At 42.8% G+C, this 72089-nt stretch overlaps 4 protein-coding genes across 6 annotated transcripts in view; 2 read left to right on the plus strand and 2 right to left on the minus strand.

Moving 5' to 3' along the window:
• ace (angiotensin I converting enzyme (peptidyl-dipeptidase A) 1) overlaps positions 1–10358 on the plus strand; it is a 16429-nt gene extending 6071 nt beyond the window's left edge. The window contains exons 7-25 of one of the 3 annotated variants that reach the window (XM_084001822.1): positions 1–85; positions 283–506; positions 608–752; positions 842–940; positions 1482–1604; positions 1710–1915; positions 2173–2309; positions 2981–3139; positions 3758–3845; positions 4108–4251; positions 5230–5421; positions 5773–5870; positions 6240–6412; positions 6592–6815; positions 6906–7050; positions 7402–7500; positions 7728–7850; positions 8122–8315; positions 9833–10358. The exon at positions 1–85 is cut by the window's left edge and continues 85 nt beyond it. In XM_084001822.1, coding sequence (XP_083857948.1) covers positions 1–85; positions 283–506; positions 608–752; positions 842–940; positions 1482–1604; positions 1710–1915; positions 2173–2309; positions 2981–3139; positions 3758–3845; positions 4108–4251; positions 5230–5421; positions 5773–5870; positions 6240–6412; positions 6592–6815; positions 6906–7050; positions 7402–7500; positions 7728–7850; positions 8122–8315; positions 9833–10029 — 2855 coding nt within the window. In that variant the 3' untranslated portion in view covers positions 10030–10358. The remainder of the gene's footprint in view (positions 86–282; positions 507–607; positions 753–841; positions 941–1481; positions 1605–1709; positions 1916–2172; positions 2310–2980; positions 3140–3757; positions 3846–4107; positions 4252–5229; positions 5422–5772; positions 5871–6239; positions 6413–6591; positions 6816–6905; positions 7051–7401; positions 7501–7727; positions 7851–8121; positions 8316–9832) is intronic. The other 2 variants (XM_084001824.1, XM_084001823.1) reach the window with 2 other exon arrangements.
• Positions 10359–15933: 5575 nt separating this feature from the next.
• On the minus strand, positions 15934–40143 carry itga3b (integrin, alpha 3b). Its single transcript, XM_084002241.1, has 26 exons — positions 39845–40143; positions 28910–29037; positions 27671–27753; positions 26515–26764; positions 26210–26308; positions 25881–26085; positions 24781–24974; positions 24371–24459; positions 24132–24268; positions 23918–24004; positions 23761–23828; positions 23399–23538; positions 23146–23292; positions 22162–22259; positions 21864–22032; positions 21656–21730; positions 21487–21566; positions 21247–21324; positions 21033–21135; positions 20539–20715; positions 19182–19313; positions 18340–18453; positions 18135–18233; positions 17898–18023; positions 17519–17674; positions 15934–17119 (listed from the first exon to the last, which is right to left on the minus strand). The coding sequence occupies exons 1-25, from the start codon at positions 40018–40020 to the stop codon at positions 17564–17566; spliced, it is 3165 nt and encodes a 1054-aa protein (XP_083858367.1). The 5' UTR covers positions 40021–40143; the 3' UTR covers positions 15934–17119; positions 17519–17563.
• Positions 40144–54210: 14067 nt separating this feature from the next.
• dlx3b (distal-less homeobox 3b) lies at positions 54211–56848 on the plus strand. The gene is made up of 3 exons (XM_084039940.1): positions 54211–54698; positions 55454–55638; positions 55911–56848. Exons 1-3 carry the CDS (start codon positions 54356–54358, stop codon positions 56226–56228), a joined length of 846 nt encoding a protein of 281 aa, XP_083896066.1. The 5' UTR covers positions 54211–54355; the 3' UTR covers positions 56229–56848.
• Positions 56849–61506: 4658 nt separating this feature from the next.
• dlx4b (distal-less homeobox 4b) lies at positions 61507–64841 on the minus strand. The gene is made up of 3 exons (XM_084040693.1): positions 64302–64841; positions 63506–63699; positions 61507–62088 (listed from the first exon to the last, which is right to left on the minus strand). The coding sequence occupies exons 1-3, from the start codon at positions 64630–64632 to the stop codon at positions 61831–61833; spliced, it is 783 nt and encodes a 260-aa protein (XP_083896819.1). The 5' UTR covers positions 64633–64841; the 3' UTR covers positions 61507–61830.
• Between the last annotated feature and the right edge of the window lie 7248 nt (positions 64842–72089).

Here is a 72089-nt window from a genome sequence, read left to right on the forward strand (position 1 = left end):
CAGAATCCATGCTGGTGAAGCCTGAGGGCCGTGAGGTGGTGTGCCACGCGTCTGCATGGGACTTTTACAACCGCAAAGACTTCAGGTAAAATGACTGAATGTAGTTAGAAGCGAGTGATTTAGTGAGTTAGAAGGACAATTTGAAATTCAGAGCGTCTCTATTGCCATCAACAACACAATCGGCTGAGTCAGCGACTTGCAAACAGTTGTTTGCTGCTTGTTTGAATATCGCTCATCTTGTGGATAAAACTTGATAATACAAAGTCATTTCATCCTCTTTAGGATCAAGCAGTGCACCACTGTAACGATGGAGCAGCTCTTTACTGTGCACCATGAGATGGGACATATCCAGTATTACCTGCAGTACAAGGACCTACCTGTGGGCTACCGTCGTGGAGCCAACCCCGGTTTTCACGAGGCCATCGGCGACGTTCTGTCTCTCTCAGTTTCCACACCCAAACATCTTCATACCATTAATCTACTGGAATCGGTGACCTCCGACCCTGGTACATATATAAAGAGCCAACCCACTGAAACCCTCTCATAGTCTCATTCATCGTCAAAGGTTTGAAGAAAAAAATTGTGTTTCTGAATTGTGTTTCTCCAGAAACGGATTCCAACTACCTATTAAAGATGGCCCTGGAGAAGATAGCCTTCCTTCCCTTTGGCTACCTCATCGACCAGTGGAGATGGGGTGTGTTCAACGGCAACACGCCTCCGGAGCGGTACAACGCTGAATGGTGGTACCTCAGGTACGGTTTCATGTATTGTCTCCCAGCTGCTACTTCATGACTATGTGTCTTCATGTCTTAATCAAATCGTTCTCTTATTTAATGTCAAGGACGAAATACCAAGGCATCTGCCCGCCCACCAAGCGTAACGAGGAGCACTTTGATCCTGGGGCAAAATACCACATCCCTGGAAACACACCATACATCAGGTAGCATTGCTGTGGCAACCAACTTGGGCTTATTGATATTTTCATGAGTACTAAGAATTTTCCCAGCTGTCTGATTTGGTTTGTGTTGGTTGTGTTGATCTGGGAATGAAGGTATCGTGTGCTGTAATCTTGACTCAATTACTGGCACTTGAGTGCAGGTTTTAAACGATACAATAACACCGACAATAGCAGGAAGCTTCTAAAAGAAAAGCCTCTGAACCCAGCTGGTTTCTTTAACAATGTGCTGACTGACAGTCAAACACCACCTTAAACAGGCACATTTTGTGTTGTGGTTGCTGAAACACACATTTACAGCATTATAATAGCATATTACCATCTTAACCTGCAGGGCTTAGGTTTGTACTATTCAAGTCAGAGAATAAGTATTTGTAACAGTCTTTACCTAAAAGAAGGGAATACCCTGTCACTTCTCATCGTGATTTCTGTCCATTAAGGTTTTTAATGAAATGTTTTGAACATTTTGAAAAAGTCTCGATATAATGCGCCAAAGAGGTAACAGAGCTTCTTCTTTCCTCTGCAGGTATTTCGTCAGCTTCATCCTGCAGTTCCAGCTTCACGAAAAACTGTGCGCGGCAGCCAAACACACTGGTCCCCTGCACACGTGTGACATCTACCGCTCTGCAGAAGCTGGAGCCATTTTAAAGTATGCAGTCATCTAAAGTGATCACGGAGAGCATGAATAATGCTCTTTGTACGGGTTTACGAAAGCAGTGAAGACATAATGCAATTTCAATGTACTCCCCTCCAGGAAAATTCTCCAGGCTGGCTCGTCAGAACCTTGGACCAAGGTGCTCCAGGAAGCCATAGGGACCAACAAGTTGGATGCCACCTCACTGATGAATTACTTTAACCCCATTATTACGTGGCTGGAGAAGCAAAATGAGAATGAGACATTGGGATGGCCTGATTTTAACTGGGTCCCACCAATCCCAGAGGGTTACCCCGAGGATATTGGTAAGCTCAAAATAAAAAATAACAGGAGATGAAATGCATTAACCTTACCTGGAAGGATAGAATTGAGAATTATTGTGAATAAATCAACATTTTAGAAAGTGAAGCAATCATATTTTTAAGGAAAAGCCTGTGGTGTTGACAGAGCACAATCATAATTCACACCGACATTCAGCTAAAATGTGATATTGTTTCTCAGATTTGATAACATGGATCTATTAGTATTTGAGATGACTCGTCCCTCTTCTTGTTTAACCCAGACAAGAACACAGATGAGCTCGATGCGAAGACATTTCTGGACGATTACAACAGCACAGCTGAGGTGGTGTGGAACGCCTACACCGAGGCCTCGTGGAAGTACAACACTGACATCACCGAGGCCAATAAGCAGGCAATGGTGAGGCCCTCTGATGAGTAGCGTAAGGTAGTTTCGACGGGGCCCCAGTGCATCCTGTTATGGCGGGCCCTAGTGCACATTAGTGATGAGGTACACCCACGCCAACATAAACAAACAACAAAAAAATAGACGTGACATTAGACAACATCAACATACGAAATACCCAACAATCATCACTGCATATCTGTACCGAATACCAATGAAATGAAGAAATGTTCATTTAATTGAACAGCTTATTTACATGTTATTGTTCATGCAGATGACTTTACATTTCTTAGAAAATGGCGAGTTCATATTTGAACAGCGACATATGGTTGGAGGGCCTGCTCTCTTTATGGGCCCCTGCGTCCCACCAGCCCCTGATGATTTTATGTGAAAAATCCAATCTGTTGCATGTTATGTTGATTTTGTGCATTTTGTGCAGGGCGTCAATAAAGTGATTGGTTAATAAAAAATGTCAATGAATCAGTAGTTGACTTTGAGTTAGTGAGTTACAAATCAACCCATGTATGCATGTATCTATCTAATGTGTACCCATCACCTTTCCATCCATCCATCCATCCATCCATCCATCCATCCATCCATCCATCCATCCATCCATCCATCCATCCATTCAGATCAAGTTCAAATCAAAATGGCAAAATCAAATAGTATTCATTCTTCCTCTCTAGCTTGCGACGAACCTGAAGATGTCAGCCCACACCCTGGAGTATGGAGAGAAGGCCCGTAAGTACGACACCACTGACTTCCAGGACGGCTCCGTCAAGCGCATCATGAATAAACTCAGCGACATTGAGAGGGCGGCGCTACCCACGGCTGAACTGGAAAAGGTGTGGAGGAAGTGGTTTTCATTTTACAAATATGTATTCAAGACAGAGCTGCATGCAATGTTAACAAAGGAGCATCAATGCCCATGCAACTGGGATACAGAATACACATGACAGCTTATGTATGGACGCCATTTATACAGAACAAAAAATTAGCTGTGTGTACCAGACTGTCAACAGGAAGCATGGGTTAAGAGCACTAAGATTCACTCACACTAGTGATGTTAGCATGCATGAGATTTCATATGTTTGCATCAAAATATAACTGACTTAGGGCATATATGGTGGCCCGGAAACAAACATGCAAATAGACAAAACACCAGCATATTAAGAAACAAACTTGAAAAAATGGGCAGACACATGCACATTTTTTTAAATGCTGCAAATAGAGAGAATCACAACCAAAGTCTGAGAAAAACACTGCATGTAGCAACTACATGCCAATGCAAACCAGGGGATGCTCAACAGTTCACAGCTGAACTTAACATAACATTAGCATTTTGTTTGTTATGAGCCTGCCAATTCAAGTAAACTGACAAAATGCAAACAATGAATTGTGAAACAGGCTAATTGATGCTTCCAGTGGTGTCTAATGCTTGGTGAATGCCTTTACCTTTTCAGTACAACACTCTCCTATCCGACATGGAGACCAAGTACAGCGTGGCTGAGGTGTGCAGAGATAATGGGACGTGTCATCCACTGGACCCAGGTAAGACTATGAAACCTGAACCTGAAAAGTTTGACTCCAATTAAATAGAAAAATAACAATGAAGCACATAGCATAAAAGGCAAACCATGCTGTAATTGCTTAATACTTACCAGATAGTTAATGGCAAATGTATTATAGGTAATTGATACATGCAATTACATTTAGCAATTGGGTGCAATAATGATCACCTTAATGAACACTCACTGCATCGTGCAGTACAGCAGGTAAAGGTAGTGTAATAGATGAATGCACTGTGTTTCAGATCTCCAGAAGATCATGGCAGAGTCCAGGGATTATGACGAACTGTTGTTCGCTTGGAAAGGATGGAGAGATTCTGCTGGCAAAGTGCTTCGCCAGGATTACAAGGATTATGTTGAACTGGCCAACAAAGCTGCCAAACTCAATGGTATGACTTTAAAGATTTATTTCACATCCACTTTGAGATTCTCCCCCTGATCTCTATTGCTCTATTGAGAGTTTGAGAATGTATTTCTCTGACTTTGAGTGTTGGCTGTTCAAACTCTGCCTACCAGCACCTCTTAAACAAGTTCTTTCCTATTTGTTTGATCTTTTACTTCTTGGTTTGGGACCAGTACCTTCCTGGAGTCTTTGCTGTTTGCTTGCAACATTGTCCCATCCAAGATATAGTCTGGCACATAACGTCCAGATTACCTTTGGACAGAGCGAACCGTTTCCCTCCGTTTCCAGGATTTGTGCTAAACTAAGCTAATTGGCTGATGTCTGTGGCTATTCCTATAATACCATACAGACATGAAAGCGGTATACATTTCTCATTTAGCTCTCTATATTCTTTTTTTGTTGTTGCTATGGTTAGATTTTGGTTATTACTTTACCTACACACAGGGGCGCCGCTAGGGATTTTGGGCCCCATGAAAAGAATCTTTACAGGGCCCCCCAACACAGCGGCTACATTTTTTGATGCTATTTTACATACAATCTGTGGCGCTGTGTGACAACGCCAGTGCGCTACCTGCAGCTGATCCAGTGGACTGAACCATTTTACATAAATAGAGGGGGGGAAGGGGGGGCCCTGCAGGCGTTGATGTTTCCAAAACAAATAAAGTTATTGTTACCAGGACATGGAAAATAAAACATTTGTGATTATATGTTAGTTAATAACTTAGTGTCATTATTTTTTCTGTATTATAATTTCATCATCATTAGGGACCTCTCTGGGCCCCCCTCAATCATGGGCCCCTAGAATCCATCTCCTTTACCCCCCCTTTTCGGCGCCCCTGCCTACACATTGGTTAAACAAAAAGCAGCTTGTTGGCCTCCCCTTTGAGGATATGTTTTGCTTCTAAGGCAACTTCAAAAGTTTGTATAAAACTAATGTTCATTTTGTCCCTGTTCCTGTCTGTAGGTCACTCTGACAATGGGGCTTTCTGGCGCTCCCTGTATGAAACCCCCACCTTTGAGGAAGACCTGGAGGCCCTGTGGAAGGAGCTGGAGCCGCTCTATCTGAATGTGCACGCCTATGTCCGCAGGGCCCTGTACAAAAAGTATGGTTCCGAGCGCGTCAACCTCAAGGGACCTATTCCTGCTCATTTGCTGGGTAAGAAGACGGAGGACATTTTTTTGAGACTAGTTTTCATTGAACTTTACTGTGTTAAATCCAAGCTTCAGTCAGTATTTCACTTTGGAATTTCAAGGATTCTGACACCCAAACGCTCCTTTTGTATGGAAGCATACGCCACCGCCTGCTGTAGATGACTTAGGCTGGATTTAATCGCTTTCAGGGGCATCAAGCGTGAGATTGTATGCGACAGTTCCTCACAGTTAGCAACTGGACTGACCCCCAGCCACAAATCCCACCTGGCTTAACAACAGCAGAGCAGAGGGTGACTTGCTTCATACGGTAACTTTAAAAAAAAAACCCTAAGAATGTTGTCTTCTGTCGTTTCAGGCAACATGTGGGCACAGACGTGGTCTGGCATCATGGATTTGGTCATTCCCTACCCGGATGCCACACAGGTTGACGCCACTCCTGCTATGGTGTCACAGGTGAATGAACACATGGGCCAGCTGTTGAACACATGAACACACAGGACACATGCAAGGAAGACACGCTTGTGCACTCGTCCACCACTTTAGAGGTCAGGGATCAGTTTCTTTCAGTGAAAATGAGACCCAGAATTTTTTTCCAATGAGGAAGCAGTTAGGATAAATACAGAGGCTTTGAATTGCACTGAATTACAGCTGCAAATATGCTGTATACATATTTTCAAGGATAAGTTCCCTACTATTCTTTCATTTGTTTACACTCCACAAAGCTGTCTCTCTTTTCCGAATGTTGAATTTGTGAAAAACTGTGTATATATACTCACACTTATATCCACATAACTTAACTGACACTCCTCTTTTCTCGTTCAGGGCTGGGACGCCATCAGAATGTTCCAGGAATCAGACAAATTCTTCACCTCTCTGGGTCTCTTGCCGATGCCACCGGAGTTCTGGAACAAATCCATGCTGGAGAAGCCGTCCGACGGGCGCCAGGTGGTGTGCCATGCCTCTGCGTGGGACTTCTATAATCGAAAAGACTTCAGGTTAATTTCTTTCAGGACCTAACTGATGTTTTTTTCTTTCCTCTAAAGAAAAGTGTGTTTTATTCTAAACCCAGCTAACTCTAGCTGTGCACTGTCCCTGTTGAATAAATACATTTTCCACCTTGACGTGCACGGAAACGAATGCAATGTCATATTTGTGGCCTCATTTGTGTCTCCAGGATCAAACAGTGCACTGTTGTGACTATGGATGACCTGATCACGGTGCACCACGAGATGGGACACGTCCAGTACTTCCTGCAGTACAAAGACCAGCCGGTGTCATTCCGCGATGGAGCCAACCCCGGCTTCCACGAGGCCATAGGCGATGTGCTAGCTCTGTCCGTGTCCACGCCAAAACATCTGCAGAGCATCGGCCTCCTGGATACAGTCGAAAACAACGCTGGTGAGTGACCACGAGTGCTGTATGTGTCTTTAAAAGCATGCGTTGGTATAACACAGCTAACGATTTTGTTGTTTCTGTCTGGTCCTCCAGAGAGTGATATCAACTTCCTGATGAGCATGGCGCTCGACAAGATCGCCTTCCTACCTTTTGGCTACCTGATGGATCAGTGGAGATGGAAGGTATTTGACGGACGCATCCCATCGACTGAGTACAATAAAGAATGGTGGAACCTCAGGTAAAGTTCACCAGCGTTTTTACAGTTACACACAAAAAAATCATATTCATTATTAAATCATTTATCAGTAAGTTAAGGTATTGCATTCACCTGAGGAAAAAAATCTGCTTTTTTTTTTTTATAAATGAGCGAGATGATTATCTCTGAATTAAGAGAAACGCTTTTTTCAGAAATGTTCCGAAAAAAAGTCAATGAATCGAAAAGCATATTTTTTTGTCAAGTGAACGCAATATGCTTCCGTAGTAAATGGTAGATTTATTGTTTAATGAATTAATATATCTTAAATGATATGATAATGAATTATATGGACAGGATTTACTTCAATAAAAACTAGATAATGCTTTATTGCAGAATGAAGTACCAGGGACTGTGTCCACCTGTAACCCGTACCGAGGATGACTTCGACCCTGGCGCAAAGTTCCACATCCCTGCTAACGTGCCGTATGTGAGGTAAAGTTTCCCTGATTCGGCAGAACGAACCTGATAGCTGAGAACAACAGACTGATAAACAGACACACTCTGATGAACTAGAAAGATAAGATAAAACACAGCTCCTCACATAGTTAAACAGAAAAGCAATCAGCATATAATGCAGAGTTGAGGTGACAGTTTTGTGGGTTTTTCTGTTTCCATTAAAGAAAAATCATGACCCGACGTGTTTATTGATCCTCAATCAGGTACTTCGTCAGCTTCATCATCCAGTTCCAGTTCCACCAGGCTCTGTGTAATGCTGCAAACCATGTTGGGCCTCTACATACCTGTGATATCTACAAGTCTAAAGAAGCTGGGAAACTGCTAGGGTGAGTGCACACACACACACACACACACACACACACACACACACACACACACACACACACACACACACACACACACACACACCTTTTGCACCACTTATAGTGTTTCCATAAAGAAATATTTTTCATAAACGTACACACCTATTAGAACTGAGTACATATAAGTATTCATTTTGTTCCAGTATTTGTCGCTGCAGACAGCTGGTGTGTGTAATCACTACTGATCTGTCTCCTCCGACCTCCTCTCTGACCCTCTCCGTGTTGTCGTTCGCAGCGATGTGATGAAGCTTGGCTTCAGCAAGCCCTGGCCCGAGGCTATGGCCATGATCACCGGCCAGCCAAAAATGACGGCAAAGCCACTCATGCAGTATTTCGAACCCCTCATCCAATGGCTGGAGCAAGAGAACAACAAGAACAGTGAGGTTCGCGGGTGGCCCGACTACGACTGGAAACCTACAAGTACAACAAGTATGTCCGACACATTTGAGAATACAACGTTTTTATTTCCTTCACTGAAAAAAAAGAGTGTTTTTTCCACATAGAGGGAATCATTTAGTGTTTTCCTCTATTGCAGCTTAAAGTGAAATCAATCCTGCTCCAGTTGTCTTACTGATGAGAGCCTGCTGACAGGATGTGTATATATTAGATTGATGAGAACATGAAAGAGGGGGGCTATAAAGAGATAGTGGGGAAACAAGGAACACAGCTGTTGTGATGCAGAGCAAGAGGGAAATACAGAATTTAGATACAAAATGAATAATGGTGGAGTGTGGAGACAGAAATTTGGAGACAGATGTTTTGTTGAGTGTCAAACAGCAACAGTGTCATTGACATGAATATCCATTCATTGACACAAAGCCACCACAACAGATTCAGACAATGTTGATGAGCGCCATCTAGGGAGAGTAATGTCTTGTGTAATTTGTTTACTTTTGGTAGGCTATAATGGAGCTTTACCTTCTGGTTTTTGCTGCTGTTTTGTAGGTTTTAGATTTTAAAAGCTGCAAAAATGGACATTTTGATTAAGTCCTTGATGGCATACTAAACTATGACATATTTTTATGAAATTCTCATGGCACATTTTTATATTATGCTATGACTTTTAATTATATTTTATTATAAAGTGTTTTCATGGTAAACTATACTTGGATTTATGTCATCAAAACGTAAATGATATAGTTTGTCATACAAAATGTATATATATATATATATATATATTTATCCTATACTATAATCTTTTTATGAAATTCTTTCGTTTTGTATGACAAACTATATCATTTACGTTTTTATGACATACTATAAAGTTCTGAAATAGAATAATGAATAGATTTACAGTATCTCTGTCACTTTATAGGAACTTTTTGGCATTCTATACTATGACACCTTTCATGACATCATTAGCATATTTTTCTGGCATACTTTCTGGTGTCATTTTAATAATAAAAAAACAATGATATTTTTATATATACAGTATATTTATATATATTTTACCCACCCTTCCTGTGATTTTTCAAGACATAATATATTATAAAATCTTTGACATAATGAACGATGCCTTTTCATGTTATTTGTTTGACAGACTATACTATGACATTTCCGGCTGTAAATGAACCCATTACATGACATTTTTATCTGGCAATATTAAGACATATGATTTATGTATTATATTTTTAATGGTATACTGTACTCTGAAGTTATTGACATCTTTTTTAATCTCTTTAGTCAAGTCAAGTCAAGTCAAGTCACAATTTATTTATAAAGCACATTTAAAACAACCTCAGTTGACCAAAGTGCTGTACAATTGCAAAAGCACAACAAAGTCTAGGGTTAGTAAGTAAGTAGGCGTGTGTAGAACTGGTCTGAAAATGACAGAACAGCACCCCCTTGTGACTGCAACTACGTTAGATGTAAATAAGTGAGTTTGTGAATGTGTGAAAAACCCTCCGTCATAAAACTTAATTGTCACCTTTTTTTTACGTGTCCAGCAGGTGAACCTAAGGCTACTAAAGTGGACTTCCTGGGTATGAGTGTGGAAAGCGCAGCTGCCATGGCTGGCCAGTGGGTCTTGCTGGTCCTTGGCTTGGTCCTCTTGGTGGCCACCATCCTATTGGCTTATAAGTACAGGAAGTCAAAAAAGCCTGAAAAGTCCTTATCCACGATGGAGCTCAAGCAAAAGGACTAGTCATCAGTGACGGCTAACTGTAGCCAGCACCTGTACCAACCTCAATGTGAACATCAGTGTTTTGTGAGCTGTACAAATCAAATTTGCTGTTTTTTTGTCTGCACCCTTATCTAGTCTGTATATTTATTGCATACACTTGGAGTCAAATTATTATTATTTTTTGCCTATGCAAGATAACATTACCGTTTGGTAATTTATTTGCAATATTTGAATGTTTAGAGAAATGTTTTTAATGAATGTTTGTTAAGTCACTGATTGCATTGTTGAATATTTGATTTTGTTCTGTTTTTTGTTAAATCTGCATTTGTATAATAAAGATATCAAATATGTATTCTGTCTATGGGCCCTAGTTTCGTAGACCAGCGCAGGGCGGCGCAGGGTGGCGCAGCCGGCGCAGTGCAAGTTTCGACCCGCGCAGCCTTGCGCACCGTCAGTTTGGCAGTTTGGTAGATCGCCTGCGCCAAGATGGGTGTGGCGGCGCAGCAGGGGGAGGCGTCACAGATTCAGCTTGGCGTAGCGGAAGTTTCGTGGCAAAAAGCCTCGCCGAGACTGCGCTGAAAGCTCGCCAGCTCCGACCTGGTCTACTTTCGGCGCAAGGCGTAAATAAAGTCCATTCATTCAATGCGAATCACAGCTGGCGGATCGGAAGTTTGGCTGACGGCGCGCAGTGCGCACACGTCACCGAGACCTCACAGGCAGGTTTCCACAGTTCCAGGCACATTTAAATGCAATAAATAATCACAACAAACACCATTTAATGCAACTAATTGAATCAACACGTGAATTTATATCTATATAGATTGTCCCGTCACATCTGACGTCAGGTCAAAGGCGGATGGCACGCGTAACGGAAACTCAGCCTCTCGGACCAAAACATCTCCCTCTCTCTCCCCTGTTTTTTATAATATCGGCATTGTTATTATTATGATACGCGCGCACAGCGCGTGATGAGCGTGGTGGGAGCAGCGGCGATGCTTCTGTCATCGGGTTGTCAAGCGACGGAACTTGCACTGAACCTCCCCTAACGCATTAAAGGTGAGGAGAGGAGCTCATTTGATTGGTGAAGATCTGAATCGGCTGTATTAATCCCAGTCCATGCCTCGTCTCCTCCTCGTCTCCCACTCACGCCTTCTTCTCCTCCCTCTTTCCCACTTGCGCCGGTGGGCGAGACGGGAGGTGGGCCTGCGCGAGCCTGCGCGGTGCACGAAACTTGCAAAGTCCAGGCGGACACACCCCGTCGGCGCGGCGCAGGTGCGCTGAAAGCTGACTGCGCCTGGTCTACGAAACTAGTGTGTTCAAATTAATTTTATTGACATCGCACAGTGATAATGATGATGCAATTGGACAGCAAACGTTTTTGAAAAAATAATTACATACAAACTACAGAGTGGAATCAACAACACCACAGAGAACAGAATCTAGTCTACAGAGTCTAGTCTGCTCTAGTCTGCATACTATACTATGACATTTTAATGACTTTTTATCAAAATACTATACTATGACTTTTTATCAAAATACTATACTATGACATTTAAGTGACTTTTTATCAAAATACTATACTGTGACATTTTAATAACATTTTTGTCAAAATACTATACTATGACATTTTAATAACATTTTTGTCAAAATACGATGCTATGACTTTTTAATGACTTTTTGTGGACATACTGTACTATGACTTTTTAATGACTTTTTGTCAAAATACTATCATATGACTTTTTGACGACATACTGTACTATGACTTTTTGTCGACATACTATACTATGACTGTTAGCATGCTATACTATGACTTTTTAATGACTTTTTGTCGACATGCTATACTATGACTTTTTAATGACTTTTTGTCGACATACTATACTATGACTTTTTAATGACTTTTTGTGGACATACTGTACTATGACTTTTTAATTACTTTTTGTCAAAATACTATCATATGACTTTTTGACGACATACTATACTATGACTTTGTAATTACTTTTTTTTGACATACTATACTATGACTTTTCAATGACTATTTGTCAAAATTCTATCATGACTTATTGTCGACATATTATACTATGACTTTTTAATTACTTTTTGTCGACATGCTGTACTATGACTTTTTAATAACTTTTTGTTAAAATACTATACATTACTTTTTGTCAACATACTATACTATGACTTTTTGTCGACATACTATACTATGACTTTTTGTCAACATACTATACTATGACTTTTTAATGACTTTTTGTCAAAATAATATACTATGACTTTTTAATGACTTTTGTCGACATACTATACTATGACTTTTTGTCAACATACTATACTATGACTTTTTAATGACTTTTTGTCAAAATAATATACTATGACTTTTTAATGACTTTTGTCTACATACTATACTATGACTTTTTAATGACTTTTTGTCAAAATAATATACTATGACTTTTTAATGACTTTTGTCTACATACTATACTATGACTTTTTAATGACTTTTTGTCAAAATACTATACTATGACTCATTAATGACTTTTTTTTAAAATACTATACTATTACTTTTTAAAGATTTTTTGTCGACATACTGTACTATGACTTTTTGTCAAAATACTATACTACCACTTTTTAATGACTTTTTCCGACATACTATGCTATGCTTTTTTAATGTTTTTTCGTCAAAATAATATACTATGACTTTTTGTCGACATACTATACTATGCCTTTTTAATGACTTTTTGTCGACATACTATACTATGACTTTTTAATGACTTTTTGTCAAAATACTATACTATGACTTTTTTTAATGACTTTTGTCGACATGCTATACTATGACTTTTTAAATGCTTTTTGTCAACATGCTATACTATTGACTTTTTAATGACTTTTTGTCGACATACTATACTATAACTTTTTAATGACTTTTTGTCAAAATACTATACTATGACTTTTTTTAATGACTTTTGTCGACATGCTATACTATGACTTTTAAAATGCTTTTTGTCAACATGCTATACTATTGACTTTTTAATGACTTTTTGTCGATATACTATACTATGCCTTTTTAATGATTTTTTTGTCGACATACTATACTATGACTGTTTAATGACCTTTTGCGAAAAATACTATACATTGACTTTTTAATGACTTTTTGTCGACATACTATACTATGCCTTTTTAATGACTTTTTGTTGACATACTATACTATGACTTTTTAATGACTTTTTGTCGACATACTATACTATGACTTTTTAATGACTTGTCAAAATACTATACTATGACTTTTTATCAAAATAATATACTATGACTTTTTAATGACTTTTTGTCGACATACTATACTATGACTTTTTGTCAACATACTATACTATGACTTTTTAATGACTTTTTGTCGACATACTATACTATGACTTTGTAATTACTTTTTTTTGACATACTATACTATGACTTTTCAATGACTATTTGTCAAAATTCTATCATGACTTATTGTCGACATATTATACTATGACTTTTTAATTACTTTTTGTCGACATGCTGTACTATGACTTTTTAATAACTTTTTGTTAAAATACTATACATTACTTTTTGTCAACATACTATACTATGACTTTTTGTCGACATACTATACTATGACTTTTTGTCAACATACTATACTATGACTTTTTAATGACTTTTTGTCAAAATAATATACTATGACTTTTTAATGACTTTTGTCGACATACTATACTATGACTTTTTGTCAACATACTATACTATGACTTTTTAATGACTTTTTGTCAAAATAATATACTATGACTTTTTAATGACTTTTGTCTACATACTATACTATGACTTTTTAATGACTTTTTGTCAAAATAATATACTATGACTTTTTAATGACTTTTGTCTACATACTATACTATGACTTTTTAATGACTTTTTGTCAAAATACTATACTATGACTCATTAATGACTTTTTTTTAAAATACTATACTATTACTTTTTAAAGATTTTTTGTCGACATACTGTACTATGACTTTTTGTCAAAATACTATACTACCACTTTTTAATGACTTTTTCGACATACTATGCTATGCTTTTTTAATGTTTTTTCGTCAAAATAATATACTATGACTTTTTGTCGACATACTATACTATGCCTTTTTAATGACTTTTTGTCGACATACTATACTATGACTTTTTAATGACTTTTTGTCAAAATACTATACTATGACTTTTTTTAATGACTTTTATCGACATGCTATACTATGACTTCTTAAATGCTTTTTGTCAACATGCTATACTATTGACTTTTTAATGACTTTTTGTCGACATACTATACTATAACTTTTTAATGACTTTTTGTCAAAATACTATACTATGACTTTTTTTAATGACTTTTGTCGACATGCTATACTATGACTTTTTAAATGCTTTTTGTCAACATGCTATACTATTGACTTTTTAATGACTTTTTGTCGATATACTATACTATGCCTTTTTAATGATTTTTTTGTCGACATACTATACTATGACTGTTTAATGACCTTTTGCGAAAAATACTATACATTGACTTTTTAATGACTTTTTGTCGACATACTATACTATGCCTTTTTAATGACTTTTTGTTGACATACTATACTATGACTTTTTAATGACTTTTTGTCGACATACTATACTATGACTTTTTAATGACTTGTCAAAATACTATACTATGACTTTTTATCAAAATAATATACTATGACTTTTTAATGACTTTTTGTCGACATACTATACTATGACTTTTTGTCAACATACTATACTATGACTTTTTAATGACTTTTTGTCGACATACTATACTATGACTGTTTAATGACCTTTTGCGAAAAATACTATACAATGACTTTTTAATTACTTTTTGTCGACATACTATGACTTTTTAATCACTTTTTGTAGACATGCTATCCTATGATTTTTTTATTATTTTTTCGACATACTATACTATGACTTTTTATGACCTTTTTTGACTGACAATACTGACTTTTTTCGACATAGTATAATGTAATATTTTTGACATGCTATACTAACATGCTAACATTTTTTCAACATGCTGTACTATGAGATTTTTCGACATGCTATACTATGACCTTTTTTGACATTATGTGCTGACTTTTTTCAACCTACTACAATTACCTTTTTGAAATACTATAGTATGCCTTTCACGTTTTTAGAAATAATATAGGAAACTATGACTTTTCTTGACATGCCATTACTATGTGACTATTTAATCACATCTTTACAATTCTTTAGACATTCTATACTATGACTTGATTTGATAGTGAATTTCTTTCAAAATGCTTTTCTGACTTTGTTCAACACACTATACTATCACTTTCTATGAAATAAATAAATAGCATGACATTTTTGTTTTTAGAGATGAAATGATTAAAAAAAATGTTTTTAAAATTATTGATTTTGTTTCTATTTGTTGAATTTTCATTTCTACTGTAAAGACTTTCAAATATGTATTCTGCCTGTGTTCATACAAGATATTATGGAATACACATAATGATGATAATGGCAATTAAACTGCAACAGTTGTTAAAAACAATTTAATTACATTGAAACTGCACAGTAAAAAAAAAAAACAAGAACAGTTTTTCCATTGGTTTCAGCCCTTCCCTCTTTATTCACAGAGTCAATGGAGCCTCTGTAACAGTCATAACCTATGGGCTCTCAGGTAACACGGACTAGAGTGGTAACGCAACACTTGGTCCCATCAGAGACTGAGACAGCGACCGTCTTGTCCCGTACTTTCAGTGCTGCAGGTTGACCTCAATGGGGGCTACAATGGCTTGGAAACAATCCGAGTGTCAGCTTACTGTCTCATAAAAAACACACACAGGGACAATGAAACAACAAAGGGCAAAGACATATGCATTCATTCAAATAGTCAATTCTCGGTAACCTCTTACTATGTACAATTTATAACGCAACTACAAGGCTAGAGTTTACAGTCTCCAGACTTAAAACGTCATGTATTATTTACTCCAGTGTCATGACTCCCTGTTTGTGATATTTTTAAAGATAGGTTCTATAGCACAAGACAATGTAATAAATAATAATCAAGTGTCCTCCCCATCATCTCATCAACACATTTTGGCTAATTAACATACAGACAAGAAGCTATTTCTCTTCAACTTGTTGCAGCGGTGCCTGGATAACTGGTTTGCCATGGAATTTTATAAAAACATGGATAGCTGTACTATAAAATATATTATTCACTAATGAGTACTATTTTTTCTCGGTACCTATCGATACTTATTCCCTGAATTCAGGGAATTCGCCTTTTGCCGCGTTTTTGGAGGTCAGTGCATGACCATAACTGCATTTGAGATGCTAGTCTACGTAATGCTTGCCAAACACAGACATGGACATCAACATAAAAACGCCCATAACAGAGTGGATGTTGGTGAGCATAAATGCAGTTTGAAAAATGATCTCCTAAACGGCCGATGTAGGTTTAAATCCCTGTGCCCTACGACCACAAAGCGATGTCTGGGATAAGAGCAGGAAAAACATACGGAATCACAGAGAAGATCAATGGACTCATTCCACTGAGGAAAACAGACACGGTAGCAACATAATGTATGATCAGCAACTTTGCTTGTAGGATTCAGAAAGGGGGAAAAAAATGGAAACATATATACAAACACCGTAATCAAAATGATTTACAATTTACTTTTGAATGCAGCCCCCATTCCAACACTGCATTCATCAAAAATACTTATCAAATAACAATCTCTGAAACAAACTGTTCAGTATATTGCACTGAAAAAGTTGATAGAATCTACTTAAGAGTTAAAAAAAAAAAGAAGGAATGCACCATCCCCACCCTTGGTCCATGTATGTGGCTCGACCGAGCCGAATGTTCTTTGTTTGGCCCGTGTCGACCCCGTTTGTGAAGGTGAGTGGTTCAGGGCCCAAAGTAAATGCCTCAGTAGTAGTAATGCTGCATCTCTGTCCAGTTGGTGATCCAATACTTTTTCTGTGGCTCCTCAGGCTGAAATCCCAGATTGAACTGATACCGCTCAGCCTTGCAAATTTTCACCCCCTGGTGCTTTGGCATTATCCGGTAGTAGATAGCTCGCTTGAAGAATCCAAGCTAGTAGGGAAAGAGAGAGAGAGAGAGAGAGAGATAGATAGAGAGAGAGAGAGAGAGAGAGAGAGAGAGAGAGAGAGAGAGGTGACATTAAAGAGGATACAATTATCAGTAGGAGAGCTGGGATTAATGACGCGTTGAGAAAGAGGTTTTCATAGGCTGAGGAGAAGTTAAGTTTGGTAAAAGATAAACCCAAGCTGAGTAAGATGGAGAAGGTGAATAAAGGAGCGAAGACATACATGATATAAAGCGATCAGCAGTGCAATGCACAGTATTAGCCTGAAACGGAAGTAGGAGTGATGTTAGGTAGATACAAATAGTTGGAAGAAATAGTGGTTGAAGCACACCCCAAGCTTAAGTAATAGTAGCCATAGAAAATCCATTTTATAGGGGTGTTGTTACCCAAAAGCCCCACTGGTTTGTGCTGTTGGGGGACCCACGGGGGCCTCAGTAGTCCTCAGTCAGCCTCTCTGTCTCAGAGGGCTGGATCTTCATCTCAGCCTTCTGGGCTTTGGCCTCATACATCTCCCTCCTGTTGGCCCTCTGGAAGAAGCCACACTGGGGGTGGAGGAGGAGGGTGCATGGAGGGGGTAAGTCAAAGGTTAGACTAAAGGCTCCATATCAAGGTTACACATCAGTCAGATAAAAGGGCCAACAGCTCTCGTGGGATCCAGAGAGGACTGTTGTTGTGAGGGTATATGTGAAGAGATTCACGGCTATTCAGTGTCCTTGTCTGTAAAAAGGGTAGTGGGTGCAGTAGTAGCCTAATTGGCAGTCTCACCTTCCACATTATAGCAATGATGATTCCCAGGAGGAGAATTCCCGCTACAGCTGCAGAGATGATAATCCACAGTGGGAGCTCATAGGGTGCCTCCACCCCCTCCAGTGGTTCTATTTCTACTGTGAACTACAATAAAAGTGGAGCGAGTCAAGTAAAGTCATCATCATCATCATCATCACCAGCATCCTCATCATCATCATCATCATCACCAGCATCCTCATCATCATCATTACACACCGTGTTGGTCTGACTGTCCATCCTGATGGTTGGTCTGTCTGTAATGAGCTTCAGTGTGGCTTGACCTCTGACCGTAATTCTCAGAGCGTTGGAATAGTCCTGGAGGAAGACACACACACACACACACACACACACACATGAAAAAGACGTCTATAATGGATCATTATTATGTGTGTGTGTGTGTGTGTGTAGCCGGGGAGCTGACCTCTAGCATCGTGCCGTTCCACAGACGGGACTGGACATAAATCTCGGCTGAATCCGTCATGTTGAGCAGTGGGCAGGTAAATGTCACGCATCGTGCCGTCCCCTTGGAGCATTCCTTCAACATACAACGACAAGGTACAACTATTATACAAGTGAACAAACTATTTTCCTTTGGCATCATTTTGTTTTTTCAGGATTCACACAATCCCAATACGACAGATTAGAAATGTCTAGGAGACCTTCTATTTAAAGTTAGCTAAACTGTTACTGGGGATGACGGGTTTGTAAGACGGTCCAGTCCACCAGTACAGTACAAGATTCACTTCTGCACTCAGTGATTTGGTTCTTTACCCTGTTCAATTATATATTTCATATTTGTTCCTGCACCTTTTGCACTCTACACCTTTGCATTCAGACTGTTTACAATTTCATTGTCCTGTCCTGTACATATACTTTTATTTATATCTGTACATAGTAATATAATGTTTACCTTTTATTCCGTTTGCTATCCTTGTTTTATTGTATGTTTATTTCTACGTGTGTATATTGAGAGCGATGTGTATGTGTTCACTGAAATATATGTTGAGTGGAAGTAGGACTTTTTGGTTTCCAGCCACAGTCTACAGACTGAAATACATAAAAGATTACCCCAACATCCGGTACAGATACACATCATCCCCCTGACATTTCTTCTGGTCCCACCAGCAGGTTAACATTTGTCATTAATAGTGAAAACAATCTAAAATTCCTGGATGTCCTATGTGTGGTGCAGACATTCATGGTCTCCGATCACATATAAATTACACCTGAAATATTGTGCGTGAGAGCATATCCACGTCTTACCAACAGGTAGGTCTCTTTGCGATGACTGAGCAGCGTGATGGCTGCCTGTGGCTCCAGAATATGTGGCTTTGTGGCATCGGCGTCGTCCACCGTGAGCTGGCGTTTAGTGCGCTTCTGTCCGTTCTCTGACAACTGGAAGACGAGCGAGGGAGAAGGGAAAATGAAAGAAGGAAACATATGAGACGGAGACATGACATCATCAGAAGCCTTGCGGTAATTACTGGTTTTGATAAAGACATTACCAAATATTTCTTAGAATAGCCATTTTCCACAGTCTATATCTAGGCTGCCTTTCTATTTAAGGCTCTGTGAGGTCTAAGTGTGACACAGAGGTTTTTTTTCTTTTTTCATTCATGTATTTCTGAACATTTCTGGTTTGGCTTTGAGATCATTTTCACACCCTTTTTTCTACCACTGACATTTACAAGCACAGCTCTGGTTCACTCAGGTCAGGATTACAGTTCATGTTAGAAAAAGCACAACTGCAGCAAACACCAAATTACACTGTCACGCAGCTGTTACCATGGTAGCATCATAGCCTTGCTATTTCCACCAGCCTTAACTGTACTTTGTGTTAAGCAGCAAGCGTTAGCATGCTAACAGAGATGCTAAATACCCAAATGTCTGCATTGTCACTGCGAGCATGCCGGCATTAGCATTTAGCTAACAACAGAACTGTTAGCATGGCTGTAGACAGATAGTCTCCTTTCATTAAAGCTAGGACCTCTCGGTTTATATGTAACTGAATTTGTGGTTTTTCAGTAATGGGACACTTTGTGTGTGTGTGTGTGTGTGTGTGTGTGTGTCTTGGGTGTGGGCAGGACTTAGCTGTAAAAACATTTTCATAACCAGCTGAATCATTCACACCACTGCCTCCACCAACCGGCCAAGTTGCAGTTTACATTAATGTCGGTCCAGAATTCCATCATTTAATCATTTTATCCTATTAGACATTTGTGTGAAACTGTGGTCATTTGCATATGGATTCTTAGATTATGGCCAAAAACATGCCTTGTGAGTTCACAGTGACCATTGACCGTTGACTCAAAGTGGACGTTTGTGCCAAAAAAAAATCCACTTGCAATAAATTGATCATGGTGAATTTCCATTAAGGGGATAATCATGAAAATCCTCACACAAATGACTAAAAAACTGTCTAGTGTAGCTGGCAATCATGGCAGAGAAGCAAAAAATAGAGCCTGATTTAAGTATACAGTTATTGTCTTTGCCCGGAACATCATGACCATGTCATCCCATGGCCAAATCTGAAGAAATCCCCCTTGTGTTCGTGAGGTATGAACGTACGACTGGATGATCCAAAAACGCGACGCCTCTGGAATGAAAAAAAGAGCCTTACTTTTAGGTTTAGCAGGTTGACGACTTCTCCAGGAGGCTTACATTCCTCCTCTGACTCCCCTTTAACAACAATCCTGGTCAGGTACAGCAGCCACTTGCCGTTGGTTACCTCAAAGGGCCACTCAAACTCCACAGCAAGGGTCCCCATGTCTCCCAGGGGCCGACCCCTCATGTCCACCTAGTGGTGAAAAGACAGCGGAGCAAGAAAAAATAGGTAACTTCAGTAGAAATCGGGTGAAATAACAATATGGTGTGGAATAACAGTCAAGGCTCCGCAGTGACCCTAAATAGTAACCACCCCCTGGTCATGCTTACACCACAAACCACGGCCGACAGAACAATCCTTCCCCCACGCAATATTAAACTTCTGAAGAATGAAAGTTTAGGCTTCAAAGGCAGGGTGGAGATGAGGGGAAATGTGGGCGGCACGCACGTTATAGCTGCAGTATACAATTCTGGAGGTCTAATATAGTCTGAGTGGTGGAGGTGACTCACATTGAAGGTGAACTCCACCAGACTGCCCACGTCACTGGCGTTGACCATGGCGGACTCGCCCAGCACCGTGCCACTGAATTGGGTCTGCACCAGCGGTTTTGATCTAGACGGTAAAGAGGGGATAGAAATGACTGTGCATGGTGCAAATGTGCGATGTGACATTTCAGTGTCTTTACTGTACATACAGGACGTCATGTTAGGTGGTGGGACTCACATGGAGAAGGAGGGGATGATGGTGTTTTCAATCAGCAGGGCCACAGACACAGGGAACAGGTCACTCTGCTCACTAAGACTGAAGAAGCATCACTTATTACAACATTTTTATCCGCGATTACCAAAATGCAACTTGCACAAAATAAAAATAATACCAATGAGTAACAGCTACAAATATTAAACTTGGGAATCAGGAACCCAAGCCTTTGATGTAAAGGGAACATAAATGTTAAACGCTTACGTGGACAGAAGCAGCTCGGACACGATCTCTTGCGTGGACAAATTGATCCCACTGGTCTGAAAACGGAGGGCAAGCGACACCTGATAATAGAAGCAAGAGAACGAGAAGTGTCAAAGTCATCTCAGCAGAGGGAAGGAGTCGACGTCTATGAGAGAAATGCCATTCATACCTTCCCGTTGCCGTTAAGTGGATTCCCCAGCTCACAGATCACTGTATCAACCATGCTGCATTGTACATCGTGGTCCTGAACACACAATCGGCAGACACCATTCCATTTTTAACGGGAAACGAGAGAAAGACTTAACAGTGTACATTCATGAGGGAATGACTAATAAGTGGACGTTTCTCAGTTGTCTGCTGCCCCCTAGTGGACGTACCTCCGACCTGACGGCGGAGTATGTGAGGGCATCGGGGATGGTGACGTTGAGCATGGCCTGGTGGGCGTCTTCGCCCAGCTTCCCCGGAGCAGGAAAGTTGGTCACCTCCACCATCAGCCTTATTATCTTTATATTGCTGTTGAACTGAAGTATCTGGAAATTGCCATTCCTGGACAGAGGGATATTTAACCATAACTTTGGCTATTTCCTACATTTACAGCCTTATTTACATCCAGTTTGCTACCATAAGCATGCAACAGCTGGTCCGAGATAGCAATTATTCAGAATTTCACGTCACCTAGGGTAAGGCTTCTCCGTATCATCTACAAACTGGGCCGTCAGCTGCAGGTTGCTGCTACATTTGTTGTCTGAGCCACACTCCTTCTGGAAGTTGATCTGCAGGAAATGCAACACGTGATATGACGTCACACCTTACAGGGAGACTATCACATATACGTTTTTTTTTTTAAAAACGCGACCTATGAATGCGCACCACTCATAGGCGTAATTTATGGGGGGGATGGGTGGGTTGCAACCCACCCAATAATCCAAACCAGCCAACACAACCCACCCAATTTGATATCATAATTATTGATATTGAATGTTAAGCATTATAATCACAACAGTGTGGTAGATTTTCTCAATTTACCAGTAAAAAATAGTGACGTTTGTCTGTGCCCCCTCCCGCTCTGAGATTTGGTTTCGCCCACCTTGCCGGACCTGCGCTTCTCTACTGTCTCTCCGGTCTCTCCCGGTCTCTCCCCGCATCAGCGGTGGTATGAAGAAAGCACGCGAAAAAAAGCAAAAGAATAAAAGTATCTTCCCAACAGGAGGTAGCTACTGCTAGGGCTCCAGTGCCACCACTCACGAGTCAAATCATGTTACTGAACAAAAGTAATAATAATAATAATAATAATAATAATAATAATAATAATAAACAAATTGTGTTTTAGTCATTTTTGTTTTCATCTTTTCTTGAATGCTTAAACTCATCAACCCCATTTAGTATGTCAACATTTGTATCAGTACCAGCAGTTTGTAAGAAATTGGTCAGTAATTGATATGTCATATTTTGTTTCTCAGAATTCACCAAATTGATGCATTAAAATGAAATTATTTAAAATTTTCTCCCGGGGGGCATGCCCCCGGACCCCCCTACAGGAACGCAATCCCCCCACCATAGTCTCCAAAGATATATATATATATACACCTGCTTCACAGGCGGAAATCTCAACCCCCCCAATGTTCAACTCAAAGTTACGCCCTTGGCACCACTCCACACCTCAGTTCTTTGAGTGAGTTTCTGCTCCTGGCTGAAGATTGGGTAGGAGTCCAGGTTCTGAAGAGCTCGTCTGGATTTAGGCTTCTGTTCATGTAAAGACATGTTGAGGGAGAAGACCACCGGTTCCAGTTTGTCCCTCACAGGCGCCTGGAGAATCATCCAATAATAAACACATGGTTATCCCGTCTATAGCAGTAAATAAAACACACATTTACAAATGCACACACATGCTGAATTTGTGTTGAGGCCTTACCACGACAAACAGTTTCAGAGTTTGACACGTGGATTTGGAAGATGGCAGACTCAGGAGGCCGGTAAACGTATTTTTGTTGTTCTTAAAAAGAACACGAGGGCTTCTCCACTCCATGTCGGCCTCCACCGTGTAGTTCACCGCTTCACAAGGTAGAAGGACACACTGAGTTATATATAGAACACTGCAGAGAGTTCATGAATAAAGCGGCAGGTTTGGAAAATATAGCAAGCATCCAACAAGACAGTATTTCCCCAGTTGGTAAATGTAGTTTCAAAATCGATTATGTCACGTGAAATTACGATTCATTTACACATTACATGATTAGTCATGTTGGGGAGGGCAAGTGAAGCAAGGGTTCTTACTGATATTTTTCTTTAAGTCTTTGTTTCCATTGCTTGGAGTGAAGGACATACACAGAGTTGCTATAATGCTGTAAAAAAAAAACAACGAAAAATGCATGTTATTTCCAAACGAATCACAATGAGCCAGTTTCAGACCGATTCTGAAGGGACTTCTCACCATGGTGAACTCCGAGGACACTGATTGGGGTCCACAATCTTTGGTACAACATCGAAGTCCGAAGTTAAGTGGAGGACTGGTCGAGCCCTGAAAACGAGAGGAGGAGGAGTAAAGCTCCAGAGAGTCATCTTATGCACAGTACACGTATTTACAATAAGACATACCATCAACTGCAACAAAAGAAACTACAGAAACCCAACTGTCTTATTTCTACCTGAGCAGAGCCATGCGGTCGTCCAGAGAGCCAACTAAGATGTCTGGGTAACTGTTGTCATCCATGTCAATCCCTCCGTTGATAGAGTAGCCGAATGTGTTGAAACCTCCACTTCCCACTGACTTACCCTCAATCACCTGCAGAGGGCGACAATGACAAAACGGGAGGTCAACACCATAAAAGTGGGCCCTTTCGGTGCTGGTTCTGGAGTGCATCTGCTGCATCAAGTGGGATATTACCTGACTGGGCTCCTGTGAGATTCCCTTTTTACTTCCCATCCAAATGTAAACCTTTCCTGTGTCGTGGAACGGAGCTCCCACTGCGAAGTCTGCAGACACGGAGGGAAATATTGGAAGGAAGCATGCGGAGGCACTCTGCTGAGAAGAAGCTAAGGGAGGTTTGTGTATGGAACACATCTGCCCTCTAGGTGGCAGCATATCCCTTTATTTTTGGCCAGCTTTTAAGTGCAACAGCAGGTTACCCTACCGTTCCCTGCTGATAATTGCTTAGCAACATAAAAAAACAATCACACAAACTTTTAACGGGAATGTGAATGCTTCCTCTTTACCATACATTTAACAGCAGAACACTTAGTGCACCATCTTTCATTACACAGTAGTATGCACAAATGTTGCGTTCAAGGCCATACCTTGGAATCCGTCTTGGTTGACATCGCCGATAGCAGCCACGGCAAGGCCGAACGCAGAGGCCGAGGGACCCTTCAGCACCACGCTGGGGGTCTTCTGGAACGATCCATTCTCGTTCATGAAGATATACACTGCTCCCCCTTGATCCTTCATACGGTCAAAGTAAAACGGGGCGCCCACAATCAGGTCATTCCAGCTGTAACAGGCAAAAGGAAAGATCCAAGAATAAACTTTAATCTGCAAATAAATCCCCACACGTGAATAAAAGAAGATGACATCCATCATATTATTTTCTCTGGGTCTCAAACATTTGTATTCCTTACAATCCTACAGACCAAACAAGGTATCACACGTGCGTTAAGGAGTAACATGATTTCACCATGATGTCATGACGAACACGTTATCTCAGCTGCTGAAAGGACAGGTTTTCTCCTCTCATCTCAGCAAATACATGCATCAGTGTCACGCATTCTCTGCATAACAAGGCAGATCATAGCTATCGAGCATTGGAGCATGAGGCAGCTCAAAAGCACAAGATACAGTTAAAGACAATCCATCAACACATGCAAACACAACACTTCTACTTTTCTTCTTCTGTTTACAAATGCATTTTTTTCATATAAATGAGTTATTGTTGTATATAATATGAAAAACAATCCACAAATTAAAATAAGGTTCACAGATGTATTTCTGATACAATTATTTCTTGTTTGTTTTCACGAAAAACATATTTGGATGTAGTTACATTTAATGATAGATATCATACTAACTACATCCATATTTATATAACATAGAGTATTTTTTTTAAATTTAGTATATCTGTGGATTTCAATTCCATTTATTTAATACATGAAATAGTTCTGTGTCCATTAGAAATACATCTGTAAACCATATATTATATGGTATATATGTGGATTTATTTATCTATTTGCATTTCTATGCAACAATAAATATTTATCGTTTAGCACAGAGAGAGGATAAAGCACTAAATACATTTGGTAATCTATCTGTGCATTCATTAATATTGAGAACGATTTTCTAACATGGAAAAATGTAAATGCATTATAAAGATACATTTTCAGTGTGGTGTGCCGAGACGCACTCATCGTTGTTGAGGTCGGTGACAGCCAGGCTGTTCCCAAAGTACGAGCCCACTTGTTCCCCCGGGATGATGAGGAACGGCTCGATGTTTTTGTCGGTCTTCTTCCCAAACATCACGGAGCCCTTGGACTCGTCCCTGGGAGACCCTGTCACCACTGTGTAGTCGTCATGGCTCAGCAGCTTCTTCTCCTGGAGAACTGAGTAACCTGTGGATGACAGCATTTGAGATTCACTGTTAAACTGTCATCTATGGGACGATAAAGAGACATTCAAAGCTTGGGAATGTGCATTAATTTATATATTTGATATAAAAATAAACTGTATATTCACCCATATAACTGTATCGTCTTTTCAGCTGTCCAAAGTCTTTGTTTAAAGAGTCCCAGGAATTCAACGGATCTGGATCTCTCCATGTGACATGAACATTTCCTTTATCACAAAAAAGATTAAATAACAATGTTATGTCTGCTTTGTGCACAATGGACAGGTTTCCCAGACAGAGAAGAATCCCAGTCTTAGCCTAACACTAGAATTTAGCAGACTTACGGAGGGTTTAATCCCCGTCTGTGAAACCACACCATTATCTCAGCGTTAAGTAACAAAACACATTATTTTTGCTGCTCCTCGTAGCCCACCTTGCCACACGTAGCTGCCTGTAGCGCCGATGTAGACATCGGTGTCCGTCATGCCACCTGAGATGCCCATGTTGCACATGCCCTCGAACTCCATGTCAAAGTTGGGGTTGCAGACCTCGTAACTGTAAGTCTGCCATTCATCGTTGGGGTCTAAGGTCAGGTCGTTGCTCCTGACGTAGCACTTTCCAATCATCCGCCGTTGCTCCTCTGTGCCGCCTTGGATGATCTTCACGTAGCGATGCCCACACGCCTGGACACCAGAGGAGAGTGGGATTCTGGGATGTTATGGACTGCTCTTACTTACATTGTGTCAAATCTGGCAACCACTTCTGATAATGTTCACATGAGCTAGAATTATTCAAATAAAGGAATGTCTTACTTTTTGTGGTATAGTCCACATTAAATAAAGGGGGGAGGAATATTTTGGAGTAAATATTAAAGCAAAACACCAAACAAAACTAAAATAATTTCCCTGATCATTACAATAGCATGGTTTGTGTTTGTATTACACACTGTTTTCATGCAGTGATATGATGAGGCTGTTTTCATGAGCCATATATTGTTTTTATAGAAAAAAATGAAAGATGTTAGCACAATGCTTCTATATAATAGGAAAGAAATACAAAAATAAGCCAAACACACAACATCTAATGCATCCATAAAAATGAAAACATATAAGTCTAACAATGCATGAACGGCCTTAATATAAGAAAATAGAGCCTCCAACAATAATAGAAGTGTCAGATGTGTCCACTGTATTCCAATAAAAAAATCCATCCATTGTCTACCACTTATCCTGTATTCAGGGTCCAATAATAAATAATTCAATATTATTTCCTCAAAAAAAGAAACAAATTTCCTCCATGAGTCATATTTAAAGGGAAAAATATCTTCCGTATGACTATGGTTTCATTAGAACTCCTCGTTGCAGGTCCCACCTGCGTGTGTCATGCTGCCCTGGGTGTGTGCGTGTTGAGTGTACCATCCGGTTGCTTTATGCAGCATTAACTATTGCAACAAGTACACCGTGTCATCTGTGTTACACAGTAATGAAATTCAAAGGGTTTATCCCCTCAGCACCACGGGAAATGTTACCGTCTATGTTTTATGCCACCTGTGACACCGACTAAAAGAGTAAAACAGGACGTGATCTCACCAGCACGCGTCCCGCTGACTGGTCTCTCTGGCTCGCCACCGTCACCCCCAGCCACATGCCCTCCACCATCTCAGTCGGAGATGCTGTGGATGGATCACATAAGGGAATTACATTAAGGAGTAGAAATACAGTTTAGATATTCAGAGTTATTGAAATGTTCTTTTATTTAAAAAAAAAAACAGGTTTCTACTCTGGATTCGGCCTCATAATTTAACCAAACCGTACATTCATTTACATTTAGGGCATTTAGCAGACGCTTTTGTCCAAAGCGACTTACAATAAGTACCATATCCTTTCCATAAACAGCCTCGTCCAGTTATCTGTATCTGTATATGCAAGATCCATTCAACATGATCACGGTGGTAAAACCAACCCAAACAGCCCCAGCCTAGATCATGTCCTGACAAATATTAACCACAAAAATGTGCTGTGACTGCAGCAACAGTCACTCCGACCGCACCATCAAAAGTGACGAGGAATCCTTTTATTATGGGTCTTACTTGGAGCCTCCGGGGGGCCGATTCACCTCCAGCTAGCAGAGCGGCAAGCCTTTCAGTTAATAACCTTCAATTAAGAAATTATGCACTTTCAGAGTTTCATATCCTGGAGCTCATGATTGTGAATGCTACAGGAGGATTACGTTGAGACTATTTGAAGCTATCTGATTATCAATTCCAGATTATTTACAGTTTGGGATGAGGGAAATCCTCTACAATAACCTTTGTGCGTTAAAGGGAAACTGCATTGACACATAAATGTCAGTTAACTCATCATGATCAGCCTGTGAATAACCTTGAATAACGTCTTCAGCTCTGAAGGGTGAATAAGTGACCCCGGATGATGTCATCAGAGTGATCTTGGCCTGGTTTTAGGGACCAGATTCTTTTTTTTTTTAACAGAAACCTGAATCATAAACTGGTGGAGTTTGAAAGAAGTTGCTTTGGGGTTTTAAACAACTTTAAAGAAGTGAAATATTAAAATCAATTAAGTATCCCTTGAATAATATTCTTGGTCTTGGTCTACCACTTCAATAGCTCCAATAGTACATACAGTCATGGTGCCCAGAGGATGAATCCTAATGACTTTGGTCTATCTGGTCACAATTCAAAATTTGACCAATGCTTATGGCATTCCACTCAGCCTCAGCTGTGTTTGTTGTGAAGAGTGTGCTCAGGTCCAGATCTCTGCACAGCCTTTTCCCCTGTTAAATGTCAAAAATGATGAATCACTTCGGCTTACTTGAGCTGACCAGGTCCATTCTGGAGCAGTCGGCGGTGTCCGTGGTGACGGGGCAGGAGTACACTGCACCCGTTTCGTTGACATTTTGTAGCGATTCGGCCTTCTCTTTGGGCGCTCCCGCTAGAAGCCTGGACACGGGAAGGAAAGACAAGAGAGCGATGATGAGATGGGATCGGAGCTTTGTCAGCAGGAGGAGTGAGCCAGCTCACGGCACCTCTGAATTAATAATGGAAAGCCGTCAGAGCGTGACCCGTGACTGGTCACCACACACACACAAACCACTCTGTGATGGACCTGATCGTTTTGTCCACTCACCCCAGACACTCCCGACATCAGCACCTTTTAGAACTTTGAAGTAGAAGGATCACTCCCCTGACAAGGCTGCGCTGGGACACACTATTTACTGTCAGCATGAGATTTATTAGCTCCACTTTGAGGGCGGAAGGTGCCGACAATCTTGTTTACAGTGTGTGTGTGTGTGTGTGTGTGTGACAGATGGCCTAGGTGGACTATGTGGGGAACAAAAGCATATAGCAGTGTAGTCAGATAGTGCCCTTTTCATTCAAACTTTTGAAGGCGTTCATGCAGCGCTGCTTGGAGCTGTGGTGAACAGTGGAAAGTGGTGAGTCAAACGGTTGGTGGAGCTTGTGGGCACATGAACTGAAGGGCTAGCTTCCCCCTTACACGCACTGATAAGCAATAACAGACGCAGATAACGGGTGTATGCTTGCACATACACCTTTACGGTGAGGTCATCCAAATCTCATGAGTCAACCCTTCATTGTTCCAACTTGATGATCGTGGTCTCCTGAGGCCTGACAGAAGGCATACTGAACCACTATGAAAAAAAAGAAGATTTCATAGATTTTGTACAGTATAATCTGCTCACGCGTTACTCAAAGGTTATGCGGTGAGTTTCCACAGACACAGTGAACTTGTGTACCAGGCCGTACCGCTCCACCGCAGGCTTCTGTATCTATCACACCCTCGCATAGACAAAATGCCCCCATAAATACTTGCAATCTAATCACGGGAAGATCTCAAGAGCCCAGACGGAAATATTCCCTCTTTGATGTGTCACCTGAATGCGAACAGGCTCGGAAAAACACGTGAGTTTGTTTCTGCCGCTGATCTTAGATCGAGTTACCCCGTTACCGATTTGAAACTTGACCATCCGGGAGGATGACAACATTTCTAATCTTAGTTCAGGAGCCGTGGGATTTATGTTATTTATATAATCTCATTACAACCGGGTTGAGAAGTGAACCAGAGCTTTCAATTTATGTGTGAGAAATCCTCGATTCCTCCAACCATCTTTTGAAACAGAAAAGTACAATTATTAATTTCTGCTACCAGATGGGCATTATCAGCAATGCATCAATTATCTTGCCACGGTGACGACAACCAGCCAGAGCCAAGATGGCCTCTGAGGGTCAGCAGTTTCCAGTGGCCCGGGGGGAAGAGGCCTGGGTTCAGGTAATCATCATGTAATGTTGACAGCAGCTGAGGTTCAACAGAGGTTTGCAGTTGTTAGTGGGACTGACTGATATGTGGAGATAAAGATCAGCTCCTTCTATAATGAGTGTACATGTGTGGAAATTCAAACACATGAGCAACTAGGTGTGTATTCTGTACTCATGATGCTACTTTTTTAATCAGACCGCCAATGTTTTTCAGCTGTAATCGTCAGTGTCTCAGAACACTCGCAAGGTCGGCCGTTCTTGTGGGAAAACAAGCCAAATATCCATTTAGCAAGAACAAGAGAGAAACAGGGTCAACTCCAGAGAATAAGCAAGACTGTTATAAAACACTCAGAGGCCTGTTCGTGTGAACTTTGAACACACAGAAGAAGAAAAAAGCAAGAAGAATTAGGGCACAGAGTCCAGCGGTAATTACACATGCTTCAAGGAAGGCTTGGGTAACCTTGGCTGGCAGTGAACCGGAGGAAAGTACTTAGTGCAGCCCGACCACTAAACACACTCACCGGCGTCTCGGCGGAGCCACGTGGGTCACCGGTGTTTGTTGTGGAAATTCAACGCTGCTGACTGACGTGATCAGGTTGGACACAGAGCTTTAAAACTAGGAAGAGGTGTTCACATGGAGGTTAGACTTCCATCAAAGGAAGCGCTTTTTTGGGGAAATATCGGCTTATTGGCTTATCAGCTGGAGAGTAAGATGAGAAGATTGATGGAGCTCTCATGTCTGTGCAGTAAATATGAAGCTTTGTCACACTTGTTGTCACTTTATGCAGCGTCTTTAAATGTTATCTTCATGTGTAAAAAATCCCCAAAAGTTGAGTTACAAAGAGTTGACTCGGCTTTGGCAACACACCTCGTATCCTGTCCTGTGTGCTCTCCTCCTCCCTCCCTCCCTGCTCATCACCTCCTCATAAACAGGCTGTCAAAAGGCCCAGAGACGGGAAGGAGGGGGGGGGGGGGACCTGCAGCTACATTCCTACTCCGAGGACATGTTGAAATTCGCCCCCTCGCCACAGAAGCGATCGGCTGGCTAAACCAAACATTCACTGTGGCGAACACACCCAGCCAAGGTGAACTCGGCCCGCATTCTTCACACCAAGAGTTAAGAAGTCACCAGAGAAAAGGAGATAAAATAATATATGTTCCTATCTGTGTTGCTTAGTTAAACAAACAGGGGTCAACTACTTGAGTCAGCTTAATCACCGCCCCCCCACCAAAGCTCCTGACAGCACCCAAAACAAAGGAGGAGGAGGAGGTGTTGAAAAGGCGAGGGAGTGATGGAAAAGAGGAGAGAGGAGTGGAGAGGAGGGCAAAAAGGGTGATCGCTCCTTGTCTTACAGCAGAGGAAAAAGAGAGTTTGGTAAACAGACATCTGTCTATGAGACACTCCACACAACACATGTAGCTCTCTGGTAGTTAATTAAAACTGAGCTGTGGTGTCTCAAGCACTCACACACACATACACACACACAGACACACACACACACACACACACACACACACACACACACACACGCACAGACACACAGACACACACACACACACACACACACACACACACACACACAGACACACACACACACACACACGCACAGACACACAGACACACACACACACACACACACACACACACACACACACACACACACACACACACACACACACACAGACACACAGACACACACACACACACACACACACACACACGCACAGACACACACACACACACACACACACACACACACACACACACACACACACACACACACACACACACACACCTGACTGCTCCTGACTAACAACAGCACTGAAACCAGGAAGCCCAACTTAATTAAAAATGACTAAACCCTCTTGGATGACATTTTCTCTCCAACTCGCAGGCTCTTGCAAGACTAACAAGAAGAGACAATGTGCAGGGCCAGTCAGGCGTGTTTACAGAGGAGCAGAAATGTCCCATTTGGAGCCCATTCATCTTCATCTGGGTCCGGTCTGAACAGGAGCGTGATGAGACGCATGCTGTACGGCTAGAACGGGCACACAGGTCTCCACCCTGCTGGTCCTTGACTTAAATGCCACGCGGCATAAATATTTAAAGATGGGTAAGAGAGAGAAAGTGGGCGATCCAAGAGAGCTGAGTGTGTCACAAGTGATGGATCGCCTCTCCAGATGAGGCTTCAGGTAACCTGTTTGTCACAGGGTGCGGCTTTGGCCCTCAGGGCAAAGAAAAAGAGAACAGCTACAGCTTCATGTTAGAGAACCTCGGGGCCTGTTTTTCACTCTGAGCCATGCAACTCTTTTCTTCTGTTTTTAAAGTTATTTTTGGGCCGTTTTTGCCTTTTTTTGTGAAAGGTGGGGGAGATGGGGATGATGTTGCAGAAAGGGCCGACGATCAGAATGATGTTGCAGAAAGGGCCGACGATCAGATTCAAACCCGGGGCCGCTGCGGTGAGGACTTGGCAAGATTAATGTAATTACAAATATAAGATGTTCGGGATTGAGGCTCCTCCACAGATCTACTACAGATATAAACAAGTAGACACACAGATGTTGCCCCTGGTAACGAGGTGTTGTTGGATGAGGATACAGAGATTGGTGATTGGTGGAACAACGCTGAGGAGGTGCAGCGCTGACACTCCTGGTCACTAACTGGCAGTTTAATCTATGCAGCAGTATCAGATTGTGCGAAGAGAATAAAAGTTGTTTTTGATTATTTTGCAACGTGCGGTGCAGATAACGTCTGGAATTAAAGATTAAGATCACATGTGGGGGATCACGTCCACGACTGCAACAAAACACACTTGCCACCAACTGAACTGCATTGACACGCTGCCCGTTGCACAATTTGCCACCAATTTGCCAAATAAGTACAAGCAAGGGCCACAAAATGCTATTAATCCTCACCTCTAATCCCAAATCCATTTAAGCGGTACACAAACACACGCCTACGCTGCACCCTTTCAGGACGGTGTAAAGCTACTGCACTCCAGGCAAACGACAATCGATTCCACGGAAACACTGCCACTTAGACTCGCCGAGCACATAAATGGAGATAATATTGAATGGAGTCGACTCAATTTGCAGATTGAATTAAGCACGAGGACAAAAGCAGACTGGGGGCTGAGATCTTTTTATGCTCTTTTAATGGGGTAACGACTCCACTGAAAGACGAGAGGATGGTTGATAGACACGGTGCGTTACAGCGGCCATTACTGTGTCGCCTATAAGGGGGCGTAGTGATGTGTGTGTGTGTGGTTTTCATTGCAATAGCGCTGTGATAAATCCAGCTCTTTGTGCTTTCAGGAAACGCTCTCACAAAGCAGCAGGTGGGGGTGAGCACATCGCTATCAGGCTATTCACAGTAAGCACGCCTAGCTGTTAACACGCCGACTGTGTGCGTCTGCACGTTCAGGACGTGGCTAACAGATGAGTCCTCGCTGGACAAACAGTGACACACCAACCAGCGGTGGTCAAACAGACCTGCCGTCACAGCATCTTTCACATCTTTTAATATGAAGATATTAATGTGGATAGTTAACTCTTCACTGGTGTAAAACAGGGCACTTCTATATTCATTTGCTTGGAATGATGCATTTGCATAACTGAAATGAGTATTAAAAAGTAGATAAACAATCTTATGGAAGTATCACTTCAGCCTAAACAACAACATTCAGCCACAAAATTACCTACATGCTATCATCCTGTAAGGGAATAGACACAGTGTAGCTTTTATATGGAGACAAATCCTTCCTGTAACTGTCAAAGGGTGTAAATTATTAACAAATCATACAGAGAGAGAAAGGACGTCAGTGGTGAGTCACTGCGGGCGCACCTAGCAAACCGCCAGTCGTGTTAAACTGTGATTTCACAAAAACCACCCGGTGGGATGCAGTCAGAATACTGATCCATGTCCATCCGTTTACGTCTAAATGCCTTAAAACATTTGTTTTTCAGTCACACGTCTCATGAATGTAACAATATTGCGCGGTTAGAAATAATGAGACGCTCGCTGTGTCGCCGTTGATGGTGATGTTAGATGTTTCACAGAAACAAGCAGACTGAGTATGACATGAGAATTAGAAAGAGAGGAAATGAAATCCTGGCATCGCTGTGAAAATGGTAATTTAGTCAAGAGGGGGAAACATTCCATGGAAATGAAACGCAACGCATACATTACTGTTGATCAAAAGAGGAATGGAACAATCGTATAGTGTCAAATCACATAAAATAACCGTCTGCACCTGCGTCCTCACACACACACACACACACACACACACACACACACACACACACACACACACACACACACACACACACACACACTGGTCTAATCTCAGCTGGACAAACATCCTGTTTGAAGACCACCATCTGCCATTGGTGAAACAGTAACAAGAGAGCAAACTCATTTAGACCCAGTGTGACAAATTAAACATGGCAGGTCATCCCCCTGATAATAAACTAACTCACTTTTCATTAGCGACGACTGGAACCTTGTCTGACAAGGACAATGTTATGTTATGACCGAAGGTCTACTGGCGAACTGTGCCCACCCAGGGTCTGATGTCACTGGGCGAGGGACGTCATACCGGCGACGGCCACCGCTGCAGACGGCACTGCTATACACACACACACACACACATGCAAATCTGCCAACCTGACAGTCAGAAAATACACACATCATGCAGCCATAGCAGAATCCACAAGAGACTGGCAGAATCAGTAACTTGACCCCAGCTGTATGTAAAGGAGGGGGGGGGGGGGGGGGGGGGGTACAGGTGGATGACCTCACAGCTGTAATGGAGCTTATATAAAAATCAGTGCTGGTGTGCATGAAACAATCTGTTTTTACCTGTTGAGGCTTGAAAAAAGCCCGAGAGCACCATTAGAGCAGATATGTGTCTTTATCTATAATACATGTAATTCTATTATTTTCATTTATCAACAAACTAAACCCTAACCCTAACCCTAACCCTAACAACTAAAAGGAGGTATTTTATCTGATATTTTCAGCACATTTTGTATTGTTAAGGACAGACAACGAATTGCCCCATTCACTGACCTCCACATACACACACCAAGTGTAAACCTACACTTCAGGATCATTTCCCCTTCAAAGATGAAAAATGGCACAAGGGCGGAAAGCTGAAGCATATAGTTTTTCTAGCTGCAGGCAGCCCTCGTTAGCCCCGAGGCCGGCTACACCAGCTTCTTTTGCATGCTGTTTGAGGGCATTTGTACAAGCAGGAGAGAAAAGAGGGATCTTTTACAGTTTTGTTAACATAGAAGCAGTCTTCACTGCAGGTATTTCCAATGAAAGCCCCGCCACAGAGACTCTCCTCTGTGGAGATTAGCAGGAGGCCCGGTGTCCCGCCGGGATCCATTTCAACGTGTTATTACAAGCCGTCATTCATTCTGCTGCTACACAAAATGCAGCCCATGCCATTACCAACTGATTGGATACAGCCAATAAACACCACAGAGATTGGGACCAGTGGAGGACACACTTGCACTTCACCTTAGTGAGACACCGTGGCTTGGACTCCAACAAACCAGAAAGGACTTAAAATCCAACACTGGTTCACAAAACACCCACCATATGGCTTTCATGGCTTTCATGATTATTATTGTTGGGTACAACTTTTAAATAAGGAACCCTTTATAAATGTAAATGTTTTATTAATGGCTCATAAACTACAAGAAATGTGTCATAAGTCAGTTATAAGCCACAAGAGAAAAGTTTGGGTTGCCATGCTATCATGTCAAGTCTTTAATAAAAGATTTTAATAATCAAGATTGCAGTGTTAATAAGTTACATAAATATGTTTTTTCAGATGGTCCTTTTTTTTTGTATCAAAGTGAGATTTTACAACCTGGCAACCCAAAAGTTGTGCTTATCAGTGGGTTATAACATATCTATAAATCATTTGTAAATAGCAAGTTTTAAACCCTGTTTAAATCCTATAAGAAAAATGTACCCAATAATGAAAGGATGAACTCAAACAGTCTTCCTTATCAGGAAGTGGTTTAATCCGTGAATCTTTGTTCTTTCCATTTAATCCATTTTTATTGGATCATCAATATCTATGTAATACAAGGCTATAACACCAAAATGTATTGATATCATTATTTAGCATGTGGCTAAGGAGGGTTTAGCAGTTAATGGCACAAGATTTCAAATCGACCATTTGAGCATTACACCCATCACAGTGTGAGTCAATATTCAAGACACGTATGTCCACTGCATTGTGTCTTTACCAGACTTAAGCTGAAGTTTATTACTGGAGGATGACTACGCCGGTTCTTTACCACACCCCATCTTCCTCCGCTGCATCGCATTTACTTTCCAAAGCAGACATTTGACTGAGGAATCAGGGGTTTAATTCCATCACATGGTTTGAGGCGAAGCAGAGCGTATACTTGTGCATGTGTAGGCATCAGACTGTGTGTTTATAAACCTCACAGTTTAATCCGTACCTCACAGCAGAAAGGGGAAGGCCCCGCCAAATTAAATGGCTGATTTTCGTGGCCTCGGGCCACCGCAGTCAGACAGAGATGAGCTGGAAAAGCGCTTCAACTCTAATTAAATATTCATCAGTCAGGGGAATTTAATTCTTCCTCTCAGGTCGCAGAGGTTCCCACCCATAAAATTAAGGGTTCTTCATCTGCTGAAGGATTAATGAAGGGATTTGACATTTTTTGGAGGATTTGCGTGTGTTCCCCAATAGTCCCTAGAATCCCTCACTTCTGTCTTGTCTCAACCTGAAACCTGGCAGGTTGTGACGGTGCAGAGAAGGGTAATACATTCCAAGCATACCATGGGGTCAGGGGACTGGAAGAGCCAATAGGTGGCCAGCTGACTGCTCGGGCCCTCCTCCTCCCTGCGACAACAAAAAAAAAAAAATCCCTCTCAGGAAAAGAAATCTCTCTGAGACCATAGATGGGTGATTCAAAGAGAAGGAGGGATTGGAAAGAGGAAACCGTGTACAAATTGGACTCAGGTAGCTTTTAGATGATTCAGGTGCAGCCCCCCCCCCCCCATGATGGCATCTAAAAAAGCTGACCCAATAAAGACGGCTAGATAATAAGATAATAGCCAACATCTTAAGAGGTTAAGGGATAACTTTATTGCACTCTTTTTATTGCAGAACTGGGAGTGGAGGCCCTCTGTCCTGACTTTTACCCCGGACTCCGTTTGACTCATGCATGTGAAAAGAACGGACACGACATCGCACATGTCCCGACTGGTTTATAAACTCAGTTCTGGGATTTTTCAAATCATCACACTTTAACTCCGGTAACGAGAAAATATGTAACAAGCAGCTCTGTGGTGGAAGCCAGGACACCACGGGGGAGACAGACAGCCAGTCAAACATGGGAGACACCATCAGCACATTGTGATGTGTCTTCACCGTATGTACACAACTAGGTCCCAGCACTGGAGGACTGTCTTTTACAAACAGGCTGTTGAAATGAGAGACTCAGTAATGTTGCAAGACATCAATAAGCATTGCAAAAGACACTGAAAGTGAGATTTGAGTTGCAGGTATGTAGGTTAACCTTTTAAATCACAGATTACGGTCGCACCGAGGGTGAAAGTGTCCCGGTTTTGTGTCAGATTTTCTACAGTCTCACGTCTTCAAACACAGAAATAAACCACGCAGACATAAGGCACCAAAACACACCACGAGGTGAGCAAATACACCTGTTAATGCCGACATTGGCAACATATTTTGCTTCAGCTTCAGCTTCGTTGATGTTGAGCTAGAAAAGACGACATGACACTTGCATATCTTGCTGAGAGTTGAATGAGAAGATAGATGTCTGGAAGCAGCTGGCCCAGCTCCGCCTGGAGGTATTCTGTGCTGTAAGTCATATAACTCCAAGCATTCCAGGTGCAAGATGCCAAACAAATCCTATGCGTGACCATAGAAAAACTGATATTCCTTTGGCAAGTGTAGGTCTACACTCAACTGAACTCTCAGTCTCTCATCCTTGCATATGTAATAATCACATTTACGACCTATTTTAAACGTACAACCGCTTCGCCATTCATATCGTGCGCTTCCATTGTTGTTTGACGTCACACGACCGCTTCTTCATGATGTCTGGGTATTTATTAGCCTATTGTACTGGGAGGTCGGAAACGTGCGAGTCCAGAGTTGTCTAGAGGTGTTTCCAGTCTTTGTGCGAAACTCAGCCAAGAGGCTGCTGGCAGGAGCTTCAGAGGGAAAGCGTTTCCCCAAATGCATCATGTTATTCCTTTAAACTTCATCTCGCGGTCATGTGTGCAGCCTTGAGTTATGAAATGAATCCTTAACTACCAAATCACACCAACAGCCATGTAGAACCACATGGTCGCCCCTCTTGGTGGGCAGTGACTCCATCCCATTGATCTATGAACTTGGGGACATTTCTGCAGAGATGAGGCTGATTAACCTAAACTGGTGACGACACACAGGAAGTGGGGCGCCGGGATATTTCTTCCCTGCCTTCAAAGCAGAATGAGGGCACAGATAACGGCGAGTTGTGGACACGGCTTGTGATCAACGGGCGCGGAAGGAGTAGGCCACTAATTGGCTGAAGGAAATCCTACACTAAACAACGATACGTTCTTTGATTAAAGAAGAGATGTGTCACGCACATTCTTTGCCTGGAACATCAACTATTCCTCAAACAAGGAGCGTGTGCCTTCATGTAAATCCTCCCGCTGTTGACTCCACGTCTCGTTACCCACGAGTGTTACAGACCAATGAACAGCCTTTTATTGCGAAACACAAAACCCACTTTTGTCTCAGCTGAATGTAAAGGATCCTGGAGCGGTGGAGAGAAAGTAGAGCAGCTTTCTGTGCATTTGATATATGTTTTGAAGTCTGTTCCAGCTGTTTCACCCCAAGCCCCCCCAGCATACCTCATTTAGTCAGCTTTACATGTTCAAACATATGTTGCATTGAAGTTGGAAAATGGCACTTTTGGATAATCAAAGGTTTTGTGAGACAAATCCAAACATGTAAATGGAGGATTTGTTTGTTAAAGGTAGGATAGATGTTTGTACAACCTCTAATTCCTGTGATAGGTCTGCTTCACGCACTGAACTGAAATAAAAGACAGGTACACCAAAGAACGGTGTGAAGGCCCCGGACTACATTCACAGAAGCTTAATCCGCTCCGCTGCCTTCTAACAGGTGGTTGCTTCGAGAGGGGAAAAGAGGGGAAGTGTATGCGATGTGCAGGAAACCATTCAACTATTAAACGCAGTTTTATCAACGGGCAACAGGTGTTAAACGCAATAGAGCGTGGACTCCGGCGGGTTTTGCGCACTAAGCGGGCGCAGTACGCCTCTCCTCCAAAGCGGAACAAATGCGCGTTTCTTTGCGCCACCTGGTCTAAAGCAGGTAGTCCTCTGCGTCTTTTAGCCTGAAAAGGAGAAAAGAGTCTAAGACATGCACAGCCGATAACTTACAGGTACTTTCTGGAGCCCTGCGTCTGTTGATGCAGAGCCACTGAGAATCCAAAGAAGCTCCCTTTGGTTTTGCCCTCTTTGATCACGGGGAACCGCTCGTCTACGTTAAATCCGCTGCAGGTCTGCGTCCCGTGGTAAACCGCCAAAACGGCGCAGAGAAACAGTCCGGGAGACATGTTTGGGGCTGTTCGTGCAGTTTTTATTTTTCTTCTTTCCCCGCAGATCCGCGATCAGCGCGGGTCCGGCACGGCAGTGAGCTCCAACAGGTAGGCTGAGCTTCAGACCTGCTCATTGAGAGCCGGCTGCCTCCCCCTCCTCTCCCCTCCCTTCGCACTCAACGTTACTGCCGCCTAGGTGTCGTTGTCTGCCTCCCTCCCCTGCTCTCCCCTTCCTTCCTCTCTGCCCTCCACACCCATTTTGAAACAAGTGCTTTCGTTCAGCTGCGTGAAACCCCCGCATCTCCCCCTCCCGGTTTCCGATTCTCTCCTCCACGCACGAACGTCTCATCTGTCAACAAAGTCTCAGTTTAACTTTTGAGGAATAAAAAAAAGTTATCATTGCAGCCTCTAGTTTTACACAGCACGTAGAAAAGAGTTGTATTTCCCCTTTAAGAGCATGCAAAACAATCAGAAAAGCCATTAGTTCCAAATGCACATGGGATATTACATGTAATGCAACAGTAAAAGTACAAGCAATACAATGTGGTCCTGATGTGAAATGATTGAGTCTGTTGATGTTTTTGAAGTTATCACCTGCAAGAAAGAGCATTCAAGCTGCTTCAAATGTATGTAATTCCACATAGATTTTGTGCAGGAGGGACTATATTATGTGTCAATACTCCTCCAAACAAATGGAGGCATGGCGCGCCCTCACATGAGCACTCTTGTGACAGCCACCCCCTGCCTCGCTCCGCTGCCTGTTGTTTAAACGTATGGCTTCCAATAGGCAATTCATTAAATCCCTAATCCCCTTAGAGAGTTCAGAGAACAGGCCAGAGTTTTTTAAAACATCCTTTCCTTTCCGTGAACCTCCTCCTCCTCTTCCTCCACCCACCCTTTTTTTTCGTCCGTCTCCCTTCGGAACCCCCTGGTGTCGAGAGACCAGCTGCAGCTCCATCTCCTCTCCGCTCCCTCGTATACGTACGATCTTTCATCGTGTCTGCTTTATTGGCTGGTTCCTGGCTTACATCGCTGACCTCCTCTAATTGATGAGCTGAGCTCCCACTCTGCATCTCCTCACGCTCCAGGAGTTTCTCTCACCCAGAGGTAATCTCTTCCCCACTCCCCAGTCAAACAATGTGGAAATTCCACTGGGAAGCTTTCTGTGTGCTTCAAGAAACACGTGTACTTAATACTTAGAGGTGTTGTGTGTCTTTTAATAGACTCCGGTCAGGTGTTCACAGGTACTCAGGTGTTAAATCGTCAAACCATGTTGTATAGCTTCTAAACTGTAACTTTACTTTCGGTAACAAGAAAGAATAAGTGTGTATAATATATAGACAAACGGACCATGGATGTGTTATAGACATGTTATTCTCTGGATTGAGGGCAGCCTGGATGCTACAATGACTCTCTATCGCCTCTTGAGGTACAAGTGGTATTACAAAACAGGACGGGCCGGGGCTAGTCGGTTAGCATGCTAATTTCAGGACATATCTTTGCAACACAATAACATAAACACCACATATTCCATCCATCCATCCATTGTCTACCGCTTATCCTGTATTCAGGGTCACAGGGGGGCTGGAGCCGATCCCAGCTGTCATTGGGCGAAGGCAGGGTACACTCTGGACAGGTCCCCAGTCTATCACAGGGCCGACATGTAGAGACAAACAACCATTCACACTCACATTCACACCTACGGGCAATTTAGAGTCACCAATGAACCTATCCCCATCCTGCATGTCTTTGGACTGTGGGAGGAAGCCGGAGAACCCGGAGAGAACCCACACTTACACGGGGAGAACATGCAAACTCCACACAGAAGGAACCCGAACCCGACCACCACATATTCACTTTCTTTATTTTTGGAATGTTTTAGACTAACATTCTGTCCATTTCTGACACATTGCAACTTTGAAGGTGCATTCCATGGATTGCAATACACTCATTATCTCAGTCGAAGTGCCCATCTACCGTCAACAACTCTGGCCTGCACATTTGGAATCTAACCTGACTTAATCCAGGCTCATGTATACGGTGTCAACATCCTGTTGTTGCCTTATCAAGACACGCATCTGGTACAGCACTGACATAGAACAGGCCCATGCGATCGAGACCAAGCTTCACTGGCCTGACGTGACACAAGAGAGATATTAGCCCAGAGGAATTTAAACCACCACCAACAAGCAATGTGAACTTTTGCTCTATGTGATCACTTCCCATGTGAAAAGGCTGGGGAGCTGATCCTTAACCCCTCCGGGTCTTAGACCCAGCCTTTTGACATCTGAAGAGTGTCACTCTGGAAAAATGACAGCTGATACTGACAAACTGTGCTCTTCTTTATGGCAGAAAAACATACACCCTTGCTTACGGTGTGTAATTGCACTGACAGCCAACTGCTAATCACTGTTATGGTTGTCTCTATACTGGAGTTGGATAATAGTCAAAATATGAAATTTACAAAAAACAGTGTCTGATAACCTTTTCGTACAAGTGTTTTTTCTGTCCCTGCCGAGTATTCGAGAAATAAGAAGTTCCGGTCTTTAAATGTATTCCCCAAACCCAGCTGTAAGCCTACACCAGTCTCTGTGAACCACGAGGACAAAGACCCGAATGCAGTTGCTGCTCCCCCCGGAGTCCTCCCCGGCCCTCCAGTCTGAACCCACACAACACACATGGAATGTAATTTGCGATTTCTCTCCCAGTTTCCTGTTGTGTTTTTTTTTTCCTGCACCAAACCCACCATACCATCTCTTCTCATTATTTCTATGTTTTTCTTTCTGCCTCATAATAAATTGAGGAGGAGGTTAAGCCTACATACTTATAACATCTTCCTGCTCAACTCTTCTGATGCGTTGTGGTTTTGTCGTACATCCCGAGTGGCTACAAAGAGTCCTCTCAAGGCATCCTTTGAAACAGCGCTGAGGGCTGATGGGACGGGGAGGCGGAGTGTAATGCTATGTGGAGTTCCTGATGTGAATCTGCGATAATAGAAAAGGACCGGCTATTGTAGGGCAGAGCACATGTAGAGTACTGAGTGCAGTATGCATCCATTATAGTCCAATTACTCTTATCTCTAGTAACCGCATTTCCTCAATAGGCTTAATGTAAAGTCTGCAGGCAATGGGTTGGACTGAAGAAACCAATGAGAGAGCTACAGAAACAACCGTGTGAACATGAAAATACACAAGGTTTAAAACAAAACAGTCAGTGGCCTCGACATATAGATGTTGAATTTCCATGAATATTAATCCACATTAGCAAGACTGGCTCACGTAACACACAGAGCAGGACATTGGTTGAATATGAAACACAGCACGCTCTCACACCGGGTCCTCGCTGCACAGCGACGACAGAGCCGGCCGTTGCCATGGAGCTGGGAGTTGCTATGAAGCCCAGTATGTTCAGAGCGGCGGTCGCGTCTGTAGAGGAAAGACCGCGTGGTCTGTTTAAAGTCCAGCCAGGACCCGTGCTGGCTCAGATGACCTTTCACGGGAATAAAACATGATGGACTCGGCCCTGTCCACTAAAAACACACGTTGCGTGCTGCACATGCACCCGGTAACACCATTGATATGCAGCTTTATAACAATGCTACGTTTTTGTCCCACTGTGAAGACAGGGGTTAATGTTCATGTGCCGACCGTTGCTTGGCACTTGGATAAAGTGCAGAACGTCCAGTGAACTTTTGTAGACAAAAGACAATGAGCTCCCTGCTGTAAATGTAACTGTCTGGCACAAATGGAATCTAATTTTACGACAAAATATGAATAATGCACGAGCTAAATCTAATAATATGCCATTTTTCTTTGTATACCAAGCTTTTGCCTGAATAATCCACTCTCATGCATGTTTCCACAGAAAGAGATCACAGTGAGTATCAGTATGAATACAGGATGGTCCACATATTAGCCATATCTCTATAACGAATGTCCACAACTGCGGGGAAACAACTGATCCCGGCTTATCTACCAATCAATGTTGGTATGAAGGGAGGGGTGATGCACTGCCAAAAATAAATGTGTTATTTCAATCATCCTCAAGAACACCACACTGTAACAAGTTCTTGTATTTCATGACTTACATACTCTTTTTAAACAGATTCTGGGTTTTCAGTTTGATGTAATACAGCATGGAATTGCCATTACCACAGGTCCCAATGGACCACATGTGTTATACTGTATGTTCGCACTGTACATCTAATATGGGACAACTGGCCTGATGTTATACGACCCCTCTCGGTACAAAGTCTCCACACGAGTCTGTTTGATGACTTCTCCAGCCTGCTGAACATTTCTTTTCCCCTGCTGAATCTTCATCCATCCTTCGTGTGTAAAATATCTGTGAGTCTACGTTCACACACGGGGCCGCGTGTCGGTATCCACATGTGCATGTTCTTTGAGCGTTCGGTGTGTGTGTGTGTGTGTGTGTGTGTGTGTGTGTGTGTGTGTGTGTGTGTGTGTGTGTGTGTGTGTGTGTGTGTGTGTGTGGCAGGAAGGAAGGAAATGCAGCAGGGGCTTGGGACCCACACAAGGCCTCGCTGCTCCTCAGGTCTCCAGTTTTGTGCAAAGTGTAGGAATGTATAGCCTGAGGAGCGAGGCGTGGCTCCGAACACTCTCCCACTGTCCAGTGGCACCTGTTTTTCAGCTTAGCGTTTCAAGCAGACAGATAGAGCGATGGGAGACAGCGGGACGCGTTCGCCGTGTTGTGGAAACAAACCAGCTGTTACACAAACCCACGTCACGGCGGCACTGCTCTCGGCACAACAACCAACCCTTAGCCTTTCTTTCTATTACATTTGACATTATATTTGCTTACTCATTTGCTTCACTTAGATGACAAAATCGATGCCACACACACATCTGTCTGCTAAATATAAAGCCACAGCAGATTAGCTTAGCATCGCGTAAAGAGTGGAAACCTGGCTCTGTCTGAGGTAAGAAAATCCACCTTTAAGTACCTCTAAAGCTCATCAAATAACACGTTATATCTCGTTTGTCTAATCTGATAACGTGCGGAACGTACCGGAAAGTATCATGCTGGTACGGGCTGATTTTGAACCAAGCTAGCTGTTTCCCCTCGCATCCAGTGTTTAAGCTAAGCTAGGCTAACTGGCTGTAGTCCTGATAAGTTGAATTGTTCCTGAACGAAGTTGTTGGGCTTGAATCAAATGGTGTACAACAACTCACGGTATCTGAAGATTAAAAAGATATTGAGGTTGATACACATTTTACTTAATGGAATTCCTAACTTGCTAAAGACGCACTTAGAGCTGAGAAATTCATTTCCAAACCTCTCTGGTGTTTTCTGTAAAACATTGCATTAACAGTGATAGGGTGAATGATTTATTACGGGTGAAAATGAAATTTAAACACTGGTGCACTCTCGATAATGTTTAATCATTAAAAAGGGAGTCGCTCCGCGCGGCATTCCTTTCTCTGCCCGTAGAGACACTTTTGTTCAAAGTGAACAATTCGGTGCAGAGGAGTCAAAGGTAAAGAAAGAAATGTTTGACGGGAGGCTTGGTTTGATCTGGCTCCGTGCCCGGAGGACTGATAACCTTGGGTATGGGCTCTCAGGCTGAAGATAGAGGAGCAATACGCGCCACAAAAATGTGTAAAAATAAGTTTATTATCATCCAGCTCATGTCAGCTAGAAAATACAGATCTTTTAACGGAGAGTGAAAGACCTCACAGCGACCTTTAGCCAGAGCTCGATCACAACAAACCTGTTTTTACCTCAGACCACGCTAGTAATTGGCTGTTGCGTGTGCTCAACAAAGGTCAGGAGAACATTTGACCTTAGTGGAGGTTTTCCCCTCCTCCCACGGGACACATTAACTCAGAACTTGATACTTAACAAGCTGGTGAAGCCCACACCATCACTTGTCTGCGATGTTTACCGAAGGAGCAGTGATCTGTCTGTGGGACCTAAACAGTCCCCTCTTTCAGCAAGTGCTGCGTTGTCTTTACAGGCACACAGCAGAAAAAAACACGTGTCCACACTTCATTCTAGTTAACGCAACAGTCTTATCTCCGGAGATGAAACCTAAAGAAAAAGGATGGGCTTACAATCGTCTCTGAAAGTCACCACTTTGACAAACTGGATAATCATATTCCAATCTACATTCACTTAATCCGATTATTGACAGCCCCGCCATTCGTCACCTTGGATAATAGGTGGATATATGGGGCAGTAAATCTGATGCATGGTGCTGTGACCAGGCCCTAATGTAATCTGGCGGACAGACCATTGAATAATGACACAATCTGGAGGGCCACTGCAGTAAATCTGACCAGCCAACGTAACGCTAGCTTGCTCCCACATTGCTCGTCCTCCCTCCTGCGGTAAAGTGAGTCGCTATGATTTACGACGCTTCTCGTAAAGCCTCCTTCCTGTCTGCGCGGCCTATCGGCTGTCTGGTCTCCTGACCCCGTGCAAACTTCACCGATCGCCCCCTTAGACCTCCTGTAAACCCTCTGAGGATTTCTTTTCCTGCTGCCTTTTGATCGACTGTTTGCAGTGGATCCTCTGTAACCACACGGTGCTATTTTTGTTTAGGGCTGAGTTCGTATGACCTGCGTGGATGGTGGAGCTTTAAAGGGCGGGTTTCTATTGAACACACATGTGCTCGCCTTTTCGTCAGCCAAACATGCGGTCCACATCCTTTGCTTGTTGTGATTGCGGTGAAGTTGGCAGATGGTTGGAGATTTGATTGGTGGTAACGCCGCTGTGATGTTAATAAACCGGTGAGATTGTAAAGATAAAAGTCTGTTTTCTGACGAAGAAGCAGGAGATTGTAGATCTTGTTTTGTTGTTTAATAATTCACATTTGCAATACTTTTTTGTTGAAAATTTGGTGTCAACTCTTATGGGATTTGTGTGTGAAACTACTATATATATATATATGTGTGTGTGTGTTCAGCCTCCTCTGCAGCCAGCGTGTGAATCCACTACTTCCTTGTCTGCTGTGTGTGTGAATACAGAGCTGAGCCCTTTGTCTCGCACGACAAGTGGAGCTGTACTCCGCAGACCTGCACATTTTCCACTCAATTGAATGGCCCTCTCAGATCATTAAATGTCCATTCATTAGCAGAAGGGACACTGGCAGGGACTCGGCTGCAAGGCAAACACAGAGAGGCCCGTCTGGGGGCCACGGCCCCTCACGCTGTGGGTGGTAGCCTTCAAGTACAGCACCTGAGATGACCATTTTCCAGGATGTAGCTGTGAAGTTCATGTGAGCACGGACACTCCAAACTTTCATGTCATTAACAGTTTATCTGTAAATATGAATCATATCTATTGAAAGATACTGTTTGCCAGTAATATTTTTATCAGACAGCTCTGTCAGGTGAACCTATAAGCGCTCCATCGTCAACTATTCATTTCAGCTATTTCAACCATTTACGATTACTTTTACGATTTTCTATTCCAACAGTTTATTCGTTGCATACATTTATCCACTACTTAATGCTAACTTTCTATACTATATTTCCGCAATGCTCAGTCTTTCCACCCACCCCCGAGGAGCTGCAGAAGTAGCCTCCTGGCTGGGAATTAGCGCCGAGCTTGTTTCCTGGACTAGACTGTGTCATCATCACTCCCCCAAGGACACATGATCCAGTACAAAAACCTGTACAGGAGACAAAGGGGGGAGGAGGGCAAATATTTATGCAGAAACTTCCCCATGGTCAGACGGATGAAAGCGGATGCAGACTGCAGACACTTTGTATCAACCGGACTGCGTTGACTCACTCTGCCACGCTTGATTTGAGGACTATGAACTGCAGGTTTATGAGATGGACATGAAAAGCCCTGGTGGAGTATTTTTGTGTAAGCCGAGGAGGAAAAAAGGAGGCAGAACGGGAACTCCCGAAATCCGCCGTGCTCAGGCATGCCTAGAGAAATGACAGCTTTCTACGCTGTGTTAACAAGCCCACCAAATGACTAGGTTTGTGTCTTACACAAGACTTTTCTGTGACTTTCCTGCCTGCGAAAGATTTCCAGTCAAGGGCATTTCAGTAGTACATTTGGTCTGGGAATTTGAATTACGTGTGCCTCTGGGTCCTGAGGTAGTTGGAACTATTAAAGATAAAGATCTTCATCCAGCCACCTCAACCCTGAAGGTCCTCTTTTTATACTTCACACTTGTTGAATGTCACACTTTGACCAAGCGTATCACGCGGCTGGTGTCAAAGCCACCTACCGTGACCATTTTCACAACAAGACGGAGCCTTCGTAGAAAGCAAAGCAGAGGGCAGACTTTACTAGAAACTGCCGTCAGATTTAGCCGAGATAATCAACAGATAGAAGGGAGCAGTTTTATCTTGTCCTCCGTGCGTCTCACTCTGAGCCAAAACAAACATGCTTGGATGAGGGTGGAGCTTCCTGTGAAAATCCTGGTGGAGGGCATCTCAGCCCAGCAGCCTCGAGGAAAGAGGAGCGGTAACCAAGGCTACATGCTCACTCCACGGTGATAAGCACCAGAAGAGAACGTCACAGAGAGGTCGGGGGTCAAGACGAACCGTGGGACGAACCCCTACTAATCATGGGAGATTTGCAAAAATTGTAGTTTGAATACAAATCATTGGGAAGTGCGGCAGATTTAAAACATAAATAGAATATTCCGTACTACTGGCATGTGCATTCCCCTGGCTTGTGGCCCACTCAGAGAGTGGCCTTATTGAATACGTCAGTGTGAGCGGAGAGCGAACAAAGAGGTGGTAATCAAAGAGGTCTCCCGCTCTCTTTTGATGGCTCCCTGAACAGCTGTTCCTACAGGCCGCTCTCACTCAGCCCCTCTTGGCAAAGTGGAGCGGGGAGAATGGATGCATTCTTGTGGACGAGGCTGCCGTTGCCGGGACGGGGACACTTGTACGGATGCCTCTGTGCAGCGGCTGGTGTTTGTGCCAGCTGAGTGGGGAAAAAGAGAAAGAAAAAGACACAAAGAGGCTAAAGGAATAGTAGGAGGTGAACGGAGGGAGGAGCGTCGGATGGCAGGGGAGAGAGAGGAAGAGATGTGGGATTGAAGTGGCTTTTTAACAGAGGATGAATCAGATCTTGATGAGGACATCTTGGGACGGACTCACCCGCCCGCTCATGGGTTGCGAGGCCGCCATTGTCCGGCTCACTGGCTCTGCTGGACCGGACCACTCAATTAGTACAGTCCACTGTTGCAAATGCTGATTGGCATGGAATGCCGTCCAGGTCAAAGGCCTGTTGTCTCCGTCTAGGAGGTTGTTGTTTGTTTACAGCTCCGCATTCAAACACACTGAATACTTGTGGAAGTGTGCGTGCTCACACTGAGAGACCAAACCGCTGTAGCTTCACACAGGAAATTCATCTCACACAGTTCATAGGAGTACTTTGTCTGATACCATGGTATCGCAAATGGAGCTCAATGTGGGTTAGAGTCACAAGTGGGATCCGATCGGGTTTCACTTCCTCAACTGTAGTTGAAAAGTCTTCAGAATAACTAACAACCAACATCCTGTTAGCTAACTGTTTCATCCATTACTTTAAGCTGATTGTTTGAACTGTAGCCTATTGTCCATTTTAATCAACTATCTCTAGCTTTCTCGCCATTTATCCTCATTATACTACTTCAGAACAGCATTTTAACAGTTTGTCTATTTTTGCTGATTACTCTAATTGTTTATCCATTATTCTTAACTCAATATTACAATTGTCTACCCCTACACCTAGCGAGCAATATCAATTCTTTATCCATTAGCGATTTCAACCATTTATCCGTCTCTTTTAGCTAACCGTTTCAATTCCTCTTCATGCTATAGCCTGCTAATTCTCATGCACTCACAACACACATGCATCATAAAATACATTTATTTTTTGTTATATTTTTTGCTTGTAATCATTCATCAGGATTTTGTAGTAGCACAGTGTGATAAGTGACACAGTAACTGCACTAAACTCGTTTCTCTGTCGCATTTGACATAATCGGATGTAAAAATGAACATTTGTTTTCATGATTTAAGTGAGAGATGCAACTTGTTGAGCTAAAAAGGACAACAGGAGCTGAGTAAGTAAAGAAGTGAAGACTCACATAAAAGATTAAATACATGTAACGAGTGTGTAACTGCTGAGCGTGACTGCAGAGAGATACGTGTCGTTAGTGCTCATTTAAAAGCAGCAGAAAGCCAATAGCCAGTGGAAGCGCTCTGTTTTTCAGCTCGCCGGAGAGCCGGCGTGGGAGGAAGCAGCCCTGCAGGGGGTATTTAGCTTTCAGAAGGTGTTTTGGGAATGTATTTATGCATGTGTGTGTGTGTTTGGGGAAAAGGGCATGCCCTTTAACATCTGGCCTCATGTGTCTTCTATTAACTGTTTGACTCTTGCAGCTGTGGACCCCTGGAAACACATTGCCCGGGCCTTACCTGGGTGAACAAACACACAGCACATATTGCACACTGCACTGCGAAGTAGCCTGAGAACAGCAAGCCTCGATTCCGTGTAGCTGAATCCAACTAACAACACCCCTGGGAGATTTGAACGCTTCCAGAGAAATCCCAGAATGAGACGAGCATTTTTCTTATCCGGAAACATTTGGGGGAAAGAGTTTACTCATGAAAGGAGCAACAAGCATCAGGTGATTTTCCCGTCTGGACGCTCAAATCTGCATCACGCAGGTGGCTCAAAGTCCTTGACTCGTTGCCATTTTCTCTTTTTATCTCTAATCAGGACTAGGAGGGAGGGAGAGCGGGAGATGGGGGGAGCAAAAGGGAGAGTTAGCAGCTAATAGACTTCCAGTTCTCCCACTCACGAGAGCGCCCTAACCCCCCCCCACTCCCCTCCCCGAGCATTCAATCAGATCAGCACGAACTAGCCGGTGGCGCTTCATTATCTCGAGGAGCTCTACGCCGCTGCCTTGAAGTTTTCAAAGGGAGATGGAATTGCGTTGACGGCTGCGGGGGCGTAGGAAGCAATGAGTGGAGTTTGTTTTTGTGGTGTCACCGTCCCCCCCAGCTTCTTAATTAAAGTCCAAACATCCTCTGCAGTGTAGGTGTATGATTGTGGGATCATGTTCACATTACTGCACTGATGGCGATCCCTTTGACGTGTAGTGTGTAGGGGTTAAATATAGCACTCATGTGCTACAGAAGTCTACATAAAAAGGTTTTTCCTCCTGTTCGTTTTGCATGGCATGTCTGCCTTGTTTGTTTAAGCCCAGAACAATCAGCTGTCTAGAACCATTCATATTGTCTCTCCTGCTTTCAGCCCAAAGTATTTGGCTTGAGGCCTTACCGCTGTGTATAGTCTGGAGGAGAATCAATTCAATCTTGAATGCTGAAGCCGGCGTCTCTCTCTGACAACAAGTAAAGGAGAGATACGGAGAGAGGCACGTCTTGTTCTTTGGGTTGTGATAACTACAGAAGGTCCTGAGAACAGTGTGAAACTGGTATGTCTCATACGTCACGTCCACGAGTGTTGCTCTTCTTGAGGACGTTACCTTGACTGTGATCAGACCGAACCCTAGTGAGCCAGTGATTGCTGTGGTTTCTCTGGGCAAACGCTGACAAAAGCTTTTGTCCCGTGTTGGAACTAAGCCAGCTGTTCCACTTTTCCACACTGCATTAGAAAAGTACAAAACATGACCACCAGAGCTGTCTCAGGTTACTGTGTTGTGAGGGTTTGATTGGTGGAGTTCATTTGACCATGATGCAGCATAGATGTTCAGTGATAAATGACATTCTCTGGCAGGAAAAAGGTCATTAGACTGATGCGTATTTGTACACATTGTTATACGCTACAGAGGACAGACCACATCCGACTAGAAACCACTATGTCTGTGAGTTTAGGCATGCAGGTGGGGAGTCTGTTCACTGTCTGGTGTCTGGGATGACATTTTGGATCAAACACCAAGTTTGCAGATTAGGGGTCTGGGCTCTGCCATTTAAACCTCTTGTTGCAGGTGTAACTTGACGGAAAACTATTTTAAATGTAAATCATAGTTATTTCCTAAACGTAGCAACAAGGAGCTTCTTTTTTTTTTTATTGTTGGGAGCATCTTTCTTTGTTGATTAAAGAGATACACAGACATGACATCAAACAGTAATGATACACACAAAGCCTCCACAATAAACTACCAGTTTCCAACATTAACCCCACATTTTTGTGTGACAATATTTGAAAACTAAGACATATGCACCATCTACTGGATGTTTTGTGATACTACAATTGCATTTCACACATTTTGAATGTGAGTGTAAAACCTTCCTATGCGGTGATCAATATGGACCTGAGCTGGACATTCCCATGCAGAGGAGAGGTTTGTGTATCTTCTTGCCTCAATGTACCTACATTTCCTTAATTGATCCCGATAGTGATCAGAAGCTGCATTAAATAACACACAAAATAAGTGATTTTTCTAAATCATGGGGTCTGATGTCCTCCTGTCTTCTTTATTTGACTGGTGAATTAAGACAAAAACATTTGGACGTTAGACTTCATAAGACTACTGGTCATTAGCCAAACAACACATGGTTGTCCAGTGTGTGTGTGTGTATAATTGGAAGGCAACACTCATTCCTGGCAGAATTCACACGTGTGCAACAAGGTGTTCTAAAATATATGAATTGGAATTCCGAAGCTTTACAAAGAAATATGCATTGTTTTAGTCAGGATACATGTCAAATACAAGAAAAACTGGTCACAAACAAAACGATAAAAACTTCAAAATGAAACTTCGTACGTTGGCGCCCCCTTAAGGCGACAGAAGAAACATCATGGACTTCAGATATGTGACTGGTTGTTGATGGCTGACTATGACCAATTCAAGAGAGGTACATGTCTACTTACATTTAGGTACTTACATTTGTTTCTGTCAGATTGCATGCTTTATGTAAGAACACTGGGTGTAAACATGTTTAGATTTTAATGTTGATGTTGTATCTTAAATTAGATCTTTTTTTTCCTTTGTTGATTTTATAAAGATTGTGGTAAAATGGATACTGAATCTATTCCTTGTGGCTGAAGTTGCTGCTAGAAAGAAGTGATTTAAAACCATTTTTAAAATCGTATTTAAATGCGGGTGGTTTGGGTGAACTGGCCTTTAAAACGTCACGCCAGCACTACAGAAACTTGACAAGAGAGGGCGGTAGTTAATCAGATATGAGCGGCTCCAGAGGAAACGTATGTTGTATCAGGACAACCAATTAAAACGTGGCGTTGTGGTCAATGGTGGATATTGTCAGTAGGTAGGAAAACGCAGTTTACACGTCATTATAGTGTGAAGTTGCATTTGTCTTTTTTGCAGGCAGAAAAGTAAAGATCCCTTTGTGAGCGAACACAGCAGGGGGCGCTGTGCACCGTGTTTTCATCTAACAGTTAAAGAACTGCAGAAAGAAAATAAATGGGCAGTGAAAATGATCCCTGATTTAATTACAAGCGAAACAATTTTTTAAACATTTTTCTTACCAAAATATGGCTGAAAAATCAATTTAAAAACAAACAAACAATCAAATTTACTGCAAAAGGTTTTCCCATCGACGTGACCCGCGGTGCAGAAGTAGTCTGCAGCTCCTTATAGTCATTTTCTCACAGTGTTGTTGGGATTTGCATTTTCACACACACGCACGCACACACAGCACGGACAGTGTGGAGGAATTCACCCGCAGGCCATATCAGCAGAACAAGCCTTCACCTATCTCTTCCATCTCTTTCACGTAAAGTTCACTGTCCGCCGAAGCCCTATGAATGACAATGCGAGTCTGCGGGAGGCTGGCTGGCAGCCTTTCAGCGGGCTGAATAAAGTGTGATCCGGCCACTGTTAAGAAAACATTGCATAAAACATTAAGGAGACGGTCTGGCTGCAGGATTAGGCTTCTTCTTTTTTTTTTTTAAAGGAAGGTCGCTATTGTGTCCTATCATTCGGGGGAGGCCTGTAGATGACGCGGCTGTTCTATAGGCTTGCGGTGAACAGGTAAATGCAAATCTACAGAAAAGGGGAAAAAACGGAGGTATGCGTGCATGTGCTCACTTTAGCTGAAGGCTGGGTTTCACCACGACTTCGCCTTGAGCGCATGAGAGAGGGAGAGGGGGGTGGGGTGGAAAGGGTTGGGGGGGGGGGGGGGGGGGGGGCAGTGGAGCCAATGAGGAGGCAACTTCCAGCCCAGCGCTCTATAACTCTGTCTCCAAAACTGAGCGATGCCACAAGCGAGTTACTGCAGCCGGGAGAGTTTCTGTGGACTACAAACTCCTCCAACAGAGCGCGCGCACACGCCAATTGTCTTTTTTGCGATTTTTGCTTTACGCACTTAACCAAGAAGAAGAACAATAACAACAACAAAAAGAACCCAGCAGTGGACTTTCTTTACTTTCGAGGGCTGCTTCCACCATGAGCGCCGGGCAGACCTACGAGAAGAAGATTGCGACTATTTTGACCGATCTACCAGGATCTATGAGTTGCCACCCGAACTCCAAGGACTCTCCTACGCTCCCCGAGTCTTCCGTGACGGACATGGGCTACTACAGCGGACAGACGGGCCCGAGCCACCACGAGTATTACCAGAGTCAAGCGTACGGACAGCCCATGAACTCTTACCACCACCAGTTTAACCTGAACGGAATGGGAGCCGCCGGAGCGTACGCGACCAAATCCGAATACCCGTACACGAACAGCTACAGACAGTTCGGACATTACAACAGAGACCACATGCAGGCGTCGCCTCCGAGCTCAGGTAAATGTGGAGACGGTCGCCGCTCATTTCAGCCTCCGGTGTGCGTAATTGTCATCCGCGCGTAAAGGTCAAGTCAGTTCGGGTGGAGATAGCCTCGTAAAAGAGTCCTGGCTGCGTCTGAGTCACACTGTATCACCAGCTATGTTTTCCATCTTATTCAGCATATTTATTGTATGTTATATATTATCTTTTTTTCTTCTTCTTTTAGTTTTATATATTTAATTTTTATATATGCATATATATCGTTACGCTTTATGTCCCCATGATTTTGACCTTACAAGGCCTGTGTAATATTAAACTACCCGTATATTTGATATATAAATATTTGCAACAACATTTTCTCAGTTGCCTACTGGCTCGTGTTAATGTCGCGTTTTAACGAGACGGCTATTTAACAGCTGGTCGTAAAACAATGATGATTTGATTAAAGCTAATAATATTCACTCCATCAATTTTTACGCGTCCTCGCCGACTCGCCAAATTGGACATTTGACAAGATCAATTAATCTCCCCGTTTGAGGGATACGGTTTTGTGGTATTTGTCTCGGGATTTGCCACATTCTAGTGTTTCACTTTGAAGCAATTTGGCGCATTAATATCACGCATATTCGATGTTTAAATGCGCTTTTACGCAGATAAAATTAAACCATCGCGGATGCACATGAGATGATAATTCTATTTCTTTACACTCATGGCTTTTCAACGCTTTTTCTTGATCTATTTCATCAACAATATTTTCGCTGTATTTTCTTTAGTGAAAGAAGAACCAGAGCCCGAGGTCCGCATGGTGAATGGGAAACCGAAAAAGATCCGCAAGCCGAGGACGATCTACTCCAGCTACCAGCTCGCCGCTCTGCAGAGGCGCTTCCAGAAGGCGCAGTACCTCGCTCTGCCCGAGAGAGCGGAGCTGGCGGCTCAGCTTGGTCTCACTCAGACACAGGTAAGCCGTCCGAACCGGTGCAACACCACATGTTTTTTTAATCCACCAATGGATGCGAGCCAGGGCTTCCAAAATATAGCCAACAATTGGCTCTGCAATTACGCACAGCACTGGATTTCTGAGTCTCTCTAACATTTTTTATTCAATAAAATACAGCAGAATGTGTTTTTGCATGTCAGTGTATTTAAAAGGAACATAATATTATAAATGCCTGATGGTGCTGTTTTAATTGTATGTTACCTTATAATTAATCTACACTATTATTCTCCCAGGTCAAGATCTGGTTCCAAAACCGGAGGTCCAAGTTCAAGAAGCTGTACAAGAACGGCGAGGTTCCCCTGGAACACAGTCCCAACGCCAGCGACTCCATGGCCTGCAACTCCCCGCCGTCCCCCGCCGTCTGGGAACAGAACAGCACCGCGCAGAACACCCCGATCAGCAGACCTCAGGTCCCACAGCCGACGCACAGCTCGTCGCCGCCGTACCTGGAGGATTATAACAACCACTGGTACCAGCAGGGATCGCACCTACAGCACCCGGGCACCGTGCACCACCCAGTCCCGCAGCAAAGCGTGGGAGCGGTTTATTAACAAGGACTCGAGTGCAGATTTATCTCCTCAAACGAGGTCTCTCTCCGCAAAGACTCTGACTCGGAGCGAAGGCTGACTGGACCGGGAGCAGGCCTGAAGTGAAACTCTCTTTTTTTTTTCTTCTTTTTTTGGATGATCAAGAACTGGGGTTTCCATTCACAAAGCACATAAGGGATTTCTGATCACTTGTGGCAGCATATTTAACAGACATCTGTCGTGTTTTTTGTTTTATAATTTTTTAATTATTTATCGCTTCTGTTGTATTTCTTTCATTCCTTTTGTAAATGAATATACGTGTTTTTCGTTTTGTTTTTTAAAAACAAGTAGCTTATACCACAAATGATGACAAAACTGTGCAGTTGATTGATGCTGCATTCAAATTCATGCATGTGGGTTTGTAGAGAGCGCGTCAGAAAAAAAAAGGAACTCAGGTCATATTTATATGGATTTGTACAAAAACGTCGAAGGCTGTAAATATATGTTTATATGCAGAACCACTATGATGACATTTGATGAAACGGGACGGCCGCGCTGTGGTTCTTCCAAAAATAACATTCTCATATTCATGTAATTAGTCAACCTGTTGCCTTCTTGTCATTTGAATAAAGGTGTAAATTGAATGTTGTGTCTCTAGCCCCTTTATAAACAGATGAAGAATGTAGGCTCCACCTCACACTGAAACAATGCAGTGACTGTTTCTGAAAGCAAAGAGAACATTTGGGAATCAGTTTGAACATGTCATTGTTTTTAATTAATTCAATCAATGATTTAGATCTCCCACTTTTATGACTTTGGTTGAAACCTGCTTGTGCTGAAATCAGATGCCATACCTGCAGATCACAAATACGTCGTAAACGTGTGGGATATTTAATCAGATCAGAGTGGGAGTAGCAGTGTTGAAGTATCACTGCACTGCTTTGCTTCATTTTTAGCCCAATCTTTAGGTTTGGGCTAAAAAAAAATCTAACTGGAAACCAAAAAGTTGTTCATTTTTTATTATTTTTCTTGTTAAACCAAAATTATCAAAGCCATAATGTATCTCACTGACCCAACGCGCGCACAGAGCTGCAGGACTCTAATAGCATATGGTGAGCTGCGTGCAAAGCGCTGCAGTAGGCGGCGACGCACAAGCAGACATGTTGGAGTCACTCGGTTTTATTACTATTCTGCTGCCAGATAACAAGAGAGAATTCAAACACACACAGAGAGGAGAGAGAGGGGGAGGGTGTGCAGGGGTGAAGCAAGTCTGTTGCCTGAGGGCGCGCGCGCAGCAGGATAGATAGAAACGCTGCCAAATATTGACGGCATAAGAAAACACAGCTCCTTTTTTTTCTCTTTTTTCCCCGAGTGTTTCACTTAAGACATCGTGTTTCGTCCTGTTGCATCATGCGAAGTGAAGGTTTTCAGGGGTTTATCGTCACGTGATGACGCACGTTGTTTTACCCGTTATCCAAAGGACGCAACATAAGGTGAAACACACACGCGCGCCTTTTATTGGATTTTTTGTGTGTATGTTTTTGTTTAGGCAACAGGACTTCCTGTGTCATAAACGGGTCTAATGGGAGCGAGCGATGCGCTCACGTGAAACCTGGGGAATACGGCGGCATTAATTAGCCGAGAGATGTCAGATAATGATGTCAACTCTGACAATGACTGTTTGGAGAAGTCACAGGAGCCTAATGCCAGTGGACGTTCACACCAGTTTGGCCACACCAAAAAGAAAGAAAATAGGATGAGTTATTAATGTGCTGCACCAACAATTACGCGACGGAGAAACGGCTAATGGCGAGCTTCTCCACATGGACCACCATGGCGCCATTACGCACTGGGAGAAAATGCACCCACGGCGTTTTATAGGCTAACCTTTCCTCCCGCTTTTAGTAAGAGGAATGGCATGCGCTCTGGACTGGTGGAGGTGTTACTGTACCAAACTTTATAGCAACATTGTGTCACTGTTATAACTCCTAGTCTCAGTGAGCCTTCACGTTTATTTTTCTCAAATGGGATTCTTTTGCATTTACTTGCATCAAGAATAATAGCCTACTTTGGAGCTATACTTATAATCAAATGATATCTGCTTTATTCAGTGCATTGTGGATATACATTCACATTAAAGTATGATTATGACATCCTTTTGGTACACTGACATACATGACAAACCAATATGATGAACGGATATAGTGAAAGCATTTAGTTAGGCAAATATTTGTTCACCTTAATTGGCTCAGCTGTTTTATTTTATTATCTTATATACAATTATATGGCTGACAAATAAACTGGCAATGTTGACGAAGCTATTACACATTTAACGGATGTGAAGGGAGTTAATGGGAACTAGAACATTATGCAGTCAATGTTAATATTGATATTGTTTCCAATCTATTTAATTTATTTTAAGATAAACTCAGTTGGAATATTTCCACAGAATGTTATTCATTGATGATTTGAAAATGATCAGTAATTTATGATCATTTGAGTTTTATTTTGAAAGGACCTTTGGAACAAATTCAACATTTTCTTTTATTTTTGTCCCTTTTTTCACATTTACCAACAGGTTTTTGTGTGTGACATTTAATTTAATCTTAAAAAAATCTCTGTAAATATTTATACCTAACTTCATAAACGTCCTTTCAACATTTGCCAAAAAAAAATCCCATTCTTCTAATGTCCCTCCCTGACTTTATTTCTATGAACCCAACACCAGTTGTCTACAGCATCACTCATCGTCTCAGCGCACTGTGCTGATTTGACAAAAGCATCGTGAGCACTATTGCCTTTTAATATCAATGAAATCTCATCAAGAGGACATGTGACGTCCCCTCGGTGGCTCCCTCAGCGTGTGTGGCCCTTCGGCTCTGGTTGTCGGGGGAAACACTTGTGCCGAAGACGCTTGTGTGTGTGGGCTGTCAGACGTGTCCATGTATGTCATCTCCGAACATTAACAAGTGTAAGTAGCCATCGAGGCGGTGGTGAACTGCTGAACTTGAATGTGATCCTACATGGCACGACATCACAGCGCCCTAAATAGAGCCGGGGCCCCGGCCCCCGTGAGCCCTTCTGCTCCTCGCTGCACCCGTCAACAGAGTGGTGTCGGGCACTTGTCTCTGGGGTGCAGCCGTACGGGTTGAGGTGGAGGTCGGCAACTGAAAATGCATGCATGGAAAGACTTGCAGCTGTCCAACACTTAGTCCGGGCCCTTGGCCCTGGACGAGCCTCGGCTGCATTAGGATCACTCACTGTCTCTCATTTTGCTGTAAGTTGGGATGAAATGAAGGGAGAAAGGCATCCTTGACAGCTGTGGACTCGTGAACCCTGGCTGACCTCGGGGCCGGAGCCCGGACTGGGCGTCGTGCTGATGCTCCAGTCATCAGAAAACCAGGGCTATCGGTGCTGCGGAGGCATGAGCCCACCTTCACCTACAAACTGAAAGTGTTGCTCCAGACAGGAGATTGCACAAAAGAGCAGACCTTAAAACCTCAAATTAATAAATAGAATTACGTGTCCCCTCCCCACCAACCACAGCTCAATGTTTTGAATCCACCGTCAGTGTGTGTGTTCATGCCTTTCTGCCTGCCAAACTGTCCATCTTTTAATCCCTAAAGTGTGTGTGTGTGCGCATCATACCCCAAACTAAGTCAAGCCTCCCTTCAGATGAAACCAAATCACGTATTCACTCTCTCTAACAGGGGAGCTGCTCACAATTACCCTCCATGTCAGCTCAGTCAAGTTAATAACAATAATCACCCCAGAGACCTGCTTTGCCGTTCACCCATTCACAGCCACTGGGATTTAATTACAAGCTATTTCCCCCCCTTTATTGCTATCCTGGCATTAAACCCCATCAGACACCTCATATCTGATAACTCCACAGCTTTGACACAGACACACTTGCCTTTATCATACCCATCAACCCATCCCGCAGCCTTTTCCGTCCCGTCCTCTCAGCTCGTCTATTACACCAGGAGCCTTTTCACTTTCCCTTCAACCCGCCTGCATGATAATTGGCTCGGTTTGAAAGGTCCTACTCTGTCTGTCCGACTCCACGAGCCATTATTCTAATCTGGAGATGTGAAATTGCCTATAATTTTCCCTGATGCCCCGTCACTTGCCTCTTCTTCCCCGGGCCCGTGTGTTTAACAAGGCACATAATGATCAGGAATCAGGAAAGGGGGCACGAGGGTGTATGTGTATATAAAAGGGGGAGATGTTAGTGGAACACAATGCTTGTCGTTGTGTGAGAAAATCAGCTCGGAGGAGTGAAAACGCAGCGCTCCGATGTGGCTTTTTGTTCTTGGAGCAGCACCGCCTGCGAGCTTTAGACCTCCTGAACAAGGCTGCACTTCTCTGACTGAAGGTAAGACAGGACTGTGTGCAGCCATGTGTGACTGATGACATGGCGCTCACAGCAGCGTGAAGGCAGCTGGATGTGGGCACAGTCATTTGGAATACAGACATGCGACCTTGGAGAGTGGCTTTAGTGTAAATAAACAATGTCTTCATTGAAAAATAAGCATAGTGCAGAATGAAAGGGTTTTTTGGCATTTTGTTTAAATGATTAAAATGTTTTTTTAAAGCTTCACCTGTCGTACAAATGGCTGCATGTTAATGGATAACCAGTATTATTAATCATTTTAGGAGAACACCCTAAAAAGAGTGTGTATGTTAGTTATTGTTCTGATCCCTTTTTGTCAGGCAGCCAAGACAGCAGAGTGAAGGGAGAAAAAGACAGAACAGGTTACTGGATGTTTCTTTCTGCTTCATTAATCATCCCCCCATTTAATCAAGAGCAAAGATAAATAGCGAATTATCTCCTAAACGGTGCGTCAGAATGCGCAGATCACTGCAAACCAGGCGCAAATGTACTGAATTAATAGCGCAGCCATTGGCCATATGACGACAGTGTTTTCTGTTCACTTCACTCGAGGCGAGATTGACGGAAAAGATCGTTAAAATGAGCGTGCAGCGTGCACGTGCTTTCTCATCCCCTCGCGGTTTACGTCTCTCTCTCTCTAAAAATGTGAAATTCAACATTTGTGGAAATGTTTAATGGATGAGTATTCTGTTGGTATTTAAATTTAAATGATTACACATTACTTTGATAGCTATTTGGACATAAGCAGGCGATAGTTTTTCTGATCAGGAATCGATCCGCAGGTGTTTTGACCAAACAGCTGTTTGCTGAGCTGTGAGTTAAGAGAACTACGGCGAGCACCGTCGGAAGGCATTTGTCTTTAACCTGGCAGCTCTTTCACTGGTCGATAAAAGAAAACCTTCATCTATTTGCTTTTTTTAATAACATTTCACTCATTAAAATCATGTCAAATGTAACACAAGAGATTCATCAAAAATAATGCAGCTTATGAATAATGCTTATGAAGAAGACCCATGCACACAAAATACTTAAAAAAAATGAGTTTATCCAGAGCGTCTTGTTAAACTACATATTTAATGTCTGGTCGAATTTGGCTGTGAAAACTGGTTTCAAAACGCACACAATAAAGAATATGATCAAGATATATTAAACACACATTTAAACAGTTCTGAGAGGAGGCCGAAAGAGAAACCAGTTCAGTGTGAAGCGCGCTTCCCACATCAGCAGCGGTCACATCATCTGAGGCCTTTGCGTCGCGTCCTGGTGAGGACGGTGGTGGTTCGGATACCAGTGGCCAAAACTGTTCATGTAATTGTTCGGGTGCATCTGCGCTCCCTTGTTGCCCATGGAGACCTCCCAGAGTTGGGACAGGCCGGGTGAGCAGGGGGAGACGGAGCTGGTGCTGTGGAGATGCTCCCCCTCGGATCCGCTGCCTTGCTTGATGATCTTTTTATACTTGGAGCGCTTATTCTGAAACCATATTTTCACCTAAAATAAAAAGGAAAAAACGCAAACAATGGTCATTGTGGTCGACAACGAGCAGTAATATATAAAAAGGGAAATTACACCGAAAAAGAGGGTTTTTGTTAGCATATTTGCCCTCAATTAAACTCAACGCATTTTTCCAGAATTGGCCTCAAGTGACTATCGTGAACAATAAAACCCCCCATCTTCAACGTGTTGTTGTTGCAGATCCCAGGCCTGCTGGCGCGTTGGTGGCCGCTCAAGCCTCATGACTGGGCAGCATTAAAAACTGAGCTCTCTCATTGTTGCTGCTTTACGAGTCCAACGGTGCATGAGTGTGACAGCAACACGTCGAGACTGAAACTGGCACTTTCTGCAGATTCCAAAATAACACGGCTATTTCCAAACGAAGACAATGGTGTGAACGCTCGTAAAACTGCAACCAAAAGAGTCCAAAACGAAAACGCTATAAACTAAAATAAAACAATCCAAGCAGCAACAGCAACAACGACACAAAGGCGGCGTATAACCGGGAGATAATTGACGTGGCCGAGGCGGCTGACAGAGTTGATCTCATCTGTTTATCTCTTATTTTGAGACGTCAAGCAAACGTCAAAACAGACGCGGTGAAGCGCACGAGGCGACAGTTGACAGCGACACGTGCACCTGTTTGTCAATAAAATAGGTTTACACATGCGAGGGAAATTATTAATATGTTGCCCTTTTTCAATATGTAATTTACAAACATTGATATCATAAATTGCGCGTGCAAAGACGCATTATTAAACGCAAATTAAAGCGTTAAACAAGTCGTATTTTATATAATAAAGTATTGCAAGACACTTGAAAACTTCTTTATTTTAATTTTAATTTCTATAATTCTGTTCTGCATGCACGTGCACTACCAGGGTTGGCAAAGGTAATCCAGCCATGAAAATGAGTATAGCAAATAAGACATGCATTAAAGGATCGAGTTACAAATCACAAGTTGGTTTCTCATTTGATCTTCTAAAGCGCTGTGATCCTTAATAATATATACAGCAAACGAGGTTTCCTTTTTGAGCGTTTCAACACCCTCTCTCTCAGTAGCCTGTATACTTCAGTCTGCTTTATTAATTCAAGTATTTTAGATATAAAATATTAGCCTGTGTAATTATATTTAATAAGCCATTTAATATCCAGGCCTGGTATTTTAAGTTGAATAATAGATAAATTAGTGAAGCAGTGAAGTTTTATTAACACCTTACTTTTATTATTATGAGCAATAATAACGTGCATATATATATATATATATATATATATATATATATATATATATATATATATATATATATATATATATATATATATATATATATATATATATATATTGATATATATATATATATATATTGATATATTCGACACCATATGAGGACTGCTGGGTGAGTTGAAGGCCCACCTGAGTCTGGGTGAGTCCCAGTTTGGCCGCCAGGTCGGCGCGCTCCGGTAAGGCCAGGTACTGGGTCTGCTGGAAGCGCTGGTGCAGAGCCTGCAGCTGCAGACTGGAGTAGATGGTCCGAGGCTTCCGGATTTTTTTCCCCTTGCCATTCAGACGCACATCCCTGCTCTCGATCGCCGTGGACTTCTCGCGATCTTGTCATTAAAGAAAGAAAATTAGATGACATTTTCTTACTTTCTGTTAATGCTGTAGGTTACAACCAAAACTATTTCACATTTGAGAAGTTTTCCTAATCTCATTTTTTTTTTTTTTTTTTTTTTTTTTTTAACAGATTCAGTACAAACAGGACATACAGTGTCTGGGAGGCCATGCATGCTTACACAAAGTCTTTAAAGCAAAGTTATTAAATGATATGACCTGCTTTGCGGTAACAATGAGGGTATGAGCTCCTGAGGTATAAAGGCCCAGGCTAATAATTTCATTAACCCATTAGAAATGATGGTAAATAAAATGAATGGCACCATCTGCCTTCACTATAACGAGCGGTGAGGAGGGAGCAACCCTGGTGTGACTGCTAGGCCTCGCTTGGACATTCACCAGGCTTTAATTACACTTTCAATACAACATATTAAATATGACACAATTTCTGTTTATTTACTAAATCCCCAAAGGATTTTTCTCGTCATTAAGATGTCAAGGAAACTTGGCACACTTGTGCGTAATTGCGCTTGATGGCAAATCAGACTTTTCATATCAAGAACAGTTTGGTCCGGCTGGATCGGACGCTGCCACATACCTGCGTGCTCTAACCGGCTGTGGGCCAGACTGCTGCTGCTGCTGCTGCTGTGATTGCTATGCTGGTAGGGCATGTAAGCAGACGGGGGATGAGCGTTCACCGCGTTGGGGTAGGCGTAGCTCAAAGAGCGGCCATAGGACGCGCTGCCAGGAAACGGACTTTCGTGCTGGGAATGCCCAGCAGCGTGCAAGCCATGGACGGGGTAAATGTGGGAGAGTCCGGGGGAGAGCTGCTGGTGGTGGGCCGGGTGTCCGTGGCCGAATTCTAGAAAGGCCGATTTGGAGGGATCGGAGGCATTCAGACTGTCAGGCATGAAACCCATAGACATCATTGGCTAATAACGTTGAGTCCATAAACCCCGTCGCTCTGGAGAGGCGTTCATGAGCTCTGTCGGGCAGCGAGGAAAACTTGGAACAAATCCACACTTCCGTCCGACGCTGCGCGCGTGAAAAAGAGTCCCCCGCAGTAAGGAGCGCGAGCGTGCATGTTCGCAAATGTTTAGGAGGCGAAGGCGATCGAATAAAAAGCGAACGCGGCCCTTCTTTACATCACTGGAGGAGCTGACACGGTTCTTCAAAACACCTCCTGCCTACTGAGCCCCAAACACACACACACTGCCTTCCATCCGCGAGCTCTCTGATTGGTCTGCAGCAGCCAGCTGTCACTGGAGCTCCACCATGAAACTTCATTCACATGTGATACAGGATGCAGCAGACACCTCCTCCTATAGACATTATGACATGTTTTGGTCACACAGAAATGTTATTATGGTACAAATGACATTTATTTTACTTTACAAAGTAAAACAACTCGGTTTCAGGAGGCAAGGTTAAATATTTAAGCCAAAAAACATGCGCAATGCTCCTTTATGAATAATACACAATCTAAATCAAATGTAGCCTCAAATAATAATAACAATAATTAGCCTCAAATTATCTGGTGTTAATAACTAAAACAAAATTAGTTTAGATAATTTTCGTTTATAAACTTCATTGAGTTTAATTTTCCCTTTATTTGCTATATTTATTATTAATAGATTTAATAATGTAATCCGTATTAATTAAATCGAATAGATGAGAAAGAGGCTCATTTTGAATTGTGTAAAATGTCGCCATCACCGAGAAAACATTTTGTGATATTTGGAATTTCATTTTGGAGCAAATGTTCAGATTTAATAAAAAATCTTCCAACTAAATTTAATTCCTTGCAGACGAATCTGGAAATACAAATTAAATGTATTTTGTCGTCCTGTCCGCAAACAATTACTGTCAAACTTGGGTTACTAATATTACAGCTCACTCAACACACACACACACACACACACACACACACACTGCAACTGATATACCTATTTAAAAAAGAAAACAGTGGATCAACACATATATACACACAGTTATAGGTGAATTAATGCTTAGACACATGATTTGTTTGATTGCTCTAAAAATGAATGAAGATTTTAATCTGAAGGAGACAGAAAAATGACAAACTCTTGATCCAAAAGCCTGTTTGATTTTAGTTATAGATAATATAAAAAAAACATGTAAACTCAGTCCAATTCAGTCACATAATTTCTAACAGAAGGTCAGGCTTCATGAAAAAAAAAATGTTAGCAAAGAAACCAAAAGAGGGTGGGATTGTGGTAGAAAGTGCTGAGTCAGCATGTCGATCTAATGGAGGACGGGGGCCGGGGGACTGGTGACCACAGGCTCAATGAGCAACCCTGTCTTCCTATTTCAGCCTCTGCCGACTCAATCTCGAGCAGAGTAAATCCACAGGTGGAGGAAAGGCGACGGTGGGAGAAGAAACGGTGGCTCTCCTGCTATCAAAGCCACGTTTCCAACAAAAACGGAGTCACCGTGCGTCGCGGTTCGATACAGGATTTTCATCTCATTTTAATCACATGTGAGCAGCAGTGAAATTATAAGCGGAGTGTTTGGTGGGTTGAGCGTGGTGCAGAGCCGCTGTCCAACCCCGTCATTTTGGTCATGTCCTTCCCTGCTTGCAACTACTGGGAATCCAGCAGCACTCCGGAAAAGGCCTGCTGGGGGCTGGACCGCTTCCCGATTCCCCACAGGCCTCAGCCAGGCAGCCAGAACAAAGCCGCAAATTATTATCATAGTAAAAAATTACAGTCACAAAAAAAGGGCCAGTTTCATATTGTGGACACAAGCTTCGCACATTCGGTCTCGCAGCTGTAAACCCTCACTGGGGATTTACATTATGAGAGGAGGCAATAATGTGGCTGTGTCTATTAGGAATTTACTGCAGCATTATTGGGAATGGGATTATGGTGGCAATATGGCATTTTACAGTTGGCACCCAGTGACTGAGAGGTTTCGGTGCAATGGGAGCAGGTGTTGCATGTTATCAGTGGGAAAACAACCTTTGTGGCCGTACAGTTCACGGAAAAGTCACACTTTCTGACAGATGAATGGGATCAGGGAGGCCAAATGAAGATAAACACAGGAGCTTTGAAGCCCATTGGGCATCCGTGAGGCGCTCTCTTTGCGAGGCGCTTTGGACAGCTGAATGTGGAGGATCGAGTCCCGGACCTGAGGATCGGTCAAAAAGCCGTGCAGGGCCAAAAGGTGTGGGCACGAGGGTTAGAGAGAGAGAGAGAGAGAGAAACAGAGAGAGAGAGAGAGAGAGAGAGAGCAAGGTGAGGAGGCTCTCCAAGGCTTGTAATTATGTCTGTATTACGGGTGAAGAACAAAGGCAAGCCCTGCAGTCATAGGGCAGGGATGGGTCCTCGCCGTGGCTGTCTTAATACACGCAACGGGTTGATGTTCAAAAAACAGTCACACTCCTGAATGCAGCCCAGACTCACTGGCGTCTGCTCTGCTGTACGGCGCTGAGGAGCATGCGTCTGCAGAGGTGTGTCTGACACACACACACACACACACACACACACACACACACACACACACACACACACACACACACACACACACACACACACACACACACACACACACGCACACACGCACACACGCACACACCAGTCGAGTTTGTCCATCACGCAGCTCTGATGCAGAGTGACAGCATTCTTTGTGTACAAACCAAGAGCACATTCCCGGGCAACTGCCGCGGCTGTGATCTTCCTCACTGGCACATCATGTTTTACAAGTAACCCTCTGTTGCCGGGGCACGAGTCGAGGCCTATAGACTCAGACTGACAAGTCCTCGACCCCGACAGGATGCCGGGATTTATTATCACAGGCCCGGCTCACCACATAATAGACACGAATAAAGACCCACATTTCAGCAGCGCACCATGATGGGTCTGAAGCCGTGGTGTGGTTTTGACACAATTATCCTCACCAAGAAATGCATCAAAGTGTGGACAAGCCGTGAGAAACAGGAAAATACCAAACACAAACCCACTTTTTGCACATTTCCAACCAGATGAAAACCAGATATCGTTTCACTGATGTATGATGGCTTTTAATGTATGTGTTTGGGATTTGAATATTCGGGCCACATGGCTGCAGCTCTTCCTTTCTGCTTTTTATGTCAATATAAGCCATTCAAAGATTAGTCAAGCTTTTGCATTTCCCCTCATCTGTCAGTAGAAACCCCATCCACTGCACAAAGCGACCGTTTTCCAATCCTTTTTGCAGAAACAAAGCCAATGCAAACAATAGGATTTATGTTTTTCCTCTCTTGACTGTTTTCCGCCTCAGGAAAGAGAAGCAGCGGGAGGAGGAGCCGGGGCAGAGCCCAGGATGAACGGCCTAATCTTTCCTCTGGGCGACATCACGCAGGAGCACTAATATCTGCACGGCCGGCATCTCATTCCACAAGTGCAGCCACGTTGCCGCTGATATGTGCGTGTGCTGGCGGCCCCCACGAGGGCCCCCGAGAGTTCACCGGTGTTAGGTGACCAACATCACCCGTGGGTGAGCGTCTTGGCACTCAGAGATCAAGTTGTTATACACTGACGAGAGAAGAAACATGCCCATTAATCATGTCATTTACAAAAGTATATAATAATATCTCTATATACTTCTAAGTTCTGTTTCTTCTACAGGAAAATTAATCTGCAATAAATTTAATTGACTGATTTATTGATGAACTATAATTGCATACTATTGATGGAGACTGATAGATTTATGGTGAGTAGTTCGTATCATGTCATAGTTTGAATGGATTTGTGGCGAGGAATTTTTCAGTTTTCAAGACAATAATTATAGGAAATTATGTCCTTTATTTCTTGTTCGAATGCTAATTTGAATTAAGCTTTAAATTTACGATTTCTCAATTTCCAAAAGGGTGTCATCATTTTCATTGTTTTCTTATAAAAACTGAATGTATTTGAGGTACGGTTTGTATACATTTTCCATTTATGCCAGCAATTATGGGACTTTAATTGAAATATTAATAATCACATGCTATTTGCGTGTAAAAATATGAAGTTGTAGAAAATGTTTGCAATTAGATTCGACACTTTAAATCATGTTTCTGTATTTATCTTTTCTTGAACCTACAATAAATAATTAAATAACAAAGTTTAGTACAGTTAATAAAGAAATGCTGTCGGCCTATGTAAATAATCAATAGTGAGGAGCTGAAATGAGGCTCAATATTCCGTTAAATATTTGCACAATTAATTTAATTATTAACAGAAAAGCTGCATTTGTCTAATGAAAAATGTACCCTCGTTTATTACTGGGGTTTCAAATATCTTTTTCGACGGTAAAATAAAAAATAACGCCTTTGCACGTTTACCAGAATTAGCGCGTTTTTTTAATTGACCAATTAGAAGTGAAAGTCTTTAAAGCGAGTGAAAAACGGTCGAGCTCATAAATCAGGGGCATTTCTCACCATTTGGCACAATTACAAAGAAAGAAGAGCCAATTGCCAATTGATTACAACAAGAAAATACATGAAAATAAAAGAGTAAAAAGGACACAAACAATTACATCCAAAATCCAAAAGTGAAAATCTACCGCCGCGTGGGAAAAAGGCGCAACGTGTCTGTTCTGTTGGCTCCGGATTCATCATTGGCCGTAATTGTTGCCAGACAGCGGATGACAGCAGCGCCCACTGCCGCTGACGGCTCGACTTAAACGGTTTTAATTGATTGGTTGAACGTCGCCTGGAATCCTTTAACCGCACTCAATACCATGTTAGACGTTCTGGTGAAGCCTGCGCGAGCTCGGTGTGCACGCGGGGTTATCTGATTTAAACGACTCTTTTTCCGGTTGCGAACACACACACACACACACACACACACACACACACACACACACACACACACACACACACACACACACACACACACACACACACACACACACACACACACAGCTCATTGTAAATGCGCTGTAACCTGTCCACAGCGGCGCAGGGAGCGGCCAGCTGACGGACACAGTGACGGTGGCAGCGCGGCTGGGTTGCGGCCCCGCGCCTTGGCTGGAGCTGCGCACTAATGGTGTGCGCCTGCCCGCTCCGCATCTGGAACAAAGAAGCCAGTCTGGGTCTACCCTGGGTGTTTACAGCTCTGTTGTTTTTTCACACTCCTAGCAGAAATGGTGCCCAAACACACATTCCAGACCCCCACCCCGAACCCCACAGCTCAACATGGGAGGAAAATATACTATATTTTTCCACTGTAAATCTTTGCACCCTGTGCCAGGGGAGGCGGGTAGAAAAGAAGGGGGGGGGATAAAAACCCTGGAAGCTGGCATGGATCAGTGGGGCGACAGATGATGATCCTGCCAGGCCTGGTGGCTGAGATGGCAGATGAGTTCATCTTAGGTCACCACAGCCTGGGGGAGTGGCATCCCGGGCTGGCAAGGCTGCTGGGTTTGTTAACAAGCATTCGAGGACACGTACAGGAGACATCTGACGCTACGTTCTCTGGTGTATTGCAATGGACATCTACTCATTTGCGAAGAAAGCAAAGTGGGAAGACTGCACAGAAGATGTTTTCAGGCCACAAATCTCCTCTAAAAACAAAAAGATTTCCAATGCCCATAAAGCCAGTAGAAAGGCTTAGGTTTAACAAGCTGCAGATGTTTAGACAAGAAAATAACTTAAAGAGGAACATTTATACTTTTTTTGTTTGTCCCCTCTCTCTCTCTCTCTCTCTCTCTCTCTCTCTCTCTCTTGAGAGCAGATGAGCTGTCAGATTTAGACAGGAGGTCCTATTGAAGACCGGTTTACCAGGTCCAAGGATTATCCATCTGAAGTTACCGAATGCCCCCTCTGGGTAACGTGAAGCCCCTTTTGTGGTCTGCAGGGCAACGGTGTGGGAGGCAGACGTCAGTTTGAAATGCCAGAGATGATGGAGATGACGAGCCCCGGAGGATGGGACATCTATCTGGGCAGCAGGATGGCTCCTCTGGCTGCCAGGCTAAACCACCAGGGCCAAACGACCAATATATCCTCTTATCCAACATCGACAAGAGGCCTAATGAGAATTTTAGAAACATGTCGAAACAAGTTTCCAAGCAAATGCAGAGCTCAACAGCATTTCTTTCATTATTGATGAATATCACATGAATTGGATTATTCATATTTGGCCTGATATAGAGCTGGCGAGGCCGTGAGGTCAAAGCCCTTTTCTTTATAGCTCTTCAATGGGAACAACTTGACAGGATCAAGTTCAGCTCCTGACAACAAGCTCTGGCTCTGTCAAGTGTTAAGTTCCATTGTGACCTACAATAGCACACAATGGCCCCGGCAGCACCGGGTCTGCACCACGCTGCCTATCGGATGACAGCGTCCCTCAGAGAGAGACTTGGCAAGCTGCTATTAAGATGTTATTGTACGTAGGATTTGTTGTTGTTGTTTTTTTACATCATACAGCGCGAGTATGTTACATGTGAGAATTCCTTTAGAAAATGTAAATAAAAAATAGAAGGAGCTTAAAGTGTTTCACTTATCTACGTAATAATAATAACAGAGAAATATGAGGTTCTGTTGAAAACTGAGAAAATAATTAGAAGAATCTTTAGGATGCAAAATAAGGAGAAAGAAAATGTGGCAACTTGCAACAACTGATTCTTTGGCCACTAGGGGGCAGCAGAAACAAGACGCAAATCCACCGTTGATATATCACTTTAAAATTCATATTGCAAAGTCATTAGGAGCCACCATTGGCTATCGACACGTTCAGAAGTTACGGAACAACATTAGCTTTCATTATTTGTCTCCACCCGATTGTTCAGTCCAATATTAGCTCCATCTCCACCAACTCCCGAGTGAAATACCTCGACTCTTTAGTTGCTAAATGCTCCGGTTTCTTCACCAGCTAGTCACTAACTTTGGTCTCTCTGCTGCTGTTTGGTGCTTGGGAAGGTTGCCCACAGTGGGATTGGGTTTTAGAGCTTTTATACTGGGAACAGCTTCCTGTGTGTGTCTAAAACACAGATGACAGCGGTGAGTCTGAACCAAAACAGTAAAGTTGCCAGCCAGAAAACCAAAACAAAGACTTAAAAGAGGCAGTAAAGCTCAGTGGAGCTGAAGAGCCAGCTGATAAAACCAGGGTTTTTTTCTCTGACATCTTTCACACGTAGTTGTGATGCATTGCTAATATAAAAACAAATACTGATTATAGCAGCTTTAAAGGCATCATAGGCTATTTTATTCAGAACAATTTCTGTTATATTGCTTGAAATCATCGTAACATAGCGATAGTTGTACGTACATTAAAAGACATAACAAAGTTAAAAGAAAGTCCTCTGTGGCGGGGGCAGGACTGTCAAAGGCACGTCCAATTATTTTCTCCGGGCCCGAGTGTTGAGAACGTAAACAGTTCCACACAGGTACAGCATGGATTGA

Source organism: Eutrigla gurnardus (assembly GCF_963514095.1).
Source record: "Eutrigla gurnardus genome assembly, chromosome: 22".
Classification (NCBI taxonomy): Eukaryota; Metazoa; Chordata; class Actinopteri; order Perciformes; family Triglidae; genus Eutrigla; species Eutrigla gurnardus.

Coding starts and splice junctions, on each gene's coding strand:
- itga3b (XM_084002241.1), bottom strand. CDS start 40,020: ATGTCTCCCGGACTGTTTCTCTGCGCCGTTTTGGCGGTTTACCACGGG. Junction 23,829..23,917: donor TGTCCTCGGAGTTCACCATG/GTGAGAAGTCCC, acceptor TTTTTTTTACAG/CATTATAGCAACTCTGTGTA. Junction 19,314..20,538: donor TCAACCTGCTAAACCTAAAA/GTAAGGCTCTTT, acceptor CTCGTCTTCCAG/TTGTCAGAGAACGGACAGAA.
- dlx4b (XM_084040693.1), bottom strand. CDS start 64,632: ATGATGTCTATGGGTTTCATGCCTGACAGTCTGAATGCCTCCGATCCC. Junction 63,700..64,301: donor CAGCCGGTTAGAGCACGCAG/GTATGTGGCAGC, acceptor TTTAATGACAAG/ATCGCGAGAAGTCCACGGCG. Junction 62,089..63,505: donor TGGGACTCACCCAGACTCAG/GTGGGCCTTCAA, acceptor TTTTTATTTTAG/GTGAAAATATGGTTTCAGAA.
- dlx3b (XM_084039940.1), top strand. CDS start 54,356: ATGAGCGCCGGGCAGACCTACGAGAAGAAGATTGCGACTATTTTGACC. Junction 54,699..55,453: donor GGCGTCGCCTCCGAGCTCAG/GTAAATGTGGAG, acceptor TATTTTCTTTAG/TGAAAGAAGAACCAGAGCCC. Junction 55,639..55,910: donor TTGGTCTCACTCAGACACAG/GTAAGCCGTCCG, acceptor TTATTCTCCCAG/GTCAAGATCTGGTTCCAAAA.